Raw genomic sequence first — 61,351 nt, 5'->3', positions numbered from 1 at the left:
AGGTGTATGTCAATAAATGCATTATTATTAATATTCAAAGAAAAAAAACACAATATCTAGTAACATGAAGCCAAAAATAAAATTAATATATCTTAAATATTACAAGGTCTTTAAGCCTTGTGCCGCCACAATGTAAGTTTTAATACCAGGTTTACTGACCTTGTACCGAAGGAATGGAAAGTATTAGAAAGTTACTGCCGCAGCAAAGGTGTTAGAGGACTTTAGTACTAGCATTCCATCTGATTTCATAAGCTCAGTTGTGATTTTATTATCTCCTGGTACATACCTTGTTGTTTTTAATAGGGCATTCTAATCTCACTCAAGCTAAAGTCTAGGATATCTTCGCTAAAGTGTCGGAATAATCTCGATCTTCAGCCTAATTACTAGTAGTGCTTCTTAATCTCTCCTAGCAGCTTAGGCATTTACCAAAATGGTTCCGCTATCCTCGTTATTCATGTTGGTATATTCAATTTGGTCCTCGCAAATACATAATTTCGATTTATTACAAAAAATCGTCTCTATAATACACTTTGTATCAGCGTGAGGACTTAGATAGCTATTTATACATCGATACTAAGCAGAATCTTAAAAACAGATGAGACTAGTCCTGAAACAGCTAAAATTTCCCTAGTCTCGTAGGTTGCAATCTATTCTGCCACTCGAGATGAAAATTCGTGGGATTTTGGAGCTGGATTGGCACTGGTCGTGGCTTAGGCTTCATCAGTCGACATCTTTTGAGCATCTTTTATTCGGCATTCTTCTATTTCGGTGATGACTTCTTCTTCTTCTTCCTCGGTCCCTCACTGATGAGGATCGCGACCTCAGATAGTGTTCCTTCATAGACTGCGGTCATAAGCTGTGTGGTGATCGGAGAATGCACATGTGATTAAATTGCCTGTTCGTCTAAAAATGATTACTACATTTTGATTTTTGCAGTACTATTAGGGTGCAGCTCAGTACGCTTTTACAGTTCTGGCATCTTATCAGTCCTCCGTTTCTTAATTGTACTACTTTCATTTAGCTCATTATCGCTAGGTTTGTATAGTTTTCCGTTAAATTACCCTGTCACAAATATGTAATGTGTTAGTTCAGTAGCTGGTATAGATCTAGAAATATCTTCATACTTAATCTCCAGTTCGCATGGTCTTTAGCGAGTACAGCCCCGACCTAAGCCCTAATGATTTCTATACTTTCCCTAAAATAAAGAATAAATTGCGTGGTCAGAGATTTTCATCACCTGAAGAAGCTGTGGAAGCCTACAAAACGGCCATTTTGGAGACCCAAACTTCCGAATGCAATGGTTGCTTCAATGATTGGTTTCGTGTATGGAAAAATGTGTCAAATTTCGCGGAGAATACTTTAAAAAGCAATAAATACATTTTTAAATAGTAATGTTGTTTCACTTCCTTGATTCCCGAAATTTTCAGTGCCGCCCTCGTATTAATAATCTTTTGATCTCTACCATATGATTGAATAATACAAGTTATTTACTATTATTTCTGCCACAAAAAAGTTTTGGAAAGTGGAAATTAAAATTCGCCACCGGAATTAGGCAAAAAACGATGTTGTTGATATTCACCCAGCCTGCCTATTCAGCAGTGGACTTCCTATGGCTGAAAAGATGATGATGATGATTAGGACGTAGGTGCTCACTAAGACGGGCTTTTGTAAAATTCAACCCCTAAGGGTATAAAACGGAGTCCACGCGTATGTACGAATACGAAGTCGCGGGCGGCCGCTAGTGAGTAATAAAGTTTTGTTAGAAATAACACTTACGCTACCAACCGGGAAACATGGAAAGCATTGGGGGAGGCCTATGTTCAGCAGTGGACGTCCTATGGCTGAGATGATGATGATGATGTTGATGAACACTTACCGATCATGACTCCCAATATGATGGCTATGTCAGCAGGCCCAGCCGTGGTCGCTATGTTCTCTGACTCCACGCACGTGAGGGTTTTACTGTTCTGGTGGAGATGAGCGAATGACAGGCCCCGAAGCTCTTGTGGCTTATTACAACTGGAATAGAATTTGATAGTTATTATGGGGGTATTCTATTTCTATGCAACCGATTGCCTAAAATAGTGAAAGAAGCGGTATCATTCCATTCTTTCTTTCAATTAAAAAAGTGGTTGATCGAGCAGGCGTTCTATAAAATTGACGAACTGTTTGGAATTTAATTATTATTGACACTATTTATTTTGACATTTAATTGACATTAATTCTATTTGTATTATTAATTTATTTGGACATGATGTGTATTTCTTTCTTATTAATACTGCAATTGTTTATTATTAATAAGAAAATATATTGAAAATTTGACATGTAATGAACATTATGAATAAATTTCTTATTCTTATTCTTATTCTTGTTGCAACTCTCATAAAACTCATTTATTTCTGCAAATAGGCTTTAAAAAAGCACTTTTATACGTCCCAGTATTAACCCTACCACTGCTTCAGGACAATAAATGGGCCAGTGCTGAGAAGAAGCAGCGCAAGAAACTCAGTCACTATATTGTCAGCCTCTTTTTCAAAGGTCAACACACGGAATAGAAGCGAATATATTTATTTGCCTCTGAATAGGTTGTAGGTAGTACCCAGTCCCACAGAACTCAGTGGCTGTACTAAATGTATGGGACCTGGAAACATTGAATTTTCAAATAGATCCAGTTTATTCTGTAACCTATTATTGATACCGTTTACTAGAGCTTGGGAAGCACTTTCAGGATAAGTAACCGATTTTTCGATATCTTGTACAATTTAGAAATAATCTCACATCGTTTCCACCCTGTATAGCTCAGAAGCTTGTGTTATAATGTAGCTCACCATAGAAAGCTATGTAGCTCACTCACATCATATCACCAGCTGAGCCGCCATTGTTGATGATGAACGGGACCAGTACATCCACCATCCACTGGGTATGACAGTCGCAGGTGTAAGGGTTATCGCTGAAGTCCATCTTCTGGAGCTGATCCCATCTGAATAGGAAGTCAGAGTCGATCTCTGTGATGTTGTTGTTGTACAGGTATAGCTGGAATTTAGAAAATAATTTTGATAAATAAAGCGAAATAAATTGCGGTTTTTGGGTTGCTCGCCTACGCCACTAAATCTTTGTAATTGTCACCTGCCCCCTTAGACAAAACGCACTTTTTGATCGAATCGAAAATCGAATCCGTCAAAACTCCATACAAAAAAGGGGCTTTTCGACCACTTTTCGACTGGTTTGCGATTATAATTTGCACTTTGTCTAGACCCACTGTCATCCGCTTTGCAATGGAGGGAAGTTGAACCATAACTTCGAACTCCTCCTATGTTCTTCTGATTAATTTCGTTGCGGGCCCAATGACAGTTTAAACCCCAGGGATAAACTTGACCTTCACTGGTTGGGTTATTGCCGGTCAAGATCTGGCTACACAGGAGTTGCAGCGGTGGGAACGAGAGGTGTGAATAGTCCCGTTGGTCGCTTAGACCCCTGAGCTGATTTTGAAGTATTGGTATTGATAAAATATGAAGAATGGACCCTGGAAAAAGACATTGTGGCCGTGCCATCGAGTTTTTACAGCATGGCGAGTCTATTTAGAAGTCTAGATTCTGAGGCTTATAGAAACCTACGTTGCCGCGTGGGTAAAAAAGTGACTGGGTGCTATTATCCTACCTCTTTCAAAGAAGGTCGTCTCTCAACATCCTCGTCGTCTTCCCAGGTAAGGAAGTCGTCATCGATCACGCTGAGTCGAGGGTTGTTACATATCCACAGGGTGACCAGGCTCTCCAGACCTCCTAGTGCGTTCACACCGATAGACCGTAGCTTCGTATTACGGCATATCCGAAGCTCTTGCAGTTTGGTCAGCTTGGATATTGCACTGGAATTCAATTAAGGTTTATTATCTATGATTATTCAGTCATAAACAACACAGGTGGACCGACGACATCATAAGATAGCAGGAAAGCGCTGGACGCAGGCAGCTACCAACCGGGCAACATGGAAAGCATTGGGGGAGGCCTATGTTCAGCATTGGACGTCCTATGGCTGAGATGATAATGATGATTAACCACAAAATTAGGATTTGTATTTTCTATGATCTTGATAACATTAACGGCTCAAAAACTGAACTCCGACAAACGTTACTTCGACATTACGTTACTCCGACACTACTGAATATCGACATGACTTTACTTCGACACTACACTACTTAGACAAAGGCGAATATCCTTTGTCGGAGTAGTGTAGTGTCGAAGTAAAGTCATGTCGATATTCAGAAATGTCGGAGTAACGTAATGTCGAAGTAAAGTTTGTCGGAGTTTACTTAGGTAGCCAACATTAACTTCGCACTCCTTGTTCTTCTGATTAATTTCGTTGCGGGTCCAATGACAGTTTAAGTAGATTCTGGCTACACAGAAGCAGCGGTGGGAACGAGAGGTGGGAATAGTCCCGTGTATTTTCTATGATCATTGTGAGCCTGTTACATCAAATCGGGGCAGTATTTTCTTTGATTGCTCAGTGGACTGGTCACTGAAAGGTAAAAGCTCAGTGGTAAAAGCAAACCGGCAAACGATAGAAGTAGTGCGTTGAGTCTTGTTTTAGGTAGGGGACTGCAACAAATGAATCATCATTATCATCATTAAGTGATATAGTCTCCACTGCAGGAGGAATGCCATCTTAATTTACCAGAGGCAAATGGAGGATTTGGCCGACACTCCCCGCGCTGGCCAGACGGGTTGAGGAGGCCTGACTTTCACTGTCGCCTTTACAACGTCCACGGCAAGAATGGGGATCTTATTCTCATTATCATCATTTCAGACATAGGACGTCCACTGCTGAACATAGGCCTCCCCCAATGATCTCCACGTTGATCGATTGGTAGCGGCCTGCGTCCAGCGCCTTCCTGCTACCTTTATCATCGGTCGGTCCACCTTGTGGGTTCTTATTATACGCTGTAAATAATCAAGTATTTCGTATACCTACGTCTGTTCACTGATTTCCGTCAAGGAATTCTTGTCAAAATCCAAGTAGATGAGGTTGGTGGCTTCAGCCAACGCGTCAGGCACGGTCTTGAACATATTGTCGCTGATGTCCAGACGCTCTAGGCGGCGCTGCCTTCGCAGGAGACCCGCAGGGAGCGTCTCTAGCTCACAGCCTCTGAGGCGAAACTCCTGGGGACATCGTATCGAACATAAATAATCTATATTAAAAGTGAAAGGTCACTGATTGACTGACTCACTCATCATGAAATCTCAGAAACTACAAGTGCTAGAAGTCTCAAATTTTGCATGGGGGTTTCTTTTAGAACGTAGGTGCTCACTAAGACAGGATTTTGCAAAATTCAACCCCTAAGGGAGGAAACCGGGATCCACGCGTATTCAATGAAGACGCGGGCGGCCGCTAGTATAGTATCATAAAATTTTATTAGCGACATCGAGGTTACAATAGCCCAACGGAGAAGGTGTCTGACTGGCGGATTCGAGATTCGAGGAACTCTGGTTCCTGGTGAAATGAATCATGAAATGGTAATTGAAATAATTAAGGTTTTCACCATCAATACCTAATGTTTAAGTGGCCCCTATGGTAAAATAATTAACTTTTAAAAAAAATAAAACCGACTTCAAATGCGTGAACACAAAAAAAAACTAAAAATTAAAAATATTGCGTATAAAAAAGTTCATCCCCAATTTTCCACCCTTGGGGGTGAAATATTTTCTTCAAATTCGCATGAAACCACCCTTTTGATAATACCTATTCAACAAAAAAATAATCGTTCAAATTGATTTATAATCGGCGGAGATATTGCGTATAAAAAAGTTCATCCCCAATTTTCCACCCTTGGGGGTTGTTTTTTCTATTATTAAATTTAAATGGGACCACCCTTGAGGTATTACCTATACGCCGAAAAAAGATTTGTTCAAATCGGTTCATAATTGGCGGAGTTATCGCGTAACAAACATAGAAAAAAAAAAACATACGGGTCGAATTGAGAACCTTCTCCTTTTTTGAAGTCGGTTGAAAATAAATAAAATTTCACTGAAAATAAGTGACTTTTGTACCTGCCAAATCACTCTGTAAAAACCAATGGTAAAAACAGGAATTTTGTTTACATAGGAATTACCTACTTAAAAATTAGGGATTGATGGTGAAAACGGGCATTAATGATCTATAAAATGTGGTAAATATTACTAGAATATAATTTTCACCTGAAATAAATCGACTGTCTTTGGTGGGAGTGGGGGACCACCGAGATTTTCGCTTGGTATTTTCACTATTGAGCTACCAAGCAACATTTTTCCATCAATCTCCGATGGCCTTTAATTTTCTCGGATAGCTACCTACTACGGACTACGATCCGAAGACCAATAGGTGGGCCTCCCGTTAGGGGGACCGACGATCTGCTAAAAGTTGCGGATAACACTTTTATGCGGACAGCGCAGGACCGATCGTTATGGAAATCCTTGGGGGGAGACTTTTGTCCAGCAGTGGACGTCATTTATCTGAAACGAATTGCCTAGAATCTTGTCGGTGGCATGCGAGCAAGTAGCTTCACAGACAGTCGATGTTATGAATGCTTTAAAAGTTTAAACGTACCTTCAAAAGCGTCAAATCGCTCAACGCTCCCATCACAACCTGGTCAATAATACCCAGGGGATTCCCGCTCAGATCCAAAAAAGTCAGCTCTTGCATGAAGTAGAACGCATCCTTCGGTAGTGTATGGAGCTCATTGTCCGCTAGATTTAAATATCTCATTTTCTTGAAGACCCTGACCCTGTGCTCTTCTGCGATTAACAGGCCCTGAAAGACGGTTATTTTTTAAATATATTTGACCGCAATTGCACCTGGTGCAGTCTAGGATGGTACATATCTACCCTGTAAGTGCCTATTCACTCTCGCCTTGAAAAGGCCCGGATTTTAATGTTCAGAAAAGACAGCAGCAGGCAGCGAATTCCAGTCCCTAGCTGTTCGCATTATAAACGAGTCTGCTGGTGGAATGTCGACAATGTAGGGATGGTACGGTAACTTGCGTCTGGCATGTATACAATCAGATTATTATTACATAAGGTATATTTTATCAAAAAAAAAACAAATATATTTCGATGAAATCCAAGATTAGATACCACAGTAAAGTAGTTCATTCAAGATTCAGTCATTAGGCCCAAAACAGACGGTGAAACGCGACTGCAACGAAACTAAAAGTTCTAATTGGTCGCGTCATGTGTGGTTTCTCAACGGATGCTATGGCAGAAACTTAGATGCAACTCAAAAGTAACTAGAAGTTGCAGTTTCGTTGCAGTTGCGTTTCACCGTGTGTTCTGGGCCTTACGGTTTGTGATTTTATACAAAGGTTTTGTGTATAAAAATAATTATCATAGCGATTAATATTTGACTAATCAATGTTCTTATCAAGTACACATATTTTAGATTTATTTCTTACTATGTTAAGTTTTATCGATAATTTTATAAATAATACCAGGTATTCCGGTCTCCCATCCGCGTTTGATAACAATTTTGAAATGTGACTAATGTTTTATAGATGAAACTAGCTTTCCGCCCGCGGCTTCGCCCGCGTAGAATTTTGTCTGTCACAGAAAAACTTTAACGCGCGCGTCCCTGTTTCAAAAACCGAGATAAAAACTATCCTATGTTCTTTCCCGGGACTCAAACTATCTCTATATGCCAAATTTCATCAAAATCGGTTGCGAGGTTTAAGCGGGAAAGCGTAACAGACAGACAGACAGACAGACAGAGTTACTTTCGCATTTATAATATTAGTTGGGATGGGATGAGATTATGAATAATACCGTTTTTTGGGATTACTTAGTATTATATCGGCCCCTTCTTTAGTAACCAATGATCTAGATGTTATAATCTAATTCTATGACAATTATTCATACCTGTAAGACACCTTGATCAATACTCGTCAGCTTGTTCCCACTTAAATCAATGGTGGTGAGATTCGGTAAGTATTTGAAGCATCTATCGTCCACCCTTTCGATATTGCTATTGGAGCTATTGAACACTTCTATAGGGAGCTCAATTTGAACTTGAGCAAGAGTTTCTATGTAGTTACCACTTAGGTTGATTTCAGTAACATTTAAGGATTTCATTCCTGTAAGAAGAAAAAAATAATACGTTAAAAATAAAATCCTAATATAATGGGGATTAATGAACTAAAAAGTTCATTAATCTCCATTAATGAACAAAAAGTTCACTAATCCCCGTTGACGGGATTGTCAACGGGGAATAGTGGAATAAGCCAGTTCGCTTAGGTCAGCGGTTCCCGAAAGGTGGTCCGCAGAACTCTGGGGTTCCGTGGAATGGCCGCAAGGGTTCCGTAAAAAATATTATCCCACGTTTCGTGACCGACGTTGTTCGCTCGCACCGACTTGTTTACGCACAAGTGAGGGGCAGGGCGTGCGGGCGGAGTAGTACGGGGGTTCCGCTAGGAAAAGTATAATCTATTAGGGTTCCTTGGCAAAAAAAAATGGGAAACCCTGGCTTAGGTACCTGCCCACGCTTCCTGACTAAGAGTCTCCTTTAGGCCCCTGCTGGAGCAGTCAATGACAGTCCCAGCACACTCGCAGACCGAGCACACCACTGGTGTGACCTCCACTGGGGCTGCACTTAGTGGTATCACTGAAAGAGAGAATATAAGAATAAGTACACTTATTCAGCATAATCTAAATATAGTCAACATCAAATAAATCGCACCTTCCGCGACACGAACTTTAAAGATTTTCTTCTGACACAATCATGGTGCCCCAACAATATTGGTGTTATTTGAAAGCCCAATAAATAAACTTAAAGAAAAACACATTTTTTTTTTTATAAACAATGAACAGGTACCATAAATGTGACTTGAAAAAAGGCCTCACCTCTGGGATCAATTAGATCAGTTTTTGTGGTTATAATTTTATAAAACCAAATAAGTAATGATCTTACGTGTCCTTTTTAACAGATGGATAGCGATTAATCCCAATTTTATAGCCATAAAAGTTGGCTCAAGCGTAACTACCAATTTTTTTAAGAAGTGACTCTGGATCCTTCTAAAAACACATTTTTGGGGTAAAAACCTTTCCTTTAATGAAATGAAGTTTAGAACTAGGCTTTCAAATGGAACCAATGTTGGTGGGAAGTGGGGATGCATACGTTTGAGAAAGTGCTTGTTGTGGGAGGTGCGATTAATTTGATGCCGAGTGTATAATACATATAACTCAAAGGTGACTGACTGACTGACATAGTGATCTATCAACGCACAGCCCAAACCACTGGACGGATCGGGCTGAAATTTGGCATGCAGGTAGATGTTATGACGTAGGCATCAGCTAAGAAAGGATTTTACGAAACTCCACCCCTAAGGGGGTAAAACGGGATCCACCCGTACGAAGTCGCGGGCCGGGCGGCCGCTAGTGTAATATTATAAAGATAGAGCCACGATAGCCCAACGGTGAAGGGGTCGGAGTGGCCGACTCGAGATCCGAGGAACGCGGGTTCGAATCCCTCGCTTAACTATTGTGGTGAACCCACTCGTAACACAAGCTTATTTAGCTTAGTGCCCTTGACAAAGAACAGCGGGGCCCTCCCCTAAGGGCTCTTTCCCACATCAATCCAGTTCAGCTGGATTCAGTAATTGTACTGCAGGTTCCGGTAACACTGGTGTCGTGAAACACACAAGTGCGTATTTAAAAATTAAATCCAATCTTGAACGGACCGGTTTTTTGCGGGACACTGCAAACGGGATGTTCAGAGACCGTCTCCGTGGAACAGGAGACATTCCGTTTTTTTTTATTAATAAACGTGTTTTAATATATTTTATTTAAATAATTTAATAAAATGAAATGGATAGATATAAAAATTTAAGATTTACATTAAAATTTAGTATTAATTCAAGCTTTATCCTACTTCTTACTAATATTATAAAGGCGAAAGTTTGTACGGATGTCAACATGTTTATTACTCTTTCACACAAAAACTACAGAACGGATTTTGATGAAAACTTTACAGTATTATTGTTTATAACCCAGAATAACATTTATAAGCTATAATTTACGACGATCTGTGACAAACTAAATTTCACGCGGGTGAAAAGCTAGTAATTTTAATACATGTGATATAGTAATTGTCAAAAATAAAATATCTTCAGGATTAACAAAGAATTTCATTCGCACCACGAGTATTCTCAAATTCAGCATTATTTAAAAACCGTTTTAAAAACAATGTTTGTATTTAACACGGCTAGATAAACTTGAAAATAGTGACAATAGATTCCAATAACCATTAGCTAAAAGAAAACTATGAATCAATTCAGGAGATCATACTAAGATGACCTCCTTACAAAAATTGTACAAATTACGAGTGCCTTACAGTAGTAGTAACAACAACTTAATTACATTGTATAACCTAAATATATATTACCTCATTTTCAGTCTTAAGATGTTAACTACAGTGGTATCTACTTATTTATTTAGAAAAAATCAAATGATATCGTGAATCAAATCGGCACAGCGCCATCTGTGTTCTGAAGTAGGAGTTATCTTCCGCACGGTTGTGGTTCAGTCGCCACACTGTGAACCAAAAGGCCAATCTAGCTGGACAAAATTATTTAAGGCTTGGAATAGGTACTAAACGCTTTAAAAACTCTTACTTTGACATAATATGTTAAAAAAATGAACAGAAAGCTTTTAAATAATGATAAAAAAACTACTAAAAACCAGCATAAGCTGACCCCCTTTAATAAACATTTTATACGTGTATGGAGGTCTAGTTAAACTGGACTTGTTAGTTAAGGTAAATTATTGTTTTTTTATACTGGTGCTTGACATTTTAACATCCTTGCATTAGTTCTGTAAAAGTAATAAGGTATAATGCTAAACCTAAGGCTAAGTACTTTTAAAGATGGCTTTCTATACTGAAAATTACAAAGCTGAAAACCTTGTTTGTTTGGTTAAACGCGCTAATTTCAGGAACTAAGCTACAGCCCCATTTGGAAAATTATTTTTGTATTGGATAGCCCTTTTATCAAGAAAGGCATTAGTCGATATAACACCCTACAGCCAGTAGGGGTGGAGCAGTAAAGAATTTTTTTGCAAAAACGGGAAGTATTAAGTATTCTAACTATTTTTACGCATACAAAGACGCGAGCACAGCTGGTTAATAGATAATGTAAATTAAATAAAACTATAACAATACCTGGCCGGCCATTACCAAATCGTCAGTAGGTACTGCAGGACTTAAATACATCGTCAACTCGTTGCGTCTTCTTTTTGTTTTGAACGCGCCTTGGACGAAGTCAATGTTTGGGCGACCAGGACTTGAAGTACTAGATTGACTTTCTGACGTAGATGGATGCAAAATACGTGTATCAATTTGAAGTTTTCACCATTCAGCCATTCAACACCAATCGGCCTTGTCACAAAATCGTCCCGAATTTTACCAAACTGAACCCATTTTTCGCCTAATTTTGAGCTAATCTGACTAAATTCTTTATAATGTTTCTTAAACAACACTCCATAACCTCTTTTTAGTCTTATCTAGCTAAGAAATAATCGAATAGTCCTGAAATTGTATTGTTTTTGTGTGTTTTAACCATACGTAATAAAACTCGCTTCGCGTCACCGCCACTACGTTTTCTGCAAAAAAATCTAAGTTGTGCTTCAGTGTGCTGTCTACAACCTACTATTTTTTGAAGCTCACATAATTATGTGTCTACTTCATATAAAAAATCCAGCCCAGGGACATGAGGGGACATGTAGTTCCTGGTCTCGCAAATACAGAAAAACGTGAAAAAATACGAATTTTCATTTTATTTCTACATGTATCTTAATTAATTAATAGGCTTTAGGAATATTTTTTTGGTTTAATATGTAATACGTACCTTCTACTTCACGATCCATAACAAAAAATTTCACAATTGTATTAGAATTAATCAAGAGACACTGATATATCAACCTCAAGAAAGTGAATAATTTGATCGTAAAATACTTACTTGTTCAAGTTCGTCTTAAAATTACTAAATTATCAGAGGATAGTTGCTAAAAATAATGACTGAATCGTTACCTCTGGTTATTAAGCTATCGTTTTTGCTAAACGAATGTAAGATCCTATGCGATGACCCTTTTTGTCCAGCTAGATTGGGCTTTTGGTTCATAGTGCGCCATATCGATGGGCGGTCGCAGACTAGACCCTCCCTTATTAAACAGTGTTACATTTCTACAATACTCTACTACTATTCTACTACTACTCTAATTCTCGCGAAATTGACCAAAGTTCAGTCATACTGACGCAGTTACACTATGCGAGAAATACCGAAGTATGGGCGACGCACGGCGAAACTAACTGAAGTGCGCGTTTACACTAAAGACTAAACTATGTCTAGATTAATTTGGCGCATAGTGTAACTGCGGCAATAGATAGTGTGGACACTTAATTCACTTCGCTTCGACCAACTTCCGAAAATTGCCGGTATGTATTTGCGCCCGATTCAAAGGGCTCGAAGTGCTCCGAAGTTTGAACACGAAGCGTCTGTCTACACTTCTCGGTTCGCGTCGGGACATCCTCCTTAGGAATTTGTACCTTGTTATGAAAGCGAGTGCACATTGCAATGGCATATTTGATTTTGATTTCGAACTTTATGTGAGCTAGTAATCTTAGTTAGATACGAATATATTAAAGCCGGTTTAAATGACTTTAAATACTTCAAACTTGGAGTGCAGATGCCGTTTTGTTCCCCAGTCGACGAAGCACATGATGTCGTGCCCTGTGTGCCCGAGCAACTGCACGCAAGAGGATTTATGAATGCTGCTGACAACGCCACTCTTGTAGCGGAGTTTTTGGCTGACACTGTAGGTTTGTTGTCGACACGATAAGAAGAAGATTGTATTATGGATGCAATAAAGAATTAAGTATTGAGTGAGTACTAAGTAACAGTCTCAAGAAATATGTTTTCCAGGATAACCATCCAGTTTAACCATGACCACCATGACATTTTACAATATGAAATTTTCAGGAAACTTCAAGAGATTTTGATCTAAAGATCATCGAAATTTATTAACTACTCTTAAAGATATTGACGCATAAAGTTGAAAACATAAATATTGAAAATGTGTATTTTCAGGATTCAGAAAAACTACTGAACCGATTCCTGTCCCTATACTTATACAGAAAAGTTCTCAAGTGGCGACCACAGCCAGACTGAAAGGTAGGCCTCCCACTAGGTGGACCGATGACCTGGTGAAGGTTGCGGGAAGCACCTGGATGCGGGCAGCCCAGGACCGGTCGTTGAGGAAATCCTTGGGGGAGGCCTTTGTCCAGCAGTGGACAACATTGAGTTGAGAGAAACGAGCATCATAACTAATAGCATCATGTTTTTTTTTATCCACAACGAGAAAGCTCTTGGCCTGTATCTCACCTGATGGTAAGTGATGATCAGGCCGAAGGTGGAAGCGAGCTTCACCCGGAATCCTCAACCACGGAGGAACTGGCTATCTTACCTCTAACTGCCGGAACACAACAATGCTGTTAACATTACTGTTATGGCGACAGATTTAGGTAAGATGGTGGTAGCTAGCCAGCCGGACTTAGAACAAGCCCTACCAACAACCAAACCTAACAGAAAAATCTGGGAATCGAACCCGGGACCTCTGCGTCTGAAGCAGGTGGTCTTACCACTAGACCACAGAGGCGGTTAATTATTATGTTTTACATTCACCTTCAATTCCTTATCATCATCATCATAATAATATATCAGCCTTTTAACGTCCACTGCTGAACATAGGCTTCAATGATTTCTATAATGACCGGTTGGTAGCGGCCTGCATCCAGCAGCGCCTTCCTGCTACCTTTATGAGGTCGTCTGTCCAGCTTATAATTGCCATAAGACGTCCACTCTGAACATAGGCTTCCCCCAACCAATGATTTCCATAATGGCCGGTTGTTAGTGGCCTGCATCCAGCAGCGCCTTCCTGCTACATTTATGAGGTCGCCTCATAACTAATAATAAGTCAAGGACTAATCTATTATATAAAAGAAAGTCGTGTTAGTTACTCCACTTATAACTCAAGAACGGCAGAACCGATTTAGCTGAAAATTGTCAGGGAGGTAGTTTAGAGCCAGGAGAAGGACATAGGATACTTTTTATCCCGTTATTTATTGCCATTAAGGCGGAACAAAGTTCGCCGGGTCAGCTAGTTTAAGATAAGTGATAACTATAATTACACTTACCTTCTTCTTCTTGCCCCAAAGACGCACTCAATCCAATAAACACAAAAACACACACACGGTAATCCATTTTAATAAAAATAAACTATAATTTACAACACAACTGCCCACCTCTTTGCACGATGCTTTAAAATTCAGCGAGTGTTTATCAACGACGATTTTGGTAAGATCTATAGAGTAAAAATTGCGCAGATATGTCTGTCCGTACTTTAGTTGAAGAGTTTTTGCCTAATACTTTCGGATATGGTCATGTTTTATTCCAAGCCCCGAGAAGAATGCACAACAAGAATCGTAATATATTTTACCTATCTTTAATGCAATAAAGTAGGCACGAGTTTTTTATTGTGTCATCCAAGTAGGTATTTTAATTAAATGTTATGTATTTAAATTATAAATAATTTGAAAAAATCGAATTGATCGAACCAAACCCACGACCTTTCGCTATACCCGCAGTTCGATTTTTTCAAGTTATTTATAATTTAATTTGAGAAGCGACTCTAAACGCTAATAAATTTTAATAACTATGTATTATAAAAGCAGTTAGTGTATTGTACACACTACTCGGTATTTCACAACAGTATTTGGCTAGCCAAAGCACCCAACACGACCTTCCCGTGCTACGGTCGGACGCCGTCTGACCCCCACCACTAACCAAGTTGTGACGTATGCGTTCGAGAAAAATTTTAGGTAGGTACAATCTTAAATCAAAACAAATCATGTTCCGTTTGAAATGGCACTTCTGCAGTTTATATTGTTTGCCAAATCGAATATTTTTATCCGTATTTTCTTGAATGTAGTGTGTACAAAGATAAGGTGAGATAAGCATACCTATTCGCTGATATTTCGAGTTAAGTTAGATAAATCGTACATTATCCTACGAGCTATCATTATTGGGATTGTTGATGTATAATATTATACGAGTATAAAATATGTAAGTACTTACCTACATGTATTGTGATTGCCAGTGAGGTCATAGATATGAAAAACCTACTTTAAGTGCAGTTAAACCTACTTGATCGATGCTTTTATAGGTAATTCACAAACAATGCTTGCTTAAGTATGTGAAGCAGCAAATCGAACGCACAGCGTTGAATAGAGCTCTGTAATTGGTTCGTGTGTGTCTCATAGTAAAGTTTGTGAATACGGATGTAAGTTATCAGTCAATACTTAAGTAAGTAGCCAAAGCACAAAAAATACAAAATCATCTACCTTTCAACGCACAATCAGCCCTAGGTTGGCGGCAGGAACTCTGGTCTGGCCGTTTCCCTACTGGTTTTCCAAAAAACATAACCTTTCTTCTGGCGAAGTCGGGTAATTATGATGTTAAAGTTGGTAGTTTACGAAATATTCATGAGCGCGATCAACTAAAATATTCGCAGTTAACGCCATCTATGGGTGAGTAGCAGAACTATACACTGGCAGATTTATATATTTTTTTGGAATTTTTATTAAATATTATGTAAAAATATTATACACAACGGAATATTAGATAACTAGCTTTTGCCCACGGCTTCACCTGCGTGAAATTTAGTGTTAAAAATCGGCATAAGTTAAAGCCTATATGTTAATCTGGGTTATAAATAATAACACTGTATAGTTTCATCAAAATCCGTTTAGTAGTTTTTTGCGCGAAAGAGTAATAAACATCCATACAAACTTTCGCATTTAAAATATTAGTAGGATTTGTCTAGCACAATGTACCTAATGCAGACAAGATTAGTAATCTATATATATGTCATAGTCAAAGGTCGATATGCAGTCTCTTCGCGGAATGACTGGTTTATCCTAGGTTTGACCAAGGCCTTCAGGCAAACCCCGAAGTGATTTCTGATTTCGGCCTTTGACTAAGTCAAACCTAGAAGTGCCTAAACTGTTCAGTCAAACGTCGAAACTAAAATAATCTGCTTCGGGCTTTGCCTAGTCAATCCTAGAAACGACTGGCAGACTCGGTCAGAAGTAAACAGCAAATAGAAAACCGGCCAAGTGCGAGTCGGATTCGCTTACGAAGGGTTCCGTGCGACTCTGTTCTTGTATGGGAGCCCCCCTTTTAATATTTCTTTTATTTTAATTTTATGATTTATTTTTAAAGTAGATAATATGTGAATATTTCAAGGGTTCACCTGTTTACGTTTTAATTTAAATTCGAGCAAAAAACTGCAAAAAGTTTGCTGTATAGGAGCCTCCCTTAAATATTTATGTATTTTATTGATTTATTTATTTTTAAAGTGAATAAAAAACTAAATCTTTTGAAAATGATTCATGAGATACGAGCCTGGTGACAGACAAAATTTAGCGAAGTCATAGTAATAGGGTCCCGTTTTAACTCTTTATCCTTTAAGCCTTAATAAAGGACCTTCTGTTACCTTCAAATTTAAGGTAACAGAACCCTAAAAATTAGTAATTTCAAGATCGGTCTAGAAACACTGACAAACAACCTCAGTAAATAGTTTTAGTTTTTCGTACCTTCACCTAAAGAACCGACCGTAACGCCTTTGCAATAAATTCGAGATCAGAATAAAGTATAGTTTAGTTTAAAGTCTTAATTGAGGTTTGACTAGTCAAACCCCGATTTCATTAAATTGAGTTTCGACGTTTGCCTAACCAAATTAGTTACTCCTAGGTTTGACTGACATTCTTTAGTCAAAGGCCGAAATGTTTGGGCTTTGACTAAGACTTCTAGTCAGACCTGAGGATTGACTAGTCAAACCTAGGTGTGCCGGAACTTCGAGGTTTGACTATAACATATATAAAAGAAAGTCGTGTTAGTTACTCCACTTATAACTCAAGAACGGCTGAACCGATTTAGCTGAAAATTGTCAGGGAGGTAGTTTAGAGCCAGGAGAAGGACATAGGATACTTTTTATCCCGTTCGAAATAAAAAAAGTCTGCTTATTTATTGCCATTAAGGCGGAACAAAGTTCGCCGGGTCAGCTAGTAATAAATAAAAAGTGTTTTTTTTTTTCATTAACCATCACTAAAGTAGTGTAAAAAGGTTGCACTATAATTACTATAGATTAATTTTATTGTTCATAAATTATGGGGTCTTCATTCACGTATAATGTGGTTTACTCTAAACGTAAATAAGTCAACATATTTGTAAATAACTTTGGAAGATATTTATTTCATAAAATTTTCTTTACAACTAGGAATACAAAACATAAACTAGGTGGGACTAACACAACCCTGAAAATTAATAAATACTGTAGGCTAATAAAAATAATCATACTTTTTTGTCACACATTAAAATGCCTTAAAAATCAGTTAAATACTTATGTTCTTTATCTTTACCAATAAAAAGCAGCATCTAGATATTTTGGAAGTTTTTGCAATCACATCTTTATTTTATTTCTCGTTTTACTTATTTTTTTTCTCTTAATTAAACACTTCCTTAATTTTGTCTCTATTTTTAAAAACGCTTGAAGTATCTACCTGAAGTTGTCATCACTCTTTCTTTTTTTTACATTTCTCTTAATTTTTAATTCTATATTATAAAAAATGCGTGAAGCGACATCTACATGAAGTTGTCGTCATGTGGCGCCCTCTTGTAGAACGCACGGGAATCACTGGTAGGACCCCTCAGACCGATGCAGGCGAAGTAACCGCGGTTCCATAGCAGCATGAGGGATAGCATTACTGGTACTGCTAGAAGGACACCTGGATGAAGAATACCTTGGTTAGTATATTATTATCAAGCTAAAGTCCGGTCCCCGAGCATTGTAGAATTTCGTACAATGAACCCAAGCTACCTATCCTTATCGCTCGCGCAAGATTATATTGCTGGCGCGTTCGCACACTCACTGTGGTCGCCCGTCGCACAGTCGCGACAGCAATATAATTACGCGCGAGCGATAAGGATGGGTAGCTAGGGGTCATTGTACGAAATTCTATCTGCTCGGCGACCGGACTTTATACACGATGGCATAAAGTTTTCTTATACAGGGTGGGAACGATAAGTGATCTCCCATTCGATTATTTTCCAAATTAAGTTATCGAAAAACTGGTTACTGATCCTGAAAGGCTTCACGAGCTCTATCGTATCAATAATAGGTTACAGAATAAATTCGCTTCCACCTTCGGCCTCGATGGTAATCAGGTGAGATACAGGAAAATTAATAAAAATAAAAACAACAATTAAACATTTATTGTCAGCAACACAGACACAAACACAGCTTAAATATTAAAAAAACAAGATGACAAGGGCATCCAGTTCAGCGTAAGCTGTACGGCACTAGGTCCGTGCAGCGATGTAAAACTAAAACATCGAATATTCAATGTTTCCAGCTTCCATACATTTAGTAAAGCCACACAAATAATAATAAAAAGCCACACATCCCAACTAATCCCAACTAATATTATAAATGCGAAAGTAACTCTGTCTGTCTGTCTGTCTGTCTGTCTGTCTGTCTGTTACGCTTTCCCGCTTAAACCTCGCAACCGATTTTGATGAAATTTGGCATAGAGATAGTTTGAGTCCCGAGAAAGAACATAGGATAGTTTTTATCCCGGTTTTTGAAACAGGGACGCGCGCGATAAAGTTTTTCTGTGACAGACAAAATTCCACGCGGGCGAAGCCGCGGGCGGAAAGCTAGTATAATAATAAAGCCCTAATTCATAAACGATGCTTGGTTGATTGAAGTACCACAGAGAAGAGCAGTTGCCCGGCAAGCGAAAGATCGTGAGTTCGAATCCCGCCTTAGGCAGTGCGATTTTTTCAAGTAGTTTATTTATAATTTATTGACACAGTAGGTACATAACAATAAATAAATAAATAAATTTTACACTGCGCTTCTAGTCCCAAACTAAGCAAAGCTTGTACTATGGGTACTAGTCAACGGATATAAACATACTTAAATACTTTTTTTTGTAAATACATTACATAGAAAACACCCAGTGCAATACAAACAAATATGTTCATGCACACAAATGTTTGTACTGTGCGGGAATCGAACCCGCTACCTCCGGAATAGTAGTCCGTTTCGAACCACTTCACCAAACGGCCGACAATATACATAAACAACAACACAACGAGAATAAAATAAAATAAGTGTAACCGATGAGAGTTCCCAGCAGAATGGCGCCGTCCTTCTCGGGTCTGTGTCCATATTTGTCGACGCAGCGCATGTGACGGTGGATGCTGTTCAGATGCTGCATCGTGAGGCCTCGCATCTCGATCGGCTCGTTACAACTGGAAATAATAAAATAATTATAACTTTTACACTGCGCCATCTATATAGTTCTAAACTGAGCAAAGCATGTTCTGTGTTAGCAGAGTAAAATACAAATGAGTAGGTCATCTTCATAGAAACGCACCGAGCGCAGTTTGTATGTGAGCGCGCCAATATGTATCCGAATTTTGTCAGTGTGTGCGCACGCACACACTGACAAAATTCGGCGCAACCACGACTGGCTCCCCGCTAATCCCCGCTAAATTTTTTCAGTGTGTGCGTGCGCGCCGCATACGTGTTGGCGCGCTCACATACAAACCGCGCCCGTGCGTTTCTATGAAGATAACCTACTCATTTGTATTTACTCTGGTATTAGACAACGAAAACATCCGGACCGATACAATTTATAATAGTTAATGTTCATGCCATTGGTGAGTCATTCTGCAGTATTTCACATTTAGTACGTGTTGATGCTAGAAAGTTAGCTGAGTTAAAGTTAAAGTACCTATCTAAGGTAAACTTCGCCGAAGTCTAAGGCTACGGTCGGATACTCGCGACGATGCGATGACTCGAGGTTTTAGTAGGTACACCCCATCCCTTTTCAGGACGGAGCAGCACCCTTTTCAGGGCTCCAGTAGTCCCACACACCACCCTGTCCCTCGGCAGTGGTAACGCAAAAGCAAATGCTTTAATGGAGTAAATACTACGCGTCAAAAAAAAGTCTAAAGTAAACTTACACCATCCTGCTAGAAGTGTTGGGACTGATCTTGTCAACCACAGGCACCAGCATGTCCACCATCCACTGGGTCGAGCAGTCGCACATGAACGGGTTGTCTGATACGTCCACCACCTTGACCAGGTCCCAGCGAGAGATGAGCAGGCGGTCGATCTCAGGGAGGTTGTTGGATTGGAGGTACAGCTGTGGATGAAAATATAAACTTTTATTTATGCTTAACAAGGCAGGTATTTGACCACAATCGCACCTGGTGTTAAGTGGGATGCAATGTAGGATGGTACATATCAGCCCTGAAAGTACCTATTCACTCTCGCCTTGAAAAGGCCCGGATTATAGTCTTCGAAAAAGACAGCAGCAGGCAGCGAATTCCAGTTCTTAGCTGTTTGCATTATGAAAGAGTCATTGAAACGCTTAGTGCGAGCTGAGGGCCTAGTGTGACTGTTTTCATCAAACGCGCTCACTAGTGAGCGCGTCAAAAAATGACAATAAATGTATGACGGATTGTACAGCGCCCCTAGCGGAAAACGTTCAAAAACTAAAATTCACACTCAGCCCACTGGTGGAATATTGCTTTACTTTAGCCTTTATTTATTAACACTCTTACTAGGTAGTAAAATTTACTGAAAGACGTCCACTGCTGAACATAGGCCATCCCCAAAACTCCTCCCCTACCTCAGACTCGATCTACGTACCTCAGAAATCAACGGCCAATCATACGTCTCGCCGATATCATCAGGCCTGGCCAAAGCCCTGGGACTCAACTCAGACAGCTGAGGGTTGAAACTCAAGTGCAGTTTCTCCAAGTTCTCCAGCCCTGACAACGCTTCAGGACCGATGCGTTTTAGAGAGTGCATGTTACACATGTGAAGTTCCTTCAGCTTACGCAGGCGGGGAAAGCCACTGGAATAGACGAGTGTTTTTTTTAAATATTATTCTAAATTAAAGTCTTGTTAACACCTCGTGATAAGCTAAATAATATGCTGATGTTACGAGTGGGCTGTAAGATTCTGTGTTTATGATTCTCTCTCTGTTATCTTCTGAGGTTCACCTCAATCCTTAAGGATTCCTGGTGAAACTCGCTTCCACCTACGCTTCAGCTTGATCATTATTTTTCATCAGTTGAGGAGACGCAGTTCAAGAAAGCTCTTGGACTGCATTTGCGGCGAAGCCTCGGTTGAAAAAATCTACTTAAATTTGGTATTAACCTTTCTTTGACGAAGAAGGTACACTAGCTCAATCATAGTAACGTCACGATCATAACACTTAGCTTCCTCGTTGAGTAAAAAAACTTAGGTATTAATCTTAATTCTTTGATGAAATATGCTAACACCCGTATTCACAAATGATACTTGCTTAAGTGAAGCAGCAAATCGAACACAGAGCTTTAAATAGAGCTCTGTGATTGGTTCGTGTGTCACCCTGTGCGTCCACGCGCACTGTGAGATCTCATAGTAATGTTTGTAAATACGGGCGTGTATCTGAATTATCTTTCTTCTTTCTTTCTTTCTTTTCAACCAAATGACGTCCACTGCTGGACAAAGGCCTCCCCCAAGGTTTTCCACAATGAACGGTCCTGCGCTGCCCGCATCCAGGCTCTTCCCGCGACCTTTACCAGATCGTCGGTCCACCTAGTAGGAGGCCTGCCCACGCTACGTCTTCCAGCCCGTGGTCGCCACTCGAGAACTTTCCTGCCCCAACGGCCATCGTCTCTACGAGCTATGTGCCCCGCCCACTGCCACTTGATTTTAGCAATTCTGCGAGCTATGTCGGTTACTTTGGTTCTCCTGCGGATCTCCTCATCAATCTGAATTATAGCAATCATTAAACTTACGGAAACTCCTCAGAGTCCATGTCCAGTTCCTGAATGGGGTTCTGGTTGAGGTTCAGGTACAGCAAGTTCTTGGTCTCCTCCAGTTCTTGAGGGACTGCTTTTAGGAGGTTGTCGCTGAGATCCAAACGCTCGAGGTAGCGGGGGGTGTGGAGAAATTTGTCTGGGATCTCTGTGAGCTGACAGGAACGCATGCGGAATACCTGCGTCGGGAATATGTAATCTTATATATATATAAAAGAAAGTCGTGTTAGTTACTCCACTTATAACTCAAGAACGGCTGAACCGATGTAGCTGAAAATTGTCAGGGAGGTAGTCTAGAGCCAGGAGAAGGACATAGGATACTTTTTATCCCGTTCGAAATTAAAAAAAAAGTCTGCTTATTTATTGCCATTAAGGCGGAACAAAGTTCGCCGGGTCAGCTAGTATTAATTTAAAATTTATGCCATACAAATTGGTTCATAAGCATGGGTGTACCCAGGGGGAGGGGGCAGGGGGAGCAGCGGCCCCCTTGGAAGTTGCTTTGCAGGAGCTAAGACAAACTATCTGACCTGAAAATTCTGACTTTCCCCCCTAGGCCAGAAGCTGGGTACGTACGCCCATGTTCATGGCAAACTTAATACCTTAGGTATTAAGGTAGGCAGGTATTAAGTTATGCCTTATGACATAAGGTTTGGATTGCCAGTTGATCTTCGGGCTAAACAGGAAAGTTTCGGTCGGCGGTGCTTTAAAAAACAGAATCTAAACGAATCTGCTGTGCTGCTGTAAAGGTGCTTTTAAACAGAAGAAAAAAAATTGCAACTACACATACCTAACTTATGAAATTGCGGACGTCGAACATTTATCAACCCGGAAAGGGATCGTAACCGTATCAACTCGAGGTGGTCAGTTTTCTTTGTATGAAACTCCATACTGCAACGCACAACCACACCGTAACGTAAACGCCTCGCAAAAGGCGATACGGTGTTGATCCCTTTCTGAGTTGATAAATCTGCCATGAGCTTATAATAATATGACCTGATGATGATGAGTCTTTACCTTGAGCATAGGCAAGCTAGATATAGCCACCAGGGTCGGGTAGTCGATAGTTAGCAGCGGGTTCCCACTGAGATCCAACTCGGTCAGTTCTGGTAAATGCTCGAAGAGATCCTGGTGGAGCGAATGGATGTCGTTGTATGCTAGACTGAGCACACGCATGGATTCCAGAGGCTCGTACTTTTCAGGTGAGTAGCGACCCTGAAAAAAGTGATTAGGATCTGTTTCAACCAATAGAACATCACAACTTATTTTATTGTTTTGCGTATTTTTAGTTCAACTCACCAACAGATGGCGTTACGAACTAGTTAGCTGGTAACGCCATCTCTTGGTCATTTAGTTAAATGACAAATTCATTGAATACTGTGCCTACTATCAGAGATTGACAGATGTATGATACGCTTGTATAGGTAACAATCATTTTACAGTGACAATGAAAAACAATTATATCCCGGTAGTATACATAAATAAACATCGTTCGTTCGTTCGTTCGTTTCAGCCGAAAGACGTCCACTGCTGGACAAAGGCCTCCCCCAAGGATTTCCACAAAGACCGGTCCTGCGCCGCTTGCATCCAGGTACCTCCTGTGACCTTCACCAGATCGTCGGTCCAACTAAATAAACATAATATTAACAAAGTCTGTACCTCAAAAACATGCGGGCTTAGCCTTGAAGTCAGCTTGTTATGACTCAGATCCAGTACTCTCATCCTTTGCAGGTCTCTGAAGCTGGCATTATCTAGAAACTCGATTCCACAGCGGGTCAGGTTCAGAACTTCGATGGAAGTCAAATTGCCAATCTCGGTGATGTTCTCGAAGGAATTGTCGCTCATATCCACGGTTGTTGGCGCGAATTCTTGAAGAGCTAAACAAAGCAGTAAAATTTACGTGTTAGTACGTCTACTCCTCGGTAGATGGCGTTATTTAGGTACAACGGAGAAGCTCATAGCTTGAAAAAATTTAATTTTGATAAGATATTCCATTTTAATGCTATTATAAAACATTTGTTTCGATTGAAAATGATTGATGCAAGTTCCATTTTGAGATAAATCATGTTTTATCTTATATTTTTCAAGGAATATAACATAACCAACCTTCCCACTCGTTCTTATGGAAAAACTTCGTTAGACCTTGCTCACTGCAGTCCACCTTGTTGTCTTTGCATATACATCTCCTGCATATGCCAGTTTGCATGACTATGCTTGAGTCGCTTGCCGCTGGTGCAGTTTCTAAAATAAGAGAAATGAAATATTTAGTTACGCTACTCAGTAACAGATGGCGTTAGTAACTAGTTCGAACTAATCATATAATATACATATAAAAAAATATATAAAATGCTAAAATCTATGAATTTTTATTTTTTTAAATTATTAAACTCCCAGACCAAGAGTATGATAGAAAATAAATGTATTCTTGCATTAATGTTATTTCTTTTTTATTTGTCAAAATACAGGCGTAAAAGTGACATTACTAATACTATAATAATAATTACATAAGTAAATAAAAATATCCATCCATTTAAACCTCTTAAACTTACCATTTTCGGAGTAAACTCCACTTAGACCTAAAATAAAAATGAGAACACAGGATGTGACTCGCCCGGCCATCCTGGAAAAACAAAGATAAGTCAATAATATAATTCATTGTTTTCAAAGAACATTGTATGTTGGGTCATCGATTATTATCTTTCAAAGATACCTAGTTCTTATCAGGTAGGTAGATACTTGCTTGAATTTGAAATTACTAAACTGACGTTAATTTATATTAGTTCATAAAGCAATACTTTAATTTAAAGTCAACATTTAGAAATCACTTTGGCCATGCAGTTTATACCTAGTTCAGAAATGCAGCCTAACACTATATCGCGTTGTTTAGACAGCGATCCATTACAATTTATTAATCCTATAGCGATGTATACGAAATTTTAGAAACTATAACACCTACATACTTGAAATCTGGCATGTAGATTCTTAGAATAGGGTGTAGACATCCGCTAAAAACGGATTTTACGAAAATCCACCCCTAAGGCGGTAAAACGAGGTCTACGCGAACGAAGTCGCGGGCGGACGCTAGTCCTAGATACGAATGACAAACTAAAAAAAAGTTCGAAGTACTTGTACGTACGGTTTTATAACAAAAAAATATTTACTTAAAGGCTAGCGGCCCGCCCCGGCTTCGCACGGTTGCAATGGAATTTTCCGGCTTATTTATTCTATAATATGCATGTTTTATACCTATAAGCCTTCCTCTTGAGTCACTATATCTATTTAAAAAAACAGCATCAAAATCCGTTGCGTAGTTTTAAAGATCTAAGCATACATAGGGACAAACAGCGGTAAGCGACTTTGTTTTATACATGTAGTGATACTTTTGCTGTTTGTAGGTTGTAGTCTTGTAGTAGATACTTGCTATGGGTGTTCTCATTATATGTATATGACTGTGCAGTATACAGTTGACATTATATCAGACTACCCTTTCCTTGCAAAAAGGTACATAAGTAGTACAAAAAGGTACATAAGTAAGTAGTACAAAATAGGTACATAATAAGATCCCACAGTGTTCACTTTATAAATGCCGTCTTCTGTACACAAAGACGGCATTGATGTTTGATCAACACAAACAATTTTCAAGTACCTACCTACTAAGAGCATTTTTTTAAAACAAATTGTGCCATAATTGGGTCAGCTAAGTATCTAATTCTGAGCTTATGTTACCTACATAATATTTTGAGACGAGATAAGGCAATAATTTTTACTTGATGATTAATGTAGGAAATGAAAGTGATAGTCACCTTAAAAAACACAATTATCCACAAAAAAAAAACACAATCACATCGAATGCAACTAGCAAGTTTACTTGTTCAGGTAAAAGTACACAAAATGGCGGTGTCTGCTTACTATCTTATCTGGACTATATTGTTATCAGTGGGCTGGGGTTATCTCTTATCAGTGGGCAAAAACATAACGCTGTAAATGACAATATCATAAACATATAGAGACAAAATATCATAAACGAAGTCGCTGACATAGCCCGGTGGATTAGCAAGCTGAAGTGGCAATGGGCAGGGCACATAATACGCAGAACTGACATCGATGGGGCAGCAAGGTCCGGAAAACCGGTATGGGACATCCACCCACAAGGTGGACCGACGACCTCATAAGGTAGCAGGAAGGCGCTGGTTGAGGCTGCTGCCAACCGGGTGATGTGGATATCATTGGGGGAGGCCTATGTCCAGCAGTGGACGTCCAGTAGCTTGTGGTAATGATAATTGCCTCCCTCAATAATTACCAGATGGTCTCTGAAAACAACACCAACTTATTTGCAGTCGGGTAAAAAATCTTAATGTCAGTGACATCATTTTACGTCTGATCAATAAAGCACTGTTTGCAATCACTTCAGAATAAATATAATGATAGGTATTCGTCATCATCTATATTTTCACTTTCGATGTAATATTTCTATGAAAAAACGATAGCATAAATACCCTTGGACATTTTACACTGCGCTTCTAGTCCCAAACTAAGCAAAGCTTGTACTATGGGTACTAGACAACGGATATATAAACATACTTAAATACTTTTTTTGGAAATACATACATACCTAATTATTATACATAGAAAAACACCCAGTCCAATACAAATAAATATGTTCATGCACACAAATGTTTGTACTGTGCGGGAATCGAACCGGCAACCTCCGGAGTAGTAGTCCGTTTCGAACCACTACACCAAACGGCCGAGAAAGGCTCAGTGTGTTTTAAAATTGGCTAAAATAAGTAGCAACGTCGTTTCAGCCAAATGACGTCCACTGCTGGACAAAGGCCTCCCCCAAGGATTTTCACAAAGACAGGCACCTCCCGCGACCTTCACCAGATCGTCGGTCCACCTAGTGGGAGGCCTGCCCACACTACGTCTTCCAGCTCGTGGTCGCCACTCGAGAACTTTTCTGTCCCAGCGGCCATTAGCTCTGCGAGCTATGTGCCCCGCCCACTGCCACTTGATTTTAGCGATTCTGCAGGCTAGTCACCAAATAAGTAGCATAAAACATAGTAAAACCTAGAAAAAGAAAACAAAATTATAGTAACGTCACTATACAACTGACAGCATTACCTAATAAGTAGGTACCTAATTATTTGTGAGACATGGATGGAATCAATTTTATTGGCAAATCACATGACTCATTAATACTACGTACACAACAACAATTACAATTAATCTTTTTACGCCATCATTTGCTATTTTGCGTTTTATTTCAACGTCCTACGACTCAATATCTCTTAGAACAAACAACTAATATGCCAATTTAATGCAGACCTGTGAAATCATTACATTCTGCTACAAGTATCTCGTTAAATTGGCTAAAGAGGGGTCAATTTAGTCTGGTGCCTGTTAAGACCCGTCCCAGAGGACGGTAAGCCGGTGCGCGCCATCTAGCGGTGAGTAGGATAATCACTTGGTAATTGACGTATAGCTTGCCTGATGACAAAACGCGGGAAATTGCTCTAACTGGGGCTATTTTGTGTGGATGCTTCGAATTACGGCTTGTTACACTCGGAGATTTATTCCTCCTTCTCCAGGAATATTTGACTGTACTGTAACTTAACACAATAGGTTAAATTTTGAGCATTACGTTTTAGGTTACACGGATGTAACGCTTTAATTATTTTTTTTCTCATACACAGGGTGTCAAGCCAAAACCCAAAGGTAGAATCTAGGGCTATCCGAATCACCCCCATGTATGTTCCGCGATTGTTGATAGTTTTCGAGTTATGATTGTTTAATTTCTTAGGCACTTTTTTGGTCACTGTGGCGCGAATGGTCAAGTTACATGCCTGATTTTTTTATTATTGTTAGATGAATACTAGGCCTAGCTGATTCAGTTTACTTACATCCATGACACTAATGTAAACTAAAAACGTTAAAAATCCTGTATGTTGTAAAAAATATCATAACTCGAAAACCAGTTATCAAAAGTCGCGGTGATTCGGGTAGCCCTAGTGATGCTCTACCTCTGTGCTTCGGCTTGACACTACTCATTGAGACACCCTGTATAATCTGTACTTACCTCTAGCATGACCAACTTTCGTCTTCGAATCGTTTGCGTAAATTCGATACTCAACCTTCGAATTCAACGATTACGTGACATTTTGACTCTCAAAATAAGTTTCGTGCAACCATTTCCCATACTAAGTTCACTTTACGACACGTTCACAAGGGTACACGTACTACACTTAGATACACGATCACGTTCGTTGTTGTAAGTAGTTTTCGTACTAAATGGCGATTCGAATACGCAAATGATTCGAACTCGAAAGTTTTTCGTGTTAGCCGTACCTACTGAACTGTACCTAGGGTTGCCAACTTTTCTTTCAAAATATAAAGTATATCAGAGGTCGGAGAAGGAAAACAGACAGTATTAAAAAAAACAAACAGTATAGCTCTACAACGCGTACTTAAATGTGGTGTTGGGCATTTACTTTTAAAAATATCTATGGATACTAGTGATGCTAGCTGAAAACAGTATTTTGTATACTTTATTTTTGTTCAACAGTAAAAAGTATAATTTAGTGAAAAACAGTATAATACTGTTGGCAACCCTAACTGTACCTAGGTAACTTATGATATGAATAATACCTACTTGTAAAAGTTCTTAATGTGAGCGCCTATAATTTTTAAAACGAAAATAACATTGGGAATATTTAGGATTTTAATACTCACTTCAATTAGATCCTTGTCACCTTCGCAGCAACTTTGGAATTAATTTCAAAAAAGATTAAAAATACCGTATTTGAAGACTCTAACAACGATTAAGAAATCTAGTAGGAAAAATGCAATTTAAAACAATGCTTTTTAAATCTTGACTCGAGTAATATTTTTTAATTTATTGAAAAGCCTTATGTTATGGCTACTTTTACTTACCTAAATTAATCGTTGAACATGGTTCAATCGGACTTTAAATCCGTCCGATAAGTTAAAAAGTTATGTTTTTCTACCACAGATATTATTAACTTTTATTCTACAAAGGTTTCACTTTACACGTATTTTTCGCATAAGATTGATCGAATCGTGCAATTTTTAATACAAAAAGTATGTTCCACCTACGAATCAAACCCAGAACCTAACATTAACTAAAAGGATTTAATGAAATCTCTCTCTATAGCCATTGTAATACGAGTATAGAGGGGGAGGTTTAAGAAAACTAAAAATAACTAACATTTGACAGTTATCATTAACCGACTTCAACAAAAGGAATAGGTTCTCGAATTCGTTTGTTTTTTTTTCCTTGTAAGTATGCCACTGTGCCTGTCTTGATATTTTGTCAACATTGGTCAATAAAATTGAGTCTACAATAGGGATGTTTCCTGGGTCAAAAAGAAAAAAGTTTTAATTAGTCCGTCAGTTAGCTTATCAAAAAATACTCTACTAGTATTTTTCGCTTTTTCAAACTAATGAAAATTTAACGAGATAAAGCGCGCCAAAGTTCATAAGAAGAGGCCCGTGACGTCAATGAATGCATAAAAGTGCCGCACTTTGTGACGTCAACGCACCATAAGTATGTAATTATTTATTAGATTGACAAATAAAAATATATGTGTCCAATATTTTGTGATATTAAACATGACGGACTAAAAAATATTTTTTAGGAAACTAGCCTATTGTATTATTGAAATAAAATAAACAAACTTCAAATAATTTACATTTATTTCATAAAACTTAATCTATTTTACAATAATTCATTTTTACATTAGCATTTTTGGTTTATTGCTATTGAATGAAACAAACATGGTATATTATTCGGCATGTGACGATGCACAGCATCTGGTGAGAGATGCGTCTACTTCCGAATTAGTTTTGTACCATTTTATACCTTAAATGACGCCATTTCCGCAATTATTTAATAGGAATTGATTTGACTTACTTCCGTTTGCCGCCATTTTAGTCACCTGGTGGCGAGCTTGCTCGGAGTTCTTCATAGCGTCTTTAACTTCCAAACTAGCAACATCGTAAGCAGAAACTCTGCTCAGATTTTTACTGAAATAATTTATTTCTCAACGTTCTTATACTAAGTTTAAAATTAAAAAGTGCAATTGACCGCGCGTGTGTGACCGCGAACGACATGTACGTGATGGTGGTTGGCGCCAAAGGGGACGAGTGTCTTCCGGACGACGAGCAGGTGGACCCAGAGCGTCGGATACCGGAGAAACTCGGACCCCGGCGAGATTCAAAACGGATGAAACGAGGTACGTGGGATTCTGATAGTTTTAACACTCTTTTCGATCAAATGAATACCCTGAAATTAATCATGTTCTAATCTAGTTCTGTTACAGAAACTCGAAAACTTTCATCACATAGCGCCATTGGTAAGTAGTCACCAGGAGCTAATAAACAAGTCTCTCACCAGATGCTGTGCATCGTCACATGCCGAATAATAGTACAAGTTTTACAAAACAATAAAACTTGTATTATTGAGCAGAGACGATGCACAGCATCCCAAGAAGGCCTCCTGGTGAGCTCTCTATGAAGAACTCCGAGCAAGCTCGCCCCCAGGTGACTAAAATGGCGGCAAACGGAAGTAAGTCAAATCAATTCCTATTAAATAATTGCGGAAATGGCGTCATTTAAGGTATAAAATGGTACAAAACTACATCGGAAGTAGACGCATCTCTCACCAGATGCTGTGCATCGTCTCTGCTCAATAATACAAGTTTTATTGTTTTGTAAAACTTGTACTATTAATAATATTTATTCTAATAATTAAATCTTTGTGTTGAACGATTTAAATCAATGTTGGTTTGTAGGTACTGTGAGTTACAGAAATAACGCTATTTTAATAATAAAGTGAAAGAAAAGATTACATAATATCGAATGGTTTTATTGACATAAAATAACAGTTTATGTTACTTATTTTGAAATCAATATTTGGGGGCCTTATCACTAAAATTCAAATACCCATTTATTATCAAATTTTTTCACTTGGATTTACAATTTACATTCTTCCAAATGTCTAGATTATTTAAAACGACTAGAAACACTCACTTTTATTGTTATTTGTACAAAATATGCTATTATTGCACTTATTTGACTAATTTTATTTTAAAAGTCCTACCACGAAACCTTTATAAATAATTTAACAATAACTTATTTATTATCATAATTATTGACTCTACACAACTATGTAAAATTATATTTTAAATTATTAATTCAATTATATTCTCTATTTTGTAAACAGTTTTATATAGGTAAAGGTTTTAAAGAACAGGCATGTGTAGCTGAAACTTTTGCTAATTACTATTATACTATTTTTGAGTGACATTAAATAAATTCTTTGGCAGCTAGTAGATGTATTTGAGACAATTTTATGATTGAGGAAAGGGTGTTTTATTTAATTTAGAAACCAAATTCAGTCAGAGTCCCATACCAGGTTCTGACTGAGTTAAACGCTAGAACTATACTGCAGGAGCCATTTTAAAATCGTTAATTAACAAAGTTAAATTATTATTATTTTTATTTGTACGCTTTGGAGCTCACGGGTCAAAAGTGGCCCGGTCCTTCATAAGGCTTGCGTGGGGATACAGATCCAACACGTAGAGGCCGTTTTAAGCGCAAAATAATCGACAAAAGTGAAAGTGGTGCACATGCTGGATCTAGTCTGTGACTATATCATGGGATGTAGCCAGAGACCATCCCCAGCCTGTGCACAGGAGCTATTGCAGTTATTGGAGAATGGACTAGGGTTATGGATGAAGGATGGATGGACTGGTTACTGGGCTATGGATGGAGACTACGGGTCACCTGCCTGGTTCATAGTCTCGGACTGAAAAAATAGCAGGCGGTTATTATTATATTATAACATAGCGGCCGCCCGCGACTTCGTACGCGTGAATCCCGTTTTTCCCGCTAATTCCCGTTCCCGTGGGAATTGCGGGAATTCCTTTCTTAGTGCACCTCTACGGTACCTAAGCTACGTCCCTTCCAAATTTCAAGTGCCTACGTTTAGCCGTTTAGGCTGTACGTTGATCTGTCAGTCAGTCAGTCAGTTTCTCCTTTTATATATTTAGATTTCAAGAAACGGATTGAAGATTGAGAAAGTTATCTAAGTAGGTACTATAAAAATGTTGGCCGATACATTAAACTTGGATTCTTACATAAAAATACTTTTGTCCGTCAAAATAATAATATAAAATACATTCTAATAGGTAACAAATAAATACAATAGGTAGAGTACTTTCTACAGATTTAACAGAGTACCATAATGGAATTAAGTTCATCTTTTAATAGATCTACCTAAATGTTGTGCAATAAAGTTTTAAACAAAAAACCCCATCATTTTATAAAATCACTATTAATTTATTTAAACTTCCATCCCATAAATCAATCACTAACGCAACGACATCAAAGTGCAAAATTAACGGTAAACGTTAACTTTATTAATTAACGATTAACGAGGTTAACTATTTGGTTAATGTCCAGTTAATATGATCGCCGGCTGCCGTATGCCTATTGTATTAACTCAATTATCTACAATAATTAACTATTATGTATGATCAGTTGATGAATCCTGTAAGTAGGTACACACGGCCACACTGTTAACTATCCATTTCCGTTTTTGCTCTCGCTCTCATCAAATGGTGATTCTTTGCGATAGAACGAGACGACATGACCGGCAATGGGCAGTTAACACTGTTGCCGATAGTACAGCCAGGATTTCACAAACAAATTGGAGACATAATAATATACTCTTTCCGTGGATGTTGTAGGCGACTTAGGGACAAATATGCGAACATCAGGCCTCCCCAACCCGTCTGGCCAGCGTGGGGAGTGGGCCAAATCCTCCATTTGCCTCTGGTAAATTGGATAGTTGACACAAGTAATTCCACGACACAAATTCTTTAAAAATACACTTCAATCTACATACTTAGTTCTGAAAATGAGGTACATCTTGAAATAAATTCAAATAGTTTTTCAATTGAGTTCGCATAAATGTGACGTCACAACATTTGGTGCGTTTTGACAGCTCATAGAAAGTGTTGACTGTGCAGTCAAGTGTCCAATTATAGGTCGTGTTCCTGCAGTGGAGGCCAAATGACCTAATGGTGATAGTGGTATCGTACCCATGAACTGACGACCTCATAAAGGTAGCAGGAAGGCGCTAGCAACCGGCCAATCTGGAAATTTTTGGGGGAGGCCTATGTTCAGCAGTAGACATCCTGAGGCTGAAATGATGATGTCCAAATCTATATGTCTCCAGGGTATGCGAACATCAGGCTCAATCCAAGTGTAAGTCAAATGCTGAATTTCCTAGTAAATGATAGGGTTTTTTTTTATGTGATAGGAGGCAAACGAGTAGACGGATCACCTGATGGTAAGTGATTACCGTCGCCCATAGACACCCGCAGACCCGTGGACCCGCAGACGTGGGTCGTACTTCTGCAGTGGAGAGTAAATGATGATGATTATACAGTAGTGGTATCCTTGATGTATCCTTATCTACGTGTCCCCAGGGTATCTTGTGTAGCTGGGCTCCCCTACAATGTCGATGTCGCTATCACTGGGATCCGAATCTGAGTCCGACGTGTGAGTTGTGGACATCCTCGAGTCTTCCGCCTGAATAGAAAAATCTACTTTAATCATGGCTCCAAGTAATACACTGGTGTACGGGACTATTTCTCTCGTTGCCACCGCTGCAACTCCTGTGTAGCCAGGATCTACAGCTTGACCGCCAATAACCCAACAAGTGAAGGTCAAGTTTGTACCGGGGGAAAGTTGAACTGTCAACGCCGGTGTAGAGATCGGTCTTTGGACATTAAGGCTAAGTTTGTTTTACACGTTGGCTCCAATATTGGTGCCAATTTCCAGTGCCACTCGTCCATCATGTGGATCTAAAAATAGGTACTTAGTCCCAACGTTGGTGGTATGTGTTTAATACCTACTTTTTATACGAGTAGCGTTTTGGTGAGATCAACTTGTAGAGACGGCCAAATTATTCAAGTCTGTCGCCAATTCGCCATAACAACAATGTTAAGCATTGTTATTACGGCAGTTGGAGGTAAGATAGCCAGTTCCTCTGTGGTCGAGGATTCCGCGTGAAGCTCAATTTCACCTTGGCCTGATCTTTTTCCTTGTCTTAAACCTACCACTGTTTTGGGTCAATTTTAAGTTAGGCTGAGAAGCAGCGCAAAAAAATCACAATAATATTAATCTAGTGAAAACCAAAAACTAAGTATTTATTTTCCGAGTTTTCGACTTACTTACCTTTCTATTATCTGCTAGATGGGACGCGTGTTTTGAGGTGAAATCCATCCCTGTTGTCCCTGTAGACAAATAAAAATTTTAAGAATTGATATTGGTAACTTTTATATAGGTGTCCTCCCAGAAGGTGGACCGATGACATCATTTAGGGTAGCAGGAAGGCGCTGGACGCAGGCACCCAATGCTTTCCATGTTGCCAACCGGGCAACATGGAAAGCATTGGGGGACGCCTGTGTTCAGCAGTGGATGTCCTATGACTGAGATGATGATGATGATGATGATACAGGTTGTTATTTTTGGAAAGTTGTTTTAAACTTTCCCTAGGTAAATGGTCCAATATTTCGCAAAATATGACCTCTACATGAGAATTTGCTGTGGCGCGTCAAGTTCCAGTCATCCTGTATAATACCAAGCAATGAAATCCGTCAGTATTCGTTGTGAGCATATAGGTACGAGAAATAAACCATCACTGATCATAAACTGAAAACTGTATAGGTAGCATCCCTCTGCCACCGTAAAAATCATACGACTCTATTATTCAATTACCGTTACCACACCATTTTCGGTTATAACCTCAAGCATTAAAACTCAATATCCCATGTTTCACCTCCAGCACCTCCCTACGCTTGAAAAATATCCACTTATCATTCCATTTCCGACGTTTCTACCAGGTTACAAGGTGAATTTTCGTTTGGCGGCGATCTAAGATGTTGGCGGTTGCCATGGCAACGAAGACGGCCATCTTGCACGTAACTAAGTTTTGACAACGTCTTGGTTGCGGCCCGAAGATGGCGGAATTTAATTTGTGAATCTTTGAGGTTGCAACGTCAATTACTGAACGAAGTGTGTTGGCTGATGCTTCAATTTACGAAATAATGGACAAAAATACAATTTATGATAGTCTTATCTTATTCCAGCTTGCCTTGTGTGGATTTTTATCCGTCAGAACGCCTTTTCGCGCGAAAACGCTTTACGGAAAAACTTTTAGGCTGAGTCGCACCACCTTATTTTAACCGTAACTTAACAATAACCAGTGCTTTTTGTACGGAATTTGACAGATTTTTTATGTTTTTCATAGTTAAAGTAAGCCTTAATGTTGTTACCAAAAGAAAAACAATCATCATTTACTCCCTAAATATTGTTTTACTAAATATAACAACGATATGAAACAACGGTATTTTAACACCATTTTTTAAGCGACATCTCTATTCTCGAGAGCGGCTGCAAAAAGTTTTTTCTTATTAAATTCTTTGAAGCCCGAAAAAGTTTCCTATTAAAGAACAAATTTGGAAAATTACTCAGAAAAACCACAAATGCGAAAACCATAGGCAAAACCGAAGGCAAATGCTAGTAAATTGTGTAAACACAGCGATTCCCTTCCCAGAATGCCGTACAAAATGGCGCTTCGTCGAAATTACCAGCCTTTCGTAATTGATTAATTAAAATTATTAAACTTCGCTTCATAAAGGCTGGCACACCTAATGAGCTGTAATCGGAATATTAAAATAACGGTAACGTTATAGCGTTACGTTTATATGTTGGTAATTACGTATTCAAGCTGGATTCGTAGTTGGTTGGAGGTAATTAATTTGGAACTAAAACAAATGAATTGGATTCGTGAAATGAAATAATTTTCTACTAAACATTTTTTTTCTCAACGATATCAGAATACCGTTAGTGACCTGTAACAGCCAATATAAACTGACAAATTATGTAACAAACTAGCGGCCGCCCGCGACTTCGTACGCGTGAATCCCGTTTTACCCCCTTAGGGTGGAGTTTCGTAAAATCCTTTCTTAGTGGATGCCTACGTCATAACATCTACCTGCATGCCAAATTTCAGCCCGATCCGTCGGTCGATACCGTTGGTTACCTTTAATAGCCAATAGAAACTGACAAATTATGTAACAAATAGAGTTGAACTACATTAATAACAAACTATCTAAAGTATAGGTATTATATTGTATGAGAAAACATATTTTTGATTACAAAGAAAGTAATTTTAAGGATACCGAGACAATTCAATCAATCACTCTTAAGTTAAGCACTTTGAGTCAACATTAACATACGTAGGTAATGCCAAATGACACTTTCTAGAACTAAATATTAATTTTAACTTTTACTCTTTTACGCAAAAACTACTGAATTGAAACTTTATAGTTATTAATAGCTTTCCGCCCGCGGCCGGGATAAAAACCATCCTATGTCCTTTCCCGGGACTCAAACTATATCTATGCCAAACATCAAAATCGGTACAGTGGTTTAGGCGTGAAAGCAAGACAGACAGAGTTACTTTCGCATTTATAATATTAGTATAGATTTAATAAGGCGTTATTTTTATGGTTGCGAGAAAGAGCTACCTAAATGAGCTGAGAGAGTGGAGAAAAAGAGCTTTAAATATTGTGCAATATCGCGACCGAGAACCAACCAATAGGACAAGGAGAGCCGATCCGATTCCAGATATCTCTCTCTAAACTTCACATGTAAAACAAACTAAGGCTGGGTTGCACCATCTTACTTTAACTGAGACAAACGTCAAATATCTGTCAAACTCCATACAAAACACACCGGTTATCGTCATAGTTACGGTCAAATTTGGGTGGTGCAACTCAGCCTAAGATGGTTCCTCTCTTTAGTTCAAACAAGTCACAAGACCGTGTGCCGGCAAGTTTACCCTTCAAAGTTTTAATTGTTAGAAGTTGGAACCATTCTCTTAGATAATTGTTTTGGCTCGGTTCACAGCTCAATATGTATGGGGACTGTTGCAACTTTACACGTTGTATAATTTTTAAGTTCTACAGTTTTTCTTTAGGGTTTTAGTAACTCTAGGGTAGGCTTTAGGGGCCCATATGAAATACTAGTGCCCGTTTTCACCATCAATCCCTAATTTTTAAGTGACCCCTATGGTAACACATAATATGACTTTTGTTGTCATAGGGGTCACTTAAAAGTTCGGGAATGATGGTGAAAACGGGCATAGGACTTGCTACGCTACTAACTACCTACACTGGACCGAAAGTAAAAAAGGGTCGGTTAGAAAATGATTTTTCCAATAGAACCATAACCACTATTCTCTTAGATGCCGTAAAAAGCGACTAAGGGACAAAATATGCGAACATCAGGCCATCCATACCCTACAATTACTTTTGGTAAACTTCCTACCTAGATAGAGTCGTGCTCGTGCAGTGGAGACTTACGCCCGTATTCACAAACATTACTATGAGGTCTCACAGTGCGCGTGGATGCACAGGGTCACACACGAAACAATCATAGAGCTTTATTCAATACTGTGCGTTCGATTTGCTGCTTCACTTAAGCAAGTGGAGACTAAATGATAAGACGATAAAACCTCTCGATTCCACCGCTGCAACTCCTGTGTAGCTAGGATCCCGGTCAGTGTGCCGGTGAAAGCTGCGGCTGAACCATTTAAGAACCTAGTAAGGGACACTTTTGCAGATTTTCGTTTTTTGTCATAAATCACCTTAGAATTAAGGTCTCCACAGGATGTGAAGACAGAAATCGCTCTATTACACTTAACATCGGAGAAACGCGTTGCTAAAAACCTAGTAAGTCCAATTCAAATCTGCAAAAACCATTATCAAAACCTAGCAAGTTACAATGACCATTTAAAACCTAGAAGTGCATGGACTTACTAGGTTTCAAAATGGTCAATGTGACTTACCTGACACTCGATAACCATATCGAAATCTGGGGACTACATGAGTACTGATTCATATTCGATTTTGATTTTGATTTTTACGAGGCACTTTTGTCAAAAAAATAACTTTTAGTGTTAGTAAAGAGCATAAAACTTGCAATTTTTAACTAAATATATTCTTTTATTCCATAAAGTATACTTTAGTAACTAATCTTTAACATAAACATCAGAAGTTATCCAAATCTTTAAGCATCTTAGCAGGGCAAATGAAAATGCGTTTTTTCGCTCTCCTGTAAAATTTGCTCCGCTGCACTTACTAGGTTCTTAAATGGTTCAGCCGCAGCTGTCATTGAATCCGGAACGAAAATAATCAATCAGAAACATAGGAGGAGTTCGAAAACCTCTATTAACTATTTGCTTCTGGTAAGCTACAGAGAGTCGTGCTCCCTTAGTGGAGACTACATAACCTGTTGATAAAAGGCTATCTTATCAGCAAACTTTACCTCTCTGCTGCTGCTGCTTCCGCATCTGCTTCTTGTGCTTCATCCGTCTGTTCTGGAACCAGGTCTTGACCTGGGTCTCAGACAGGTTGAGGGCTCCAGCTAACTCCACGCGCTCGGGCGTTGATAGGTAGCGCTGGGACTCGAAGCGCTTTTCTAGACCTGGTGGAGAATGTTTACTTGTTAGTAAGTAAGTACAAAGTTAGAAAAAAAAAACACCGAAATCCGTTACGTTCCATTTCGTGACCAATCACGTCTTAGGCTGAGTTGCACCACCTAACGTTAACGGTAACTATGACGATAACCGCTGGTTTTTGTATGAAGTTTGACAGATTTTTTGTTTGACAGTTTGTCAAAGTTAAAGTAAGATGTTGCAACCCAGCCTTAGATAATACTACGTCAGTAATTTAAGTTCAATGGTTCACACTGAATTTAAAGCAAGGAAAACCCGCGAGCAATTTATATTTATTAGAGCTTTGTTTTAATGCCGTTTCACATGTTGCGGTGTCGTGATTTTATTCTCATTCTGGTGAGCTCTTTCAATTTTTGTTTTGGTATAAAAAAACCACTGTTAAGTTAACCTACAAGCTGTAAGTTAAGACACACCGACTTGAGATTAAAGAAATAGTTAACGTGACCACGGCTTATTTGATAGTCTTACTTATGCCCATTTTCACCATCAATCCCTAATTTTTAAGTGACCCCTTTAAAAACAAAATTCCTGTTATGTGTTACCATAAAGTGTTATTCGTTGCTAAGTCACGAGTAGCAATTTATCGAATGTCACCATATCTGTGGGTCTAGACAAAGTGCAAATTATAATCGCAAACCAGTCGAAAAGTGGTCGAAATGCCCCTTTTTTGTATGGAGATTTGACGGATTCGATTTTCGATTCGATCAAAAAGTGCGTTTTGTATAGGGGGGCTGAATAATGCTAAAATACTTCTTATTTTACTCGCACTTTACATTATTTATATCGAACTTTACTCGGACACTAGCTGCCGCCCGCGACTTCTTACGCGTGGATCCCGTTTTACCCCCTTAGGGCTGTAGTTTTGTAAAATCCTTCCTTAGCGGATGCGGATCTACCTGCATGCCAAATTTCGGCCCGATCCGTCCAGTGGTTTGGGCTGTGCGTTGATAGATCACTATATTAGTCAGTCAGTGAGTCACCTTTGAGTTATACAATTTTTTTTAATCCACAACGAGGAAGCTCTTGGCCTGTATCTCACCTGATGGTAAGTGAGGATCAGGCCGAAGGTGGAAGCGAGCTTCACCCGGAATCCTCAACCACGGAAGAGCTGGCTATCTTACCTCTAACTGCCAGAACACAACAATGCTGTTAACATTGTTGTTATGGCGACAGACTTAGGTAAGATGGTGGTAGCTAGCCAGGCGGACTTAGAACAAGCCCTACCACCAACCAAACCGAACAGAAAAATATGCCCCCACTGGGAATCGAACCCGGGACCTCTGCCTCTGAAGCAGGTGGTCTTACCACTAGACCACAGAGGTGGTTGGTTACATATACATTATAATTTAGAAAATGGTAAGAGAGGCCTTTACTTTCTAAATTGAACTATTCACTAACAATAAGTAACAGGACTCACCAGTGAGCTGAGGGTCGGAGAACACGGTCCTCGCCTTCCTCCGGCGACAGTGCTTGAGTGCCGAGAGTGACAGCTCGGAGGGTGTGAACAACGCGTGGTACGGGACCCCTGAAAACACATTTTACTTAGTCCGGGTTGTACGATCTTACTTCCAAATCTTCCTATCCTACTAACCCTATCCGACTTCCTACTAATTATAATATAATAAAAAGACACGCGACGTTTATAAATGACGTTTCGGCTGCTATGCTGCAGCCGCGGTCACAAGCAGACTGGAGAGTACTTTAGTTGAAATGGAACGCGAAAGTTTAAAATCTTATAATTATAATAAATTAATAATCTAATTCTATAAAAGCGAGAGGTCACTGATTGACTGACTCACTCATCACGAAATCTCAGAAACTACAAGTGCAAGGAGTCTGAAATTTTCCTTTTAGAACGTAGATGCTCACTAAGAACAGATTTTACGAAACTCCACCCCTAAGGGTATAAAACGGGGGGACAATATTATTTGATCCTCTAAAAACTAATTGATCTTTTTTGTATGTGCACTTTTAAAAATAAATTTTATGATGTTTTTTATATATTTTACCTTTATATTAATTATTGGGTCTATATTAATTGATCTACGGATAAATTATGAATGAACTTCATTAAAGGTAAAATAATATTTGATCCTCTTTTTTAGTTATTGATCTTTAATTTTGTTAATTTGATGATTTTTATATCAAGTTTGCCTTTTAATATCGATCACCTAATAAATACAAATGTCGATCTATGTATAACTTAACTTTAAAATATATTTGATCTAGCAAAAAATATTATTGGTTAATATTTTTAATTAAAAAATATCTTTTAATTTATGCGGTACTTTGTGGTTGAGTGACAATCGTCCATCATTGGTTACTGAGTTGGCTTAGCGGGTGCGTGACAGTTTATATAAGTTTATATGATATAAATTCATTTCAATAACGTTCATATTATATAATAAACGTATGTTATAATAACACTTGATATAATTTTTTAACATATAATGTTTTCTTCATATAATAAATCATTTCTAATAATATCATTTCAGATACCAATCACAACGCATAAAGACATTTGATATAAACCTTACTTAATCTAAGACTCATTTAATGTAATTTTGTTTAATATAAATATTATTTCACATAACCATTACTTGTTATAATAAATATTATTTGTTATACTCTTTAATTGATATAATTTATGATAGATATAGATAACTTTAAGTATGTTCTTTTTTAGCTTGACTTATAAATGACTTTAGTGGCAAAAACGAATCGCCGTAAAACCGACTCCACGTAGTCTTGTCTGCCCTACCCCTAGAGTGTAATTTAGAAGCGCGTAGGCACGGAGGGGGGAAGACGCGGTGTCGAGCGAAAGCCATCTGCGACGATTAGCACGCGAGGGACCGCCAGAGCCCCGCAGTGCCGGAGCCGTGACAGAAGTCTCAAGTTTTTAGTCAAATTTGCATGCTGCATGCCTGCATGCCTGCATGCCTGCTTGCTTGCTTGCTTGCCTGATTGCTTGCTTGCCTGCTTGCTTGCTTGCTTGCTTGCTTGCTTGCTTGCTTGCTTGCCTGCTTGCTTGCCTGCTTGCCTGCTTGCTAGCTTGCTTGCCTGCTTGCTAGCTTGCTTGCCTGCATGCTAGCTTGCTTGCTCGCTTNGTGAACGTGTTAAGTATGCTTTTTTAATAAAAAAAAATCTTTGAACATCAAGTGCCTTTAAATAGTTTCCATCCTTTGACTACAACTTAATAAAAATAAGTACCATAACATAATTATTTTGAAGATTATTTGATATAGACAAAAAATAATTTATACAAATCGAATTATTTAAAAAAGTATCACAATATTGAATATTTGGTGCTCATTTCTTTTATTTTTGAGGACCAACAAGTAACGATCAGATATAATCTTTACATCTCAAATTTTTTTTGCGTAGTTCAAAAGAGGTTAAAATATCGATCGATTTCATTTATTTTATGTCTCAAAGAAAGAGGATTAATCATTAAAATAGATGACCATTTAGATTTTTTTATTTGCCGTTTTTGCTAATTTAAAAAGATCATTTAAATACATGCTTAAAACGGGATCCAAGCGGATTAAGTCGCGGGCGGCCGCTAGTACTTAATACACCATTTATTACACATTAACAAATTTTATGAAACAAAACTGCTAAATTATGACGCCTCAATTTCCCGGCAAGAAATCTTTTCACCCCATGGTTTCACCTTTACAATATTTGAAATGAGCACCATCGATTTTAACAAAGTTTGGTTCCAGCAAGAAAATCACTTTAGAGGCGCGCCAGAGAAACGTGGAACACGAGATACGAAACGTAGCTGCTACGAATTTTCGTAGACGCTGTGATATATTTCGTAGATGCTGAGAATTATTGTAGATACTACGGAATGTCGTAACTACTACGAAAACGTCCACGAAATTACTTCACTGTAGCAAAAAAGCTTTTGCGAAACACAAAAATTAGGATTAGTATTTTTTATTTCAGTTACTTTTTTGAAAGTTTGACTGAGTTTTTGGGGCATTTCTTTTTATCTCAAGGCACTAGTTGGGCATAACGATTATATCCCACTATTATTATAAGTGAAAGTTTGTGAGGATGAATTAATAGATTTTTGTATTAATCCCATATTTTATCTTATATTTTAAAGGTGAACACGAGTGCGGTAAAACTTTTCTGTGATAGAATTCGCGGGCGAGCCGCGGGCAAAAGCTAGTATTACATTGAATGCTCCAATCCAAAGCAATTGTTGAAGGATAATAAGTTTTTCTTCATTTAAAATAGAGAAACACGGGTCTCAACTTGGTCTCAACGCGACATTTTTGTGTTTTCTCTATTTCCTTCTTTCGATTTATAAACTTTCCCTGCCACATATTTCTTTACCTAATAGCCAGCAATAGTCGCTTATTTTTTTTATTAAACTATACAATTACAAAGCAAAATTGCTTTCCGTTAATTAAACTTAAATAGTAGGTAGTTAGAAGGTGTTTATTGTTATTCACATCGTATTTTTCAAGGCTAAATAAACCACGGATCCAATTTTGATAACTATGGTATTTGACCAATTATTGTTTTTGTCGACAAGGAAAAATCCAATAGGAGAAAAAACTTTCTCATGTTTCATAGCGATAAGTGCCGTCTCTTTTTAATATTTCTTTTTTTTGTTGTTCTCTGTGGCGTACAATAGTGTTCTATGAATCAAATTCTTATGACGCGATACGAAAACTTATTAAAAAGATAGCCCGCCGTTTTCTCCGAAACACAAAATATTGTCATCACAAAAAATGATGCCCAGGGTATAATCAAAACCTAACGAGGAAGATAATTCCACTATTTCACCCTTTTATTTCAAACAACTGCTCACTTAATTGTCACGAGTTATCGGAAAGATAAGACTGGTTAAATTGTGCCAAATCCAATGTCATAGGTAACTATTATTAATATTTCTTAGCGAATTGAGTCGCTTCTCAAACAAAATTTTAAATAAACAACTTGAAAAAATCGAACTGCCTAAGGCGGGACTCGAACCCACGACCTTCCGCTTGCTGGGCGACTGCTCTTCCAATGTCATATTTCTTGTAAGTTAATTTTGTGTAGTGCAAAGAGTAGGTATAGGTAGTATAAAAAATGCAAGTAGGTACAAACCTTGTGACAAAAAATACGGCGCTTCCACAGTTTTATAAGTATTAGGCGTATGTAGGTAAGCTCCAAGTGCCCCCATCGCGACCTGAAGGTACGACCCTTCTCTGGGCACGTGAGGCCTTATTTCATTTGGTACAGGGAAATAGGGCTTCGGATCCGGTCTTTCATATTCAAAATTCCGCCTAGTGTCTGCTACAGGAGTCTTCAAATTTCTATTTTGCTGTCCTCTGTACAAAATGTCTTCAATCAAAAACGAGGTTTTTGTAGATTGCTCTTGTCTATTAGTGTCTATGGGCGATTCACTTCTCGTTTCCTGTTCCATTTTTCAATTTAGCGGTATTTGCGTTCGTTTTTCGAAACTGACATTTTAATTTTTTTCTTTAAAAATTTGTCGTAAAACAACAAAAAAGTTTTTTAAATTCCGTAAAACTCGGTCAGGTTTAGGTCACTGAAATTTTCACTAATTAATTAAAAAAGATGCACTAGATTTTCTTTTCACTGTTTAAAATTCAATCACATTTTAATTTTCACATAAAACCACATTTTTTCTAAGCCTCCAAAGACTCTTTTCCGAAAATAAAAAAAAAGATTCGAAAAATTTAAATCGCCACAGATCACGCGCGATTAATTTTCGCGGCAAACCACAATCGGGTGGCGGTCCAACAAAATGTTTTAATCGATTTAATTTTGTGTTGGCGAACGGCTCGTTTGCTCCACAGACGGGGTAATACTGCTGTGTAGGGGCGTTTACATCCCCTATCCCGCCCCAAGGGGTTGGGGGTGGGGTGGATACACTTTTTTAAGCAGATCGTCTGCAGATGAGTCTGGGATATGGATTGAGTGGGTTTGCAATCGATTTTCGGTGCTTTAGCGATAGAACCTTTTTGTATAGTCCGCGCCACAGATTTTGGCAGTTTTGCAAAAAGGGCCGAATTGAAACCGATTTTTTATAGCCCATTTAATTTGAGTGAACATGATCATAGATTTAATACTCGGTCCAGTAGATTTTCTTTTACTAAATTGCTTAATTGACATACATAGAAATAGTTGATCGCAGTCCATTTTTCTCCTTCTCTTCCAAGAAAACCATTTTTCTTCAAGACATCTTATTTTTTTCAACTCGTAAGTCCTTTATTCCCACACATTACAAGTAACATAGCTCATATTTTTCTTAACTAGTGATATTATTTAATTATTTATTATTTAATGCTATATAATTGGTACCTAATTCCACTGGGCATTCTCTGCACATTAACAGTTATTATTGGTATGGTTATGGTAGATATTATAAAGGCTACATTTTATCATGAGAGTAAAATTTTTTTTAGAAGTTGTCGTAGAATTGTCAATAATGGTGTCGTTAACATTAGTTGATTACCTATTAAAGAATATAATTGACGATTTCGCCACCGGCAAATATCCCAATTTATCCCAAAATAGGTTCTACCTACAACAACAATAATTTTACTTTATTAAAAACTTTATTGCACAAAAAAGCAGTAAAAAAAGGCGAACTTAATGCCAAACAATAGGTAAGTAACACCAAAAGTAGCCAAAAAGTTCGCAACACGTCTTTGTTACAATGAGGGCTATCGTTTTAGCGCTCACCAGTTAGCGCCACTGTAGAGTAAGGTCCTGTCACTTGCTAGTAGCGAAGACAGTGTCGCCAACTTGTGAGCGCTAAAGTGGTAGGAGGACTATCGCATTTGCACTCATCAAGATGGCGCCACTGTAGAGTAAGGTCCTGTCACTTGCTAGTAGCGAAGACAGTGGCGCCAACTTGTGAGCGCTAAAGTGGTAGGAGGACTATCGCATTTGCACTCATCAAGATGGCGCCACTGTAGAGTAAGGTCCTGTCAATCGCCAGGGGTGCCAACTGGTAAGTATAGCCCTACCATTCACCAACTATCAAACCACATGTAATGCAATGCAATAAATGATTTGATTTGATTTGATTTGATTTGATTTGATTTGATAAAAACGATAGCCCTCATTGGAATAAGGTTGTGTTGTCAACTTTTTGGCCACTTTGGGTGTCACGAACTATTTGACGCTGCTGTTTATCGAACCTAGAGCAGTATCTACATACTCTCTAATCTGTGGTATCTACATAAAGACTCCAAAGACTTTAGCTAGAGCAGTGGGTCTAGACAAAGTGCAAAATAAAATCGCAAACCAGTCGATAAGTGGTCGAAAAGCCCTTTTTTTGTATGGAGTTTTGACGGATTCGATTTTCGATTCGATCAAAAAGTGCGTTTTGTCTAGGGGGGCTGTTGTAGTTCTTGTAACTCACGAAGGCGAGTGAGCTTTACTTGTGTGTGTACATGCACATAACGATAGTGTAATGTCTGTCAAAACTTTTGAACAACGAACAGTAGCGAGCCACCACACATGTAAGGCTCACTCGTCTTCGTGAATTGCAACAACTTTACAAACTCTAAACGAGTCTGAGGCCCGTTGTTCTCTTCCAAATACTTCAGATAGCTGCCCCGGCGAACTCCGTACCGTATATGTTACGTATCAGGATTAAATTTATTAACTCCGTTATTGGTACGCTGCCAGCGTCAAATTGAAAGATTCCATCGAAATTTGCCAGAGATAGCGCGCGTTTGTGTAAGCTTTGGTGCACACTGTAGCCTTTGAAATATTTTCCATTACTGTTGAAATATTTCAAACTGAGAGAAATGATTCTGAGACAGCTCTAGAACTTCTAAACTGCTGTCTAAAGTTTTACTTGTGAATACGGCTGAAAATATTTGAAACTCTATCTGTCTAAAGTTTTAGGACTGCTTGTGACAACGTCTGTAGCAACACTTCCGAAAAGACAAGCTGTAAAAGTATAGTCGTTGCAATCACGAAGGCGAGTGAGCTTTACACGTGTGGTGGCTCGTTACTGTTTGTTTTTCAAAAGTTTTGATAGACATTACACTATCGTTCGTTATGTGCATGTATACGTACACACACAAGTAAAGCTTACTCGCCTTCGTGAGTTGCAAGAACTAAACTAATGTAAACATATCGCACCTACGGTGCAATAACGTCACTTATGCATTTTTTTTTTCAAAACTTCACTGATTATGAGAAAATACTCCAATCTACCTCTTTACTTGGTTTACTTTGATTCAGTTAAGTTTTGAAAAAATTGCATAAGTGACGTTATTGCACCGTAGGTGCGATATTTATGTAGTATTGAGACATTTTGTTCTTACTATCGACGTACGCGAAACTTTAGAGTTCTTCTCTTTCTTTATTTATTTGCTTCAGTCGTTAAATCAGTAATCACGTTCCCAGAACAGAGGAATTGGCAAAGGCACTACAAAAATTATCTAAACATACCTAATTGTTATGGCTTCAGAATTAGGTAAGATTCTGGTAGCTAGATATCGAGCAGAAATTTTTGCAGCCACTGGGAATCGAACCAGGGAACTCAGTCTGAGACAGGTGATCTTACCACTAGACCACAGGTTGTAAGGCTTCGTGTAGAGCTATGTGGCATGGAATACAACAACTACTCACAGGGCAATTACTAATGCTAAAAATATTGTAGGTACTACTTGTGTACTTTTTACATTGTAAAAATGATAATTTGTAAAGCCATTATACTTACCCAACAGTGTGTCCCCAGCCTTATGTCACAACATACCAACACTCTAACACCATATCGTATGATCTGCTTGCAAGATGTAGCCTGCATCATCCGGGACGAGCGTGTACGCCGACGAAGCGGTTTTGATACTTGTTGAAAAATTTAAAGTTTATTTCGTTTTTAAACAAGGAAAACGTGTTTTTCAAGTATTAAAAAGCAGTAAAAAAGTTATAATAAGTAAAGGATGATTTTCAATCATCGAACAACTTTTCACTGAAGAATAAAATTGGCCTATTGACAATATCTGCACGGGAAAAAATTGGTTCAAAATGACACTTATTCTTGATAAAAGATATTTCACGGTTGAAATATCAGCCATAAATTCCAAATGACGTCCACTGCTGGGTTACTACTTATTGTTTCTTTAGTTTTGCATCTCTCATAAGTGGTGTACTCGTAACTCGTTTATTAACCTAAGTTATAAAAACTTCTCATTTACACAGAGCCATCTAGTGACAAATCTATGAAAAGCTTTTGAGTAAGTAGATACTACAAGTAAAGAGACAGCAGATTACACATTATTATGTAAATACATAGACCAAAAAAACTGAATATTCATGCACACTTTATTTAGATTTAAGTATGAAAATTAATTCTACTAGGTGGACCGACGATCTGGTGAAGGTCGCGGGAAGTACCTGGCAGGCAGTGCAGGACCGGTCGTCGCTAGTGGACGTCATTTGGCTGAAACGAATGAACGTTAAAATAATTCAAATTTCTCAACTCGCTCCAGACTCCAGACTATTCACCCTTTATAATCGCAAGTATCAAACCTCAATCTGTTCTCACCCCATCCCACTATAATCCGGCGGGCGGGGCGAAACGCGTCGACCAATCACAGCGCAGAACGGTGAATCTCTCGCTCGTCAGCCAATCAGAGCGCACCAATTAAGGATCAAAAGTGTATGTTTGGGGTCGCTTCGGACGATTAGGGATGGGGAACGTGACTGAAAAGTTCGATTTAAATAAATTGTTGGGGATTAGGGAAAATCAGGCTCTTAAAAAAATAAAATTGAAGGTAAATTTTTTAAAAATGGTTTTTGATGTTTAATATGAAAAGAGGCTCGGACCAAAAATGGTTGACTGGTGGAGAATGCTTCTAGCTTAAGTCCACCCTTAGTACATTTCATTTGCAAAAAGTTTTAAATAAATTATACATAAATTATTTCATTTAATGCATGTGAAGCAATTTACTCTTTGTGTAGGTCACGTGAAGTCAAATAAACGAGAGTTGCATTTTTAAAATATTTAAGATTTATATAAATATTAATAAAATATAACTCAAAGGTGACTGACTGACTGACATAGTGATCTATCAACGCACAGCCCAAACCACTGGCCGGATTTGGCTAATTTGGCATGCAGGTAGATGTTATGACGTAGGCATCCGCTAAGAAAGGATTTTACGAAACTCCACCCCTAAGGGGGTAAAACGGGATCCACGCGTACGAAGTCGCAGGCGGTCGCTAGTTTTAACTATATTTTTGTTATCTCGTAACGTCGTACGTACGTAAAAATCATTGCCAATATTTTTTAAATCGATAACTCGATTATTTATTTCAGATCGCCATCCCTACTTGAATCGTTTGTCAGATCGTCGTTTTTGTAGTCGGACGATCGCGGATTCCAATTTTAAAACCTTAATAGCTGTGCTGGATCTCGCATTAACATGCGTTTTGTGGCGTATTTAAAAAGTTTTTGTTTAAAAAAGAAGAATTTAAATAAAAAGAAAGACCTCTAAAAAATATAATATAGCAGCTAGCAGGACATTATTAATTTAATGAAACAGTTAAGTTATTCACAAGGTGAACCGACGAAATCATAAAGGTAGCAAGAAGGCGCTGGACGCAGGCCGCTACCAACCGGGCAACATGGAAAGCATTGAGGGAGGCCTATGTTCAGCAGAATCAGTTGTGGACGTACTATGGCTGAGATGATGATGATGTTGAGTTAAGTTATTTAATGGATAACCCATTACAATACATATTAACTTAATACTGCTATGCTAAAATAATAGCGTTTTTTAGAAGAGTCATTACCTTCATCATTTCAGCCACGGGACGTCCACTGCTGAACATAGGTCTCCCCCAATGATTTACATATTGACCGGTTTGGTAGCGGCCTGCATCCAGCGCCTTCCTACTACCTTTATGAGATCGTCGGTCCACCATGTAGGTGAATGTCCTGTGCTGCGCTTTCTGGTAGTTAGCCTCCACTCCAGAACCTTGCTGCCCCATCGGCCGTCAGTTCTGCGTACTATGTGCCCTGCCCATTGTCACTTCAGCTTGCTAATCCGACGGGCAGTCAGCAACTTTAGTTCGTTTACGGATCTCCTTATTTTCTGATTCGATCTCGTAAAGAAGCACCGAGCAGTCCTCTAGCACTTACGGGGACGTGTAAAAGTGCTTTTTAAAAGCCTTCTTGCAAGCCTTCTTCTTGTTTTTTTTTTATAAGGAATTTTTGGTAATCCATCCCCTAAGAGTCTCCGCAGACTACAGACTTAGTCGGCCGATAGATGGTCCCGATTCTAATTTGTATGAAGAATCGGCCGATACCAAATCGGTGTAATGTGCGCACTTTCATACATCTCCATACTGATTAACAGCCCGACCCAACTATCAGCCGACAAAAGGTCGGTGGTCTGCGCCTAGGCGATTAAACTATCGACCGATAAAAGCTCAGAGCAGGGGCTTAGTGTGAGTTTACATCAAAGTAAACCGCACGTTCATAATCAAACTNCGGAACCCTTGGTGTGCGAGCCCGACTCGCACTTGGCCGGTTTTTTTCCCATTGAATACAATTCACAAACGCATCAAACTCGTCTAGATTGATATCCTTAAGAGGCCTGTAACATATAAATTTTGAAGGCGTTTTAGGTTTGTTAAGGCGTATTCTAAACGAGATAAAGGCATGACTGCTTAAATCAGGGATATAATCAACGTTAATTTTCGGTATTTTGATGGTACTACAGACAATATCTATAAGTGTCTCGGAATGATCTGTGAAATGAGTTGGTAGAGTTACATATTGTTCCAAATTTAAGGACCGAAAGAAATCCGTGAGCTTTTTTGTGTTAGTATCATTGATAGCAAGCATATTAATATTGAAATCCCCAACAAGAATAATGTGATCGAACATTGAGAGAGCGCCAACTGACTGAGTAAGAGCGTCAATAAAAATGTCCACACCAAGCCACGGAGGGCGATAAGCTGTTCCTATAAAAAAAAAAAATAATTTTCCCTTAATTAACTGTCCCAAAAAAATTACCTTGACTAAAACCACAGATAATATAATACTAGTACAGATGCATCATCCCATACTCGAAATGTGGCCGACCTAAGTCTTGAAACTGCTCGGGCCCGCTTGGTTTCCTAGTGGTGATAACAGATCGCGCTAGTGTGCCGCAGCGGACTTGACCGTCCCGCGGTTTGCGACCCGCTAATGCTTTCTATTCTAGCAACTTGAGCGGAGTATTTATTTGGCGTGATATGTCAAAAGATGGCGCTAAAGCCAATAAGTTTACTGCTTTGTTTATGAAGGCATGTAACTAAGCAAAAAACAGATTAGAGACGCTATTGAAAATTTCGACACGGTGTAATGAAGTCCAAGTAGCACAATGATCACAGCCGACGCTCAATATCCAGCACCGTGGGTTCGTATCCCGCTACAAATTATCATCATAAAACTTCAATTTGTTTTATTTTATTAGATATATAAAACAGGACAATATCGAAACATGCAGTAATAAAGGTAGATATCAATAAAAAACTTATTTTTTCAATAAAAATATTCAGAAATAATTATTATGTAAAAAAACCGGCCAAGTGCGAGTCGGGCTCGCACACCGANAAAATATAGGAAATGACCCATTCTATCCGCCAAATCATTTTGGCACACGATGCGCCAAACACCCTGTATATTACTATTACTAGGTTTTTTTTAACCGACTTAAAAAAAGAGGTTATATGTTCGGATGTATGTATGTTTTTTTTCACATATCTATTTCACTACCAGTCCATCCTTTTGCCTATTGACTGGGTTTCATTGGCGCCTAAGATTTTAGTGTAGCTGACAGAAGTTACAGTGGTGGAAACGTGAGGTGGGATTAGTCCCGTACCTAGATTGGTGTGCAATTATTTAGAGGTGGAATTGTGTAAAGCAATCGTTATCATTTGACAGTTCATAACGTACGATAAAGTCAGTTAAACAAAGCGTTTGACAGAATAATCGTACGTTATGAACTGCACCACCACCCACCTCTGGTTTCCACCTCTGGTTTGTTGAAAGTTCTGGATTTTGAATATGTGCCCAGAAACTGATCAAGATTTTGGCAGCATAGGTATTCTAAGGACTTTTTTATTTTTAAAATGACTACCTACAACTTATTAAATTACGAATATCCCCGTTAACTCTTCCAACCTAGTGTTATTCACACAGTTTAAATCCACAGCTAATAACAAGGTCGTGCGTGGAGCCGAGTGTTTGCGCGCGCGCCGCCCACAACGCAAGCAAAAACAGACCTTCTGGAGTATTGCCCTCTGACGCCGCTCGGGTCATGCTCGTGCCAAAACCGGGAGTCGAAGGTTAGTCTATTGGTTAAAATTAGGAAGACGTGGTTTAAGGTGGTGTTTTATAGTTTAACTTTGTCATGTCCATTGTCTATGGCAAAAACAAGTTCAAAGTGACTTATGAAGGTTTTCACAATAAAGCGAACGAATGAGTGAGTAACTGAACTTAAATGAGCGAGTAACTGAAATTACATGAGTGAGCGAACGAGTAAAATACTGTAATGAGTGAGTTGCCGTAATCTGAAGTTATTTTGTTTTTTACATTACATAACTATCCTTACAATGCATTTGAAATGAATTAAATTCTCATAAGTTTCGCATTAAAAGGGTTCTGTTATTTTGATTTCTTTACAAAAATAATACTATATCGAAAACTAACAGTGTCAACCACAAATTCTATTTCTCGTTGTGTTTACCCACTAATCAGGCAGCGAATACGTCAACGCATCCTGGGTGTGTGGCCGGCGACGGACGCGCGAGTACGCAGTGGCTCAGCATCCCACCGCCGCGGCAGTGCCGGATCTATGGCGCCTGCTGTGGGACCACACGGCTCAACTGGTGCTGACGCTGTCGGACACGGATGACCCGGTGAGTCAGCAATAGGACCAGTTCATCGTCAGTCTGGCTCAACACCCCACCGCCGCGGCAGTGCCGGATCTATGGCGGCTGCTGTGGGACCACACGGCTCAACTGGTGCTGACGCTGTCGGACACGGACATACAGTGAAACAATAATAGATTAACCACTGCTTAAGAAACTATACACCATTTACATGTTTTCGCATATGTGTAGCAATACAATTATACAACAAAAGCCAATTCGCTTACATGAGAGAGTTATTTTTAAATTAAGATCTATACCTACATTAAACAGCTGATGAACCGTCGAACCAAGATTTAGCCAATGTGTCCCTAAAGAGATTTGGTTTCGAGTTAAACAAATCGAGTTCAGGAATGGTAACCAATTTGTTCACTTCACATGCCGATCGCAAAAAGAATGAATTCTGTCTGTAGTTGGTACTGCAGCGGGGGATATTTAAATAAATAGGGAGCCTAACAGTTCTATTTGGAACTTTGAGACAGATTTTCGAGAGCAGTTCTGGAGAATCAATATAATTCTGTGCGATTTTTACTAAAAATATGATATCCGCAATTGCTCTTCTGTGTTTAAGGGGTAAAATATGGAATCTACGACATCTGGTCTCATAGTCAGAATCACGAATCCCACACTTGTACTGCAAGAACCTCATAAACCTACGTTGAACGGATTCCAGTCTGTCAGAGTGGACCTTATAACGAGGGTTCCAGACCTGAGAACAATANTCTATGGCGGCTGCTGTGGGACCACACGGCTCAACTAGTGCTGACGCTGTCTGACACGGAGAATGACCCGGTGAGTCAGCAATAGGACCAGCTCATCAGTCTGGCTCAATACCCCACCGCCGCGGCAGTGCCGGATCCATGGCGGCTGCTGTGGGACCACACGGCTCAACTGGTGCTGACGCTGTCGGACACGGAGAATTACCCGGTGAGTCTCAAGAGCTGAATTGTTCAGGGAAAAATATGCGAACGTCAGGCCTCCCTAACCCGTTTGACCAGCTGGGGAGTACATTCCTTGGCCTACAGGCCAAATCATCAATTTTTCTCTCGTTAGTTGAAGAGAATGTGGAGTGGAGATTATATGACATTGCATGGACAATAAACATAATATGATGACGATTGTTCGTTGTGTATGGTTAGATAACAATATCAAATATATCCCGCAAGCAACATTTTTAATCTCACGTATCACGTAAATTTTAATATCCCTTTCTTTTACAGGAATGCGAAGTTTTCTGGCCAACGGAAGAAGAAAAAGAACTCTTTGTGGCAAACTTCAGAGCTAGTTTCGTGTCTAAGGACATCTATGTGGCGTACCGTAAGTCTGAAAGAAAAACACCGGTAGAGACCCCAGTGGAACCAGAGACCAACGGATATAGGAGGCAGGAAAGCAGTGATTGTGCGGACGACGAGAGACTCATACCAGAAAACGGCTCGCCAGTCAACGACGCCGAACCCGCGTACAGATTCGACAGAACCGAACTGAGACTGGAACGTCTCAGCAGCGGAAACAGGGACCTATCTGCGCGGAAATCCATAGCCAACGGGGACCTATTCTCCTCGCTATCGGAAACGAAGAAAAACGGCCCCAAATCGCCGAGAAGTCCGTCGAAAATGTCGCTCAAAAACTTCAAGTTGAGTTCGCCCACGAAATTCAAGTTTCCCGATTGGGGGTCCCGGGCTTGCGGCTCGCCCCCCGATGTAGCCCCCCCTCCCCCGCCCGTCGCCCCCGCTCTAACTGTCGAAGAGGAAGCCGAATTACGGAGACCGTGTTACATGTTCGAGAAAGTGGACCGAGTTCCTGACAGCATACCTTCGGATCGCGTGATCGAGGTCACAAACGTCAGTGTGCACTCGTTGCAAGACGACTACCAACTCAGTGTTAAGTTTATCAAGTGCAGTGGGTGGTTAGATGGGGATACCACGGAGTATAAGGCGGGGAACCCCGATGAGAATGAGTTTGTGAGGGCCGTGAAAGAGGCCGCGAGTGATTCTGAGAGGGAAGCGGCGGTAGACAGGCTCATACAACCGTATAGAGATTCCTTCGGGCTTATTGAGTTCGTCGCAGGCTGTCAAATGGAGTACAAGAATGGACCTGTCGTCGTTGTTGATAAGTAAGTCTATTTTGATCTTTATTATAACTCTCACTCCTCGAACTTAGAATATTTAGTATGTGGCTTCTATGACAGTTCAGAGCACCGTCTTACTTTAACTTAAACAAACCTCAAATATCTGTCAAACTCCATACAAAAAATACCAGTTACTGTTATAGTTACGGTTGAAGTAAGTTGGGGCAACTCAGCCTATGTAGTTCTCAGTTACAATAAAATGTATCGTAAAGGATCATCGTCATCAACATCTTAGCCATAGGATGTCCATTGCTGAATATAGGCCTCCCCCAATGCTTTCCATGTTACCCGGTTGGTAGCGGCCTGCATCCAGCGCTTTCCTGCTACTTTTATGATGTCGTCGGTCCACCTTGTAGGTGGACGTACCACGCTGCGTTTTCCGGTACTGACGACAGAACTGACCGGTCGTAAAGGATGAAGACTAAAAATAATTATTAGTTACTAAAGAATTAAACGTATAGGATGAAGACTAATACGCATGTTTACTTTGCAGATACGGCGGCAGCAAAGCCCTAAGCTTTTGCACGCTCAGCGCAGCGTGCGGCGGCGCCCGCGACCCGACCGCCAACGACCCGGGCGCCGAGTTCCGACCCGCCAGCGACCGCGCCGCCTCGCTCTACACGTGCGCCGCGCTCGCCGCCCACGCGCGCTGCCACGCCGGCCACGCGCCGCACGCGCTGCCTGCGCTGCTGGCGTCGTACTGCGCGCTGGCGCACTACGGCACACTGCTGGCCGCACCTGAGCACAGGTAAAATGTTTTCTGTAGTCTCCACTGTTAGTTTCTATAAGCTTTGCAGCCAGCGACCCGAGTGCCGAGTTCCGACCTGACGGCTACGCGCCGCACTCGATGCCTGCGCTGCTAGCGTCGTACTGCGCGCTGGCGCACTACGGCACACTGTTGGCCGCGCCCGAGCACAGGTAAACTATTTTCAGTCTAAACTTCTGTTAGTTTCTACAGCCAGCAACCCGAGTGCCGAGTTCCGACCCGCCGGTCACGCGCCGCACGCGCTGCCTGCGCTGCTAGCGTCGTACTGCGCGCTGGCGCATTACGGCACACTGTTGGCCGTGCCAGAGCACAGGTAAACTATTTTCAGTCTAAACTTCTACTAGTTTCTACAGCCAGTGACCCGAGTGCCGAGTTCCGACCAGCCGGCCAAGTGCCGCACGCGCTGCCTGCGCTGCTAGCGTCGTACTGCGCGCTGGCGCACTACGGCACACTGTTGGCCGCGCCCGAGCACAGGTAAACTATTTTCAGTCTAATTTTCTGTTAGTTTCTACAGCCAGCGACCCGAGTGCCGAGTTCCGACCTGCCGGCCACGCGCCGCACGCGATGCCTGCGCTGCTAGCGTCATACTGTGCGCTGGCGCACTACGGCGCACTGTTGGCCACGCCCGAGCACAGGTAAAACGTTTTCTATAGTCTCCACTGTTAGTTTCTATAAGCTTGCCGCCAGCGACCCGGGCGCCGAGTTCCGACCCGCCAGCGACCGCGCCGCCTCGCTCTACACGTGCGCCGCGCTCGCCGCCCACGCGCGCTGCCACGCCGGCCACGCGCCGCACGCGCTGCCTGCGCTGCTGGCGTCGTACTGCGCGCTGGCGCACTACGGCACGCTGTTGGCTGCGCCGGAGCACAGGTAATCTAATGTTCAATAAGGCATTAGTCTCCATTGCTGAAATTCTGCACGCTAGCCGTTACTGAACCAGTCGTATTTATGCGCTGGCGCTCTACGGCACGCTATTGGCCGCGCCCGAGCACAGGTAAATTATTTTTCACAGCCTCCACTGTTAGTTTGTATAAGCTTGCCGCCAACGACCCGAGTGCCGAGTTCCGACCCGCCAGCGACCGCGCCGCCTCGCTCTACACGTGCGCCGCGCTCGCCGCCCACGCGCGCTGCCACGCCGGCCACGCGCCGCACGCGCTGCCTGCGCTGCTGGCGTCGTACTGCGCGCTGGCGCACTACGGCACACTGTTGGCCGCGCCCGAGCATAGGTAAACTATTTTCAGTCTAAACTTCTTATAGTTTCTACAGCCAGCGACCTGCCGGCCACGCGCCGCATGCGCTGCCTGCGTTGCTAGCGTCGTACTGCGCGCTGGCGCACTACGGCACACTGCTGGCCGCGCCCGAGCACAGGTAAAATGTTTTCTACAGTCTCCACTGTTAGTTTCTATAAGCTTGCCGCCAGCGACCCGAGTGCCCAGTTCCGACGCGCTGCCTGCGCTGCTGGCGTCGTACTGCGCGCTGGCTCATTACGGCACGCTGTTGGCCGCGCCAGAGCACAGGTAAACTATTTTCAGTCTAAACTTCTGTTAGTTTCTATAGCGAGCGACACGGGCGCCGAGTTCCGACCCGCCGGCCACGCGCCGCACGCGTTGCCTGCGCTGCTAGCGTCGTACTGCGCGCTGGCGCACTACGGCACGCTGCTGGCCACGCCCGAGCACAGGTAAACTATTTTCAGTCTAAACTTATTTTAGTTTCTACACGCTTACCGCCAGCGACCCGAGTGCCGAGTTCCGACCAGCCGGCCAAGTGCCGCACGCGCTGCCTGCGTTTCTAGCGTCGTACTGCGCGCTGGCGCACTACGGCACGCTGCTGGCCGCGCCCGAGCACAGGTAAAATGTTTTCTACAGTCTCCACTGTTAGTTTCTATAAGCTTGCCGCCAGCGACCCGAGTGCCGAGTTCCGACCCGGCAGCGACCACGTCAGAGCACAGGTAATCTATGTTCAATAAGGCAGTAGCAGAAGGCCCTGGACGCAAGCCGCTACCAACCGGGCAACATGGAAAGCATTGGGGGAGGCCTCTGTTCGGCAGTGGACGTCCTATGGCTGAGATGATGATGATGGTCAAGGCATTAGTCTCCATTCCTGAAATTCTGCACGCTAGCCGTTACTGACCCAGTCGTATTTATGCGCTGGCGCACTACGGCGCGCTGCTGGCCGCTACAGAGTACAGGTAAACTATTTTTCACAGTCTCCACTGTTAGTTAGTTTCAAAAAGCTTGCAGTCAGCGACCCGAGTGACGAGTTCCGACCCCTCAATGACCCGGACGCCTAGTTCCTGCCCGCTTATGACCCGGGTGCTGTGTTCTGACCCGCCAATGACCGCGTAGTGAGTTCTACATGCCCCGCCTACTGCTACTTCAATTTGGTAAATGTGCGGGCTATGTAGGTTACCTTAGCTCTACGTATCTTCTTATTTACTTAGGGGTTACTTCTTACTTACGGTCTGCAAAGCATAATGTCGCGATGATTTGCTCAATGTATCTAATGTCTAAGTTAGTTTATTTAATTTACTATTTTAAAACAATTCACCAATTGAAACTGCTTATTCCAGGTACTCCAGCGCATCTCACCAAGTGTCACGGTAATACACAGGTTGTATCCGAATTGAATGAATACTCAGACGCGTGCACACGCGAGCGGTTTTAGTTGTCGCCCTCAAAGTAGGACAGTAGGTATTGACTCACCCGCGACGAAATGCGTCAAAATGACGCGCACGACGTGAACTCGTGCGGGAATTTNTAGCAATATTGTCCACGTGTTTCTCATACGTCAATTTAGTATCATGTATGATACCTAGGTCTCGTATCTCCACCACTTCCTTCAGTTCCTGTCCCCTAAGATAGTATGTGTTGCACAGTGGCTTCCTTTTACGTGTGAAACATATAAAATTACATTTTGCGACGTTTAAATCCAACCTATTCAAAGAGCAATACTGCTCAAACCTATCCAGATCCTCCTGAAGAAAACGAGAGTCATCATAAGAGCAAATATTTTTAAATATCTTCATATCATCAGCGTAAAGAAGAAATTTTGAATGTTTGAAGCAAGTACACACATCGTTTATGAAGATATTAAAGAGCAAGGGTCCCAATAAGGAACCTTGAGGGACGCCTGAGGGAATATTGGTCCAGCAAGAAGAGAAGCCATTCACCACTACAGCCTGAGATCGATTTTCAATGTATGAGGTAAACCATCTAAACAGGTTACCATGAACTCCTGCAAGGAGAAGTTTTCGCAATAGCAACACATGATCAATCCGATCGAAAGCTTTACTGTAATCAGTGAAAATGGCGTCCACTTGTCCTCCAGAGTCCATGCAAGAAGTGGTAAAGTCCGTGAACAGTAACAGATTTGAGGCTGTTGATCTCTTTTTTAAGAATCCGTGTTGCTCTGGGATAAACTTCGATGACAGAGCCCCATAAACTTCAGCATACACTATTCTTTCAAAGATTTTTGCAAATATGCAAAGTTTTGATATAGGCCTATAATTCCCTATCTCACTCTTACAGCCACTTTTGTGCACGGGTGTGATGAATGCAGATTTCCAAATTACAGGCACGATTCCTTCCGAAATTGATCGCCTGAATAAAATAGTAAGTGGTAGGGATTAAGTATTTTGCACATTTAAGAATGAACAATGGCACGATTTTATCTGGCCCAGCACCTTTACTTAAGTCTACTGATTTAAGTAGTTTGAAAACTTTATCGGAATCAATCTCAATGTCACTAATAGTGTTTGAATCATTCCCATTTAGAACTCCGGAAAAAACATTACAAGTGTTATTTAAAGGTGAAGAGAGAAATGTAGAATGAAAGTAGGAGGCAAAAAGATTACAGATTTCTTCACCCGTATTTGCGGATTGGTCCTTGTAATGTAAAGTTGAAGGAATAATATTTGAACCACTTTTATTAGATCTAACAAACGACCAAAACATTTTAGGTTGCTCAATTATAGCATTTTCAGTACGCTTAATGTAATCATCATAGCATTTCTGTTCTACTCGCTTAGCCCTTTCACGCAGAATACAAAATGTGGTATAATCATGACTGTTGTTATATATTTTATATTTATTAAAGAATTTGTATTTTTCCTTAAGAATTTTCTTTAATGGAGCATTGAACCAGGGTGGGTATGAAGAGTAATTGGTAATTGACTTATATGGGATATATTTATCTATAATATCGTACAAATGCTGATAAAACACACTGGTTGCGTCTGCCAATGAATTATTATTTAAGCAAACTTCCCAGTTTATATCATTCAATGATGTCATTATTGGTTCGTAGTCTGCCTTTTCATAATAGTATTTAAGTCTAGGGTTAATTTTCAAAGGGGTAGTTTGGGCAAAATTTAAGGCAATGTTTAATGACTTATGATGGGCGTCCTCCGCTACTAGGGGGTCGTCACATGATATGACAGTCACTTTATTATTGCATAGCACGTAATCAAGTATTCGATTGTTTACATTTTTATTATAATTAAATTGATTTAAATTACACTCAGCAAGAGTATCAAAGAAGTGGGTTTGTGACTCACCTGTTATGCCTAACGGCTGCAGAAAATTAGGACCATCATGCCAATCGACATTGCTCAAGTTAAAATCCCCCATTAATAAGAATAAATCTTGTGGACAAGAATTAACAATCAGTGACAGATTATCTGCAAAGTTCTGTAATTGTGAGTTAAAGGAATTGCCTAAGTTCTCCCTGCAGAGGTACAAAGTGCAAACATGTAATTTCATCCTATCCAGGTTACGGTTCTTATTATTTAATGATATGGTCACCCATAAATCCTCCGCGGAGGAGCGCCATTCAGGTCGTTCAACAGCTGCTAGGTCACGCCGAACGGCTAAAAGTACCCCACCCCCGTATCTTTCTCCTGTTTTCGAGTAATTCCTGTCCCGTCGCCAGACTACGTACCTATCGTCGAATAACTCGCTAGTATTCAGTCCCTCTAAGAGCCAAGTTTCCGTTAGCGAAATAATATCATAACATGAAAGAAGTAGGTTCCTTTTGAATGTGTGTGTCTTAGTACGAAGTCCCCGAGTATTCTGGTAATATGCGTTAATTTCTGTAGTAGTCATTTTTATCTAGACTAAAAAACTCAATAGAAGTCCATCGTAACAAGTTCCGATGTAAGTATTGAATGAGACTTACCTGCAGCACAAGCGCTAAGTTCACTGTGTTACATTTTAATATACGTCTGTAATAGCTTTGCGGCACGAAATAAAATGTTAAATTGGTCGTCAGACACGGAGCTATCAATTTACTACTATTAATTTCTATGCATACGTAATATAAATAACTACTATTAAAGTGACTAGCATATTTTAAAACTAATATAAACATTAGCATTGTAAAATTTAGATAAGGAGGACAGTATAAGGTAGATGTGTAATAAATACGCACCATACGCACAGCGCACAGGATTCTAAGCGCAGGCGATCGTAAACTTAATAAGCTATAAGAAGCGCAAGCAATAATAGGCGCTACGCTGGTTGCGAGAAAGCGCACGCTCACGAGCGAACGGCGCGTACGCAGCGTTGAGACGGCGGCATTCACACTCGATAACCGGTTACTCACTCCACTAAGACACAGTAAGCAGGCGTTATGACTAATTTTTAACACGGCGCCGACGGTTCTCAAACTGTTTACACTTACGAGATCTAGTAACAAAAGTACAAATATTAAACATAGTAAGTAATGAATCAGATTATTTTGGAAAGATCGCTTTCGGATTTTATAAAAAATATGGGTGATGTATCTGATTTTCTTGCCATGATTTTTGAGTGTTTTACCCATATATACTGGAAATTCTTTTCCTTTGCCAATGATTTTGCCTTACTTAATAATGACTTATTTCTTTGTGTGAGATGGTCATTTATGTAAATGTTTCCAGGTGTGGAGAAGCCCATCGCAGGAAGGTTAAGTTTCTTGCTTTTACGCGCTGAAGCTACC

General features: G+C 40.0%; 5 protein-coding genes and 1 long non-coding RNA gene across 6 annotated transcripts in view; 2 read left to right on the top strand and 4 right to left on the bottom strand.

Moving 5' to 3' along the window:
• Window positions 1–1,814: 1,814 nt before the first annotated feature.
• LOC114350941 (slit homolog 3 protein) lies at window positions 1,815–14,360 on the bottom strand. The gene is made up of 8 exons (XM_028301907.1): window positions 14,206–14,360; window positions 8,494–8,622; window positions 7,881–8,095; window positions 6,577–6,780; window positions 4,966–5,153; window positions 3,658–3,862; window positions 2,855–3,033; window positions 1,815–2,019 (listed from the first exon to the last, which is right to left on the bottom strand). Exons 1-8 carry the CDS (start codon window positions 14,270–14,272, stop codon window positions 1,836–1,838), a joined length of 1,371 nt encoding a protein of 456 aa, XP_028157708.1. The 5' UTR covers window positions 14,273–14,360; the 3' UTR covers window positions 1,815–1,835.
• A 3,058-nt stretch (window positions 14,361–17,418) lies between these two features.
• LOC114350936 (leucine-rich repeat neuronal protein 1) lies at window positions 17,419–25,864 on the bottom strand. Its single transcript, XM_028301902.1, has 10 exons — window positions 25,756–25,864; window positions 24,502–24,572; window positions 24,059–24,193; window positions 23,612–23,829; window positions 22,970–23,167; window positions 21,935–22,134; window positions 20,796–21,003; window positions 20,105–20,286; window positions 19,254–19,387; window positions 17,419–17,856 (listed from the first exon to the last, which is right to left on the bottom strand). Exons 2-10 carry the CDS (start codon window positions 24,569–24,571, stop codon window positions 17,714–17,716), a joined length of 1,488 nt encoding a protein of 495 aa, XP_028157703.1. The 5' UTR covers window position 24,572; window positions 25,756–25,864; the 3' UTR covers window positions 17,419–17,713.
• A 4,063-nt stretch (window positions 25,865–29,927) lies between these two features.
• On the top strand, window positions 29,928–30,184 carry LOC114350934 (uncharacterized). Its single transcript, XR_003655745.1, has 2 exons — window positions 29,928–29,967; window positions 30,047–30,184. It is a non-coding gene; the product is annotated as an uncharacterized LOC114350934 (long non-coding RNA).
• A 3,049-nt stretch (window positions 30,185–33,233) lies between these two features.
• On the bottom strand, window positions 33,234–43,992 carry LOC114350938 (brain-specific homeobox protein homolog). Its single transcript, XM_028301903.1, has 5 exons — window positions 43,674–43,992; window positions 39,982–40,089; window positions 38,375–38,533; window positions 34,217–34,275; window positions 33,234–33,568 (listed from the first exon to the last, which is right to left on the bottom strand). The coding sequence occupies exons 1-5, from the start codon at window positions 43,990–43,992 to the stop codon at window positions 33,452–33,454; spliced, it is 762 nt and encodes a 253-aa protein (XP_028157704.1). The 3' UTR covers window positions 33,234–33,451.
• Window positions 43,993–50,932: 6,940 nt separating this feature from the next.
• The window catches only part of LOC114350932 (uncharacterized), a 17,186-nt gene continuing 6,767 nt past the window's right edge, over window positions 50,933–61,351 (top strand). Inside the window, exons 1-4 of the mRNA XM_028301898.1 lie at window positions 50,933–50,968; window positions 51,767–51,899; window positions 52,312–52,472; window positions 53,705–54,597. Coding sequence (XP_028157699.1) covers window positions 50,933–50,968; window positions 51,767–51,899; window positions 52,312–52,472; window positions 53,705–54,597 — 1,223 coding nt within the window. The remainder of the gene's footprint in view (window positions 50,969–51,766; window positions 51,900–52,311; window positions 52,473–53,704; window positions 54,598–61,351) is intronic.
• The window catches only part of LOC114350933 (uncharacterized), a 758-nt gene continuing 486 nt past the window's right edge, over window positions 61,080–61,351 (bottom strand). Inside the window, exon 1 of the mRNA XM_028301899.1 lies at window positions 61,080–61,351. This exon is cut by the window's right edge and continues 486 nt beyond it. Coding sequence (XP_028157700.1) covers window positions 61,102–61,351 — 250 coding nt within the window. The 3' untranslated portion in view covers window positions 61,080–61,101.

This window comes from Ostrinia furnacalis, unplaced genomic scaffold, assembly GCF_004193835.3.
Source record: "Ostrinia furnacalis isolate ACB-3 unplaced genomic scaffold, ASM419383v2 OfSCF1008, whole genome shotgun sequence".
In the NCBI taxonomy this organism is placed as follows: domain Eukaryota; kingdom Metazoa; phylum Arthropoda; class Insecta; order Lepidoptera; family Crambidae; genus Ostrinia; species Ostrinia furnacalis.
The sequence above is the reverse complement of the archived record's forward strand: the minus strand, read 5'-3'. Positions and strand labels throughout refer to the sequence as shown.

What these genes read in the sequence shown, in the direction of transcription:
- LOC114350941 (XM_028301907.1), bottom strand. Translation starts at nt 14,272, where the DNA reads ATGGATTACCGTGTGTGTGTTTTTGTGTTTATTGGATTGAGTGCGTCT. An exon ending in GCGATTTGACGCTTTTGAAG is followed by an intron (nt 5,154 to 6,576) that starts GTACGTTTAAAC and finishes CGATGTCCCCAG; the next exon opens with GAGTTTCGCCTCAGAGGCTG. An exon ending in ACGGAAATCAGTGAACAGAC is followed by an intron (nt 3,863 to 4,965) that starts GTAGGTATACGA and finishes ATTGAATTCCAG; the next exon opens with TGCAATATCCAAGCTGACCA.
- LOC114350936 (XM_028301902.1), bottom strand. Translation starts at nt 24,571, where the DNA reads ATGGCCGGGCGAGTCACATCCTGTGTTCTCATTTTTATTTTAGGTCTA. An exon ending in TAAGCCCGCATGTTTTTGAG is followed by an intron (nt 23,168 to 23,611) that starts GTACAGACTTTG and finishes CACTTTTTTCAG; the next exon opens with GGTCGCTACTCACCTGAAAA. An exon ending in AACACTTCTAGCAGGATGGT is followed by an intron (nt 19,388 to 20,104) that starts GTAAGTTTACTT and finishes TATTATTTCCAG; the next exon opens with TTGTAACGAGCCGATCGAGA.
- LOC114350938 (XM_028301903.1), bottom strand. Translation starts at nt 43,992, where the DNA reads ATGGAACAGGAAACGAGAAGTGAATCGCCCATAGACACTAATAGACAA. An exon ending in GAAGCAGCAGCAGCAGAGAG is followed by an intron (nt 34,276 to 38,374) that starts GTAAAGTTTGCT and finishes ATTTGTCTACAG; the next exon opens with GGACAACAGGGATGGATTTC. An exon ending in ATCTAGCAGATAATAGAAAG is followed by an intron (nt 33,569 to 34,216) that starts GTAAGTAAGTCG and finishes TTTTCTATTCAG; the next exon opens with GCGGAAGACTCGAGGATGTC.